The 72,089-nt window shown below is 38.9% G+C and overlaps 7 protein-coding genes across 7 annotated transcripts; 1 reads left to right on the forward strand and 6 right to left on the reverse strand.

Moving 5' to 3' along the window:
- Positions 1-4,196: 4,196 nt before the first annotated feature.
- LOC128697627 (neuropeptide-like protein 31) lies at positions 4,197-5,473 on the reverse strand. Its single transcript, XM_053789457.2, has 2 exons — positions 5,428-5,473; positions 4,197-4,794 (listed from the first exon to the last, which is right to left on the reverse strand). The coding sequence occupies exons 1-2, from the start codon at positions 5,428-5,430 to the stop codon at positions 4,432-4,434; spliced, it is 366 nt and encodes a 121-aa protein (XP_053645432.1). The 5' UTR covers positions 5,431-5,473; the 3' UTR covers positions 4,197-4,431.
- Positions 5,474-13,901: 8,428 nt separating this feature from the next.
- LOC128697625 (neuropeptide-like protein 31) lies at positions 13,902-15,278 on the reverse strand. The gene is made up of 2 exons (XM_053789455.2): positions 15,231-15,278; positions 13,902-14,627 (listed from the first exon to the last, which is right to left on the reverse strand). Exons 1-2 carry the CDS (start codon positions 15,231-15,233, stop codon positions 14,292-14,294), a joined length of 339 nt encoding a protein of 112 aa, XP_053645430.2. The 5' UTR covers positions 15,234-15,278; the 3' UTR covers positions 13,902-14,291.
- A 4,330-nt stretch (positions 15,279-19,608) lies between these two features.
- Positions 19,609-20,672, reverse strand: LOC128697626 (keratin-associated protein 19-2-like). Its single transcript, XM_053789456.2, has 2 exons — positions 20,626-20,672; positions 19,609-20,022 (listed from the first exon to the last, which is right to left on the reverse strand). The coding sequence occupies exons 1-2, from the start codon at positions 20,626-20,628 to the stop codon at positions 19,624-19,626; spliced, it is 402 nt and encodes a 133-aa protein (XP_053645431.2). The 5' UTR covers positions 20,629-20,672; the 3' UTR covers positions 19,609-19,623.
- A 4,808-nt stretch (positions 20,673-25,480) lies between these two features.
- On the reverse strand, positions 25,481-26,269 carry LOC128697896 (keratin-associated protein 19-2-like). Its single transcript, XM_053789894.1, has 2 exons — positions 26,228-26,269; positions 25,481-25,858 (listed from the first exon to the last, which is right to left on the reverse strand). Exons 1-2 carry the CDS (start codon positions 26,255-26,257, stop codon positions 25,481-25,483), a joined length of 408 nt encoding a protein of 135 aa, XP_053645869.1. The 5' UTR covers positions 26,258-26,269.
- A 4,987-nt stretch (positions 26,270-31,256) lies between these two features.
- LOC128697895 (heterogeneous nuclear ribonucleoprotein A3-like) lies at positions 31,257-32,827 on the reverse strand. Its single transcript, XM_053789893.2, has 2 exons — positions 32,787-32,827; positions 31,257-31,716 (listed from the first exon to the last, which is right to left on the reverse strand). Exons 1-2 carry the CDS (start codon positions 32,787-32,789, stop codon positions 31,285-31,287), a joined length of 435 nt encoding a protein of 144 aa, XP_053645868.1. The 5' UTR covers positions 32,790-32,827; the 3' UTR covers positions 31,257-31,284.
- A 6,135-nt stretch (positions 32,828-38,962) lies between these two features.
- LOC128697624 (neuropeptide-like protein 31) lies at positions 38,963-40,497 on the reverse strand. The gene is made up of 2 exons (XM_053789454.2): positions 40,446-40,497; positions 38,963-39,449 (listed from the first exon to the last, which is right to left on the reverse strand). The coding sequence occupies exons 1-2, from the start codon at positions 40,446-40,448 to the stop codon at positions 39,084-39,086; spliced, it is 369 nt and encodes a 122-aa protein (XP_053645429.1). The 5' UTR covers positions 40,449-40,497; the 3' UTR covers positions 38,963-39,083.
- A 15,637-nt stretch (positions 40,498-56,134) lies between these two features.
- On the forward strand, positions 56,135-59,480 carry LOC138854731 (uncharacterized). The gene has a single exon (XM_070099512.1). It carries the CDS (start codon positions 56,154-56,156, stop codon positions 57,873-57,875), a length of 1,722 nt encoding a protein of 573 aa, XP_069955613.1. The 5' UTR covers positions 56,135-56,153; the 3' UTR covers positions 57,876-59,480.
- The last annotated feature ends 12,609 nt before the right edge of the window (positions 59,481-72,089 follow it).

A 72,089-nucleotide genomic window follows, 5' to 3' on the forward strand; every position in this document is an offset into this window, starting at 1 on the left:
GATGCCGGAAAACTTTTCTTCATCCTCTGGGTGTTCAGGAAATAGATTGACCTGGACGAGCAATAGTGGAGGTAGGCTCCATATATACTTTTCAGAATAGTTATGAGAGGGCTCACAGTTGTAAGAGGGAGCGTACCCAGCAAGTTACGAAGTAGGGACACGCAACGAGATTCGACCCCTTTAACAACAAATAAGTGAATGAACACACACTCACATACACATACACGTACACATACACGTACACACACACACACACACACACACACACACACACACACACACACACACACACACACACACACACACACACACACACACACACACACACACGTATTATTTCGGTAAACACTGGTCAAGAAAATTTGAATTTGCAAAATCGCTTAACGAATTCCTGTGTTTTATGTCTTGTAAAATATTATCTTTATGTAAAAAAGCTTCATAAGTAAATGGGCAGAAACTCATCTATCGCATAAAGAAATGAAGACCTAAGTCTTAGGGTACATATGCTGAGACATAATTTTAATCTCTCTTTTAGGCTTCTGACTCAGTTCACCAACCAACCAGACTGTGTGTAACTGGTTGCAGTCACTGGAGGGAATTTCACATACAAAATCACTCAATAGCTAATGAATTATCTGTTTTATTATGTTTTTAGGGAAACAGTTTGGATATTCGAACTGGTTTCACTGATGTTCTAACACATTTTTGGGGATAATTTAGTGTCAGTTGCTGTTGCGTTGCTTTCTTTTTTTCTTAATTTTGTAGTTACTAAGACCGCTTTCGATTGCCTATTTTGTAATCAAGCCTCATAATTAGTGTTTTGTTTTAGGGGATGTGTGCTGCATAAGCGTGATGCACGTAGGTAAAATTCCTAGATTACATTTGTTTTTAAATTGGTTATCCTAGTGGCTAAAAAAATAAAACGAGTAAGAATGTACCAAAATACGAAGAATTTAAACAAATATGTGTTATTTACGTATTCCAAAGCAATATCAAACTGTGCCATCACCTTTCATTTCATTAAAACACGTCATTAACATATCTGTAACATGCCATATATTATTTTTGAAAAGTTTCTTGCAAAGGTTGGAAAGACCAGGTACGAGTGGACTGCCCATAAAAAATAATGCTAATGCCGCTTTGGGAAATATTGCCTATTGGATATATCTGGAATTCTTTTTGTAGTATGTGATACTAAAGTCATAGGTAGAGATTTTTTTTCTTACCTCTGTAGCAGACAATGCAGTTTTTGTTTTATTTTTCATCTCGTACACGTCATTCAAAGGCGTGGAGTAAATTAGATCTTTTGTTGGGTCTCTCTCTCTCTCTCTCTCTCTCTCTCTCTCTGTCTCTGTCTCTCTCTCTCTCTCTCTCTCTCTCTCTCTCTCTCTCTCTCTCTCTCTCTCTCTCTCTCTCACTCACTCACTCACTCACTCACACACACACACACACACACACACACACACACACACACACACACACACACACACACACACACACTTGGGGCCCAGAAACGTGGAGGGCTAAGATGACGGAGGTGGTACTGGAAAACTTCATGTACCAACACGTAAGGGACAGAGAGAGAAGGGAAAGGATGAACCAGCAAGACTGGACTTAGTATTCACCTTCAGTAGTGCAGATACTGAGGACATCATATATGATGTACCCCCCGGGGCCAGTGACCACGTGGCTCTGAGCTTCGAATACATAGAAGAGTGGAGTGGAGTGGAGAGGGAAGCAGGAAGGGCAGGGCGAACTAAGGCAAATTACAAAGGAGTGGACTACAGAGGCATGATGAATTTCCTGCACTAGGTTCAGTCCGACAGAGCACTGGAAGGGACGTCTGTAAATGAAATGATGGAATATGTGACAAAAATACGCAAGAAAGCTGAGGAGAGGTATGTACCCAAGGGTAATAAAAATAACGAGAAGGCCAGGATGAGCTCTTGGTTCACTCAAAGGTTTAGAGAGGCCAAAACCAAGTGTGCTGGAGAGTGTAAGAAGTATAGAAGGCAAAGGATCCAGGAAAATAAGGAGAGCAGTCGTAGAGCCAGAAATGAGTACGAGCAGGTAAGAAAGGAGGCCCAACGATAATACGAAAATGACATAGCAGCGAAAGCCAAATCTGATCCGAACCTGTTGTACAGCCACATCAGGAGGAAAACAGTCAAGGAGCAGGTAATCAGGCTGAGGAAGGGAGGAGGGGAGATAACAAGAAACGATAGAGAAGTATGTGAAGAGCTCAACACGAGATTCAAACAAGTGTTCAGAGAGGAGATAGAAGGGATTTCGGAAAGACGGAGAGATGGGGTACACCATCAAGTGTTGGACACAATACATACAGACCGAGGAAGAAGTGAAGAGGTTGCTAAGCGAGCTAGATACCTCAAAGGCAACGGGGCCGGATGACATATCTCCATGGGTCCTGAGAGAGGGAGCAGAGGCGCTGTGTGTGCCACTAACAACAATCTTCAACACATCTATGGAAAAAGGGCTACTACCTGAGGTATGGAAGACACCAAATGTAGTCCCAATTTTCAAAAAAAGAAGACAGACACGAAGCACTAAACTACAGACCAATGTCACTGACATGTATAGTATGCAATGTCACAGAGATTATCAGAAGAGTGGTGGAGCACTTAAAAAGGAATGAGCTTATCAACGACAACCAGCACTGTTTCAGAGATGGAAAATCCTGTGTCACAAACCTACTGGAATTCTATGACAGGATGACAGCAGTAAGGCAAGAGAGAGATGGGTGGGTAGATTGCATTTTCTTGGACTGTATGAAGGCTTTTGACACAGTTCCACACAAGAGATTAGTGCATAAGCTGGAGGACCAGGCAGGTATAACAGGAAGGCACTGCAATGGATCAGGGAATACCTGTCGGGAAGACATCAGCGAGTCATGGTACGTGACGAGGTGTCAGAGTGGGAGCCTGAAACGAGCGGGGCTCCACAGGGTTCAGTCCTAGGACCGGTGCTGTTTCTAGTATATGTGAAGGACATGACGGGAGGAATAGACTCAGAAGAGTCCCTGTTTGCAGATGATGTGAAATTGATAAGAATTCAATCGGGGGAGGACAAGGAGGAACTACAAAGGGATCTGGATAGGCTGCAGGCCTGGTCCAGAAACTGGCTCCTGGAGTTCCACCCCACCAAGTGCAAAGTCATAAAGATTGGGGAAGGGCAAAGAACACCGCAGACGGAGTACAGTCTAGGGGGCCAGAGACTACAAACCTCACTCAAGGAAAAGGATTTTGGGGTGAGTATAACACCGGACACATCTCCTGAGGCGCAAATCAGCCAAATAACTGATGTAGCATATGGACGATTAGCAAACCCAAGACTAGCATTCCGACATCTCAATAAGGAATCGTTCAGGACCCTGTACATCGTGTATGTCAGGCCTATATTGGAGTATGCAGCACCAGTTTGAAACCCACACCTAGCCAAGCATATAAGGAAATTAGAGAAAGTGTAAAGATTTGCAACAAGACTAGTCCCGGAGCTAAGGGGCATGCCCTCCAGTGTCCTCACGACACTGGAGGACAGAAAAGATAGGGGGATATGATAACGACATATAAAATACTGAGAGAAATCGACAAGGTGGACAGAAACAGGATGTTCCAGGGATGGGACACTGCAACAATGAGTCACAGTTAGAAGCTGAAGACTCAGATGATTCACAGGGATGTTTGGAAGTATTTCTTCAGTCACAGAGTTGTCAGGAAATGGAACAGTCTGGGATGTGATGTAGTGGAGACAGGATCCAAATATAGTTTTAAGAAGAGAAATGATAAAGCTCATGGAGCACTAAGAGTGACCTAGTAGCGACCAGTGAAGAGGCGGGGTCAGGAGCTGTGACTCGACCCCTGCAACCACAACTAGGTGAGTACACACACATATATACCTACTGAGATATACATCCCTTGAAGTTAAAAATACGTGATATATTCATCAGCTTAGAAAACAATAATGAAGTAATATTATGAAGGAATGAGTTTCAAAAACTTCTTTATAAGTGATACTTTTTATTTAATATAAATATATTTTGATTTAAATAACAACGCTCTTCTTATGGAATAAGGAAAGCAAAAATTTGTGTATGCAATAATTTTGCAAAAAAAAAAAAAAAAAAAAAAAAAAACTTTATAAAAAAAAAGAAAAAATATATTTCATTGTGTTTGTTTATTATTAATTTATTTTAAACTTATCTAAAATATATTTAGTTGGATTAGTCTAAATTAAATTGTTATAAGGTTAGGTAAGTGTTCTAAGCTTCTTTTGGTTTGGTACAAAATTATTAATTTTTGCTTTAACATAAATGAAAAAAATATATCTCTAAACGTATAAGAGAAATTTGAGAATGGACTTAATTTTAAATGAGTTATATATATATATATATATATACTGTGATAGTATTAAGGATTATTTTCCGTAGCTACCATAGCCGCCATAGCCGCCATAGCCACCATAGCCGCCATAGCCACCATAGCCGCCATAGCCGCCTCCGATTCCACTATGTCCAAAGCCAAATCCTAATCCACGTCCACCGTAGCCACCATGACCTAGGTTGAAGTTGATGAGAGCTCTTCCACCACCGTAACCACTGCCATATCCTCCATAACCGCCATATCCAGCACCGTAGCTGCCATACCCGCCTATGAGGCCACCATAGCCGCCATATCCGCTACCGTAGTCGCCATATCCACCACTGTAGCTTATTACACCAGGAGCTGCCACGGCAGAGGCAACCAGGACTGCCAACAACACGAGAAACAGCGAGTATTTCTGCGTAAACAAGAACAATAGGTTTTATTAATACTTATATTGCTAGTGAACATCAGTGGTGATGCACAACATACTAATAAATGTTACTAAAACTAATGAAAGTTATAATTACAGTAATAAAGTACTACTAATACTTAAGTTACTATTACTAAAATAATAACAGTAATATTTAAAAATTCGTGTCTATCTGCAGAAAGTATTTACGGGTCTTCGTAGTAATCTGTCCTGATTAGTAAGTCTATGAGACCACATGTGCAACTAATGTGACATTTTATTGTGGCAACGTTTCGCTCTCTAGCAGCTTTGTCAAGCCATTAGCGTGACAAAGCTCCTGGAGAGCGAAACGTTGCCGCAGTAAAATGTCGCATTTGTTGCACATGTCTTTATAAATAACATTTTTTTCTATAATTCTATGAACATTATTACAACAAGAAAGTAATTTTCCTTTAGTATGTGCTAAGTTATTGTGATTGGCCAGATTTTTAGTGACACTTTCATTATATCTGCCCAGTTTATGTGAGCGACATTATACCAATAAGTGACCAGTTCTCGTTTAAGAAACAGGTTCTAAAATACATAAGCTATACGTATATGAACCTCTGTTACGAGGGTAACAAGTTGTAAGTAACCAACCATTGCGGAGCAAGTGAGTGTACAACCAAACTGGTGTCTGGGAGGTATCTGCTCTACACCATCAACATTCATGACTTATATACCTGGTGGGTCGTTGGATAACCTTGGGTACTTTGTCGTCACCTGCTGATTATTGCAGAAAAACATTTGGAGTAACAGTTTTATAACTGAAAAATTCCTGCAATAATAATGACAGGAATAAAATTAATAATGATAATTGGATTATGAAGTATCCATTCAATTTTGAGTTTAGTTTTGGGGTTGACAGAATTATTACACAAGAAAATTAACGAATAAATTTGAAAATAATGAATAGTTAATCTGGTAAACTAGAACACCTAGATAAATATTTCATTAACTAAGCAGGAACATGGACGGGTTACTAAGTATGTAAGTCTACGATTATTAAGGTATGAAATTCATGTGTATCAGACATGTTAAAGAGGTAAGTTATGTATTATTTGAAGCAACACTCAAAACTTGATCTAATTTTTATTTAAAAACTGGAAAGTTCTCAGAATAGATTATTTCAATTCCCTTGATAAAAGTAGTCGTTTTCTGCTGTTGATAATCTGTGATGCGAGGCATAACTTAGATGAAAAATACTACAATAAATGCTACAAGAAAAGAAAGGTACGTTGACCTACGATATTTTAGAAAAATAAGTACTTGTTTTGGTGGAAAGAAAGTGTATCTTAACTTTCGCAAAAAAAAAAAAAATTATTAATATAAATTTTAACAGGGATGGACCTGTAATTCAGCTGAAGGTCTCAACCAGATGACCAAAAGCTCCAATGGCGGGTCATCATATGACTAAGACCCGCTACAGGAAACACTTATTTTACCTGACATTAACATGACTATTTTGTCGTGTGACCCGCCCAGTCATTAGGCAGGATCAACAGCAGAATAAACAATTACCACGTAGTAAATTCTTTGATAAAATATAAGATTATTATAATGCAAATTATAAGTCTTCGGGATAGGCAAATTAAACAGAAATTAGTTACAATAATTTAAAAAACATCTGAAGCAAATCAATTAAAAAAGAAGCTTTGAACCAAGACAAAACCAACTATTTTTAGCAATATTCAAACATTTTGGAAAATATTAGACAAAAATAAGACCACATCACAAACAAAGCTTTTAATATCTTTAAAAAAAAAGTGACACGAAAGATAAATTATAAAGAACAGAGAAGAGACAGACAAAATTGTCGATTCAGATAAATAAATGTGTAAGGTAGAAATTTAAATTTCCTGTGTTTACAAAAGAAAGTCTCAAAATTATCGAGGACTTAATGAAACACAGAGCTTCTGTACGTCCTTCATGGTAAGGAAAGGTGGGAGCTGGATCCAACACCTGGAAAGCGCAACTCACACTCTGAAATAATGTGAGAATATATAATTGGGTAATAAACATATATTAATAATTAGGGTCAGACCAGATGCCACTTTGCGGTTTTGAACGAATTTGTGCAAGAACTAACCAGTATATTCTTGAATAATATTGTCAGCATTATTATGAGAAAGTAAACTGCCTAACAAATGGAAATTAAGAGACAGTATGGATATCTATAGACTCGTCACATTAATAAGAGCTTTGAAAACACACACAAAAAAATCACGAGCATTGAATATTGGGGCTAGTTTATCCGAGATTAAAACATTGTTATCAGTCGCAAGATGATACTTTGAGAGTGTTGACACTATTACTGTGGTGCGACAAGACACTGTAGTGATGTTGAGTAGTCAGGATACAATGCGGTGTCTCCGGGTATGTGTCTAAAGGAATGTTAAAGAGTTAAAGGTTGGGTCACCGACGGCTCTACTGTGGGCCAAGGCAGCGGCGACACATGTTGGACCGAGTGAAAATGGATACATTGATACAGGAACACGGGGCACAGTTAGATATCAAACATACAGATAAGCCACGAGAATGCCGGGAAGTATTTGTTTCAGTCTCTGGGTGGTCAGGAAATGGAATGACCTGGACGAAGATTTGTGGAAGCAGGCTCCATAGGTATAAGAGCACCCACAAGGTTAAGAGGAAGTGTACCCGGCAAGTTTCGGGGAAGGAGCAGGAGACGAAATTTGATCACTGAAACCACAAATATCTGAAACACACACACACACACACACACACACACACACACACACACACACGCACACACACACGCACACGCACACGCACACGCACACACACGCACACGCACACACACACGCACCTCTTACCTTTTCCCTCCCTCGCGTTTCTCTCTCTCATAGCCTTCTTCCCTCCTTTCTCCCTCTCTCTCTCTTTCTCTCCCTCTCCCTCTCCCTCTCTTTCTCCCTCTCTCTACCCTTTCTCTCCCCCCTCACATTTCTCTCCCTCCCCCTTGGTCTTATCCCTCACCCCCATACTCTCTCCTCTCTCTCCCTCTTTCTACCCTTTCTCTCTCCTCTCTCTCCCTCTTTCTACCCTCTCTCTCTCTCCCCCACACCCTCTTCCTCCTCTAGCCTTCTGTCTGTGGTAATAAAAAGTAAAAAAAAAAAAAAAAAAAAAAAAAATGGGTGGCCTTAGAGGACGGAAACCCAGAGATCTGGTGGACGAACCAGGGAGGAAAGACTGGGAGCTAGAGCTCCAAAAAAGGGAGGAAGAGTGGGGAAGGAAGATAGTAGAGCTTGGAAAGAAAATGGAGGAGCGGATAGCTGAAGAGTGCAGGAAGTGGGAAGTACAGGTCTTAGCAGCAGAAGCTAGGATACAGTGCTTAGAAGAGAAACTGCAAAGCCTGAAACAGATTAGAGAGACAAATGACAATTCAGGTGTGACATCAGGAAATTCAAAGTCAGGCGCAGACAAGGGGATGGTAAGCAACAACGGAGACATGCCGAACATGAAGGCCCTATCAGACCCACGTGGGGCCAGGGAAAAGACGACGAGCACACTAAGATCAAACGACAGGTCCGAAGACAATGAAGGTATGCTATATGCAGAGATTCTAACAGCCAACTGCAGTAGCAAGGGACAGCTGGTCAGGAAAGACAGTCCACTGAGAATAGAAGTTTCAGATATGACAGGGACTGAAGGCAAGAACATGTCAATGGAAGGAAATAAAATGCCTCAGAGGACGCAGATGGAGACTCAGTGGGAGGAGGAAAGGGCGAGGTCAGTTTTTGTGTACGGGCTCCAAGAAGCCAAGGGGGCCAACTTTGAAGAAATAAAACAGGAGGAGAAAAAAATGATTGAAGGCATCATGAAAACAATAGGGGAGGGCAATATGACCCAGGTGACAAATTTTCAGAGAATTGGGTGATTTGCGAGTGGAAGGATATGGCCTGTCAGAGTAACTTTCAAGGAAGAATCAGTTCGAACCAGGATTCTGCAAGAGAAAGCAAGACTGAGGGACAAAGAGGGGTACCAGAGAGTATACCTCGACCGCGACAGAACACAAGAAGAAAGGACTACACTGAAAGAGAGGGTACAGAGACGCAAGGAGGAACGAGAAGCAATGAAAATGAGCAGGACCCAGACACAGGAGAAAGGGCAAACACACCCCACAGAATCTCCCACCAAAAGACTCCACCCGCGACATTCCCAACGCAACTGAGCAACCTATACTACAACCCACTCACTGTTCCCTCTGCCACCAATCCCCATATCACAAACCTCACCCCAACAGCTGTCCCTTATTGGCATTCTGACCCCACCCCCATCAACACAAACCCCACCTACACCACAGCCCCATATAGGCCCCCACCAAGGCTCTCGCTCCCCCAACCCCAATATTCTTGCATGACCACAATGATAGAAAAGAAACTAAAGGTTTGGTACACAAACGCGGATGGAATAATGAATAAACATGAGGAGTGGAATGAAAGAATCAGTGAAAAATCCCCAGACATCATAGCAGTCACAGAAACAAAACTCGCTGAGACAATAACAGACACAATCTTCCCAACAGGATATCAGATCCTGAGGAAAGATAGAAGGAGTAGAGGGGGAGGAGGGGTTGCACTGCTCATAAAACACCGATGGGGATTTGAGGAAATGGAAGGCATGGACATGATTGGAGAAAGAGACTACATTGTAGGTACAATTCAGTCCGGAGAACATAAAGTAGTCATTGGAGTGATGTATAACCCACCACAGAACTGCAGGAGGCCAAGAGAGGAGTACGAAGAAAACAACAGGGTGATGGTGGACACACTGGCTGAGGTGGCAAGAAGAGCTCACTCGAGCAGAGCAAAGTTACTGGTAATGGGCGATTTCAACCACAGGGAGATCGACTGGGAAAACCTGGAGCCACATGGGGGTCCCGAAACATGGAGAGCCAAGATGATGGATGTGGTACTTGAAAACCTCATGCATCAACATGTCAGGGACACAACCAGAGAGAGAGGGGAGGATGAGCCAGCAAGACTGGATCTTGTGTTCACCCTGAGCAGTTCAGACATTGAGGACATCACTTATGAGAGGCCCCTTGGAGCTAGCGATCATGTGGTTCTGAGTTTTGACTATATAGTAGAGTTACAAGTGGAGAAGGTAACAGGAACTGAAGGGGACAGGCCAAACTATAAAAGGGGGGACTACACAGGTATGAGAAACTTCCTGCAGGAGGTTCAGTGGGACAGAGAAATGGTAGGAAAATCAGTAAACGAGATGATGGAATATGTGGCAACAAAGTGCAAGGAGGCAGAGGAAAGTTTTGTTCCCAAGGGAAACGGAAATAATAGGAAGACCAAAACGAGTCCTTGGTTTACCCGAAGGTGTAGGGAGGCAAAAACTAAGTGCAACAGAGAATGGAAAAGGTACAGGAGGCATAGGACCCAGGAAAACAAGGAGATTAGTAGAAGAGCCAGAAACGAGTATGCACAGATAAGGAGGGAGGCCCAGCGACAGTATGAAAACGACATAGCATCGAAAGTCAAATCTGACCCGAAACTGCTGTATAGCCACATTAGGAGGAAGACAACAGTCAAGGACCAGGTGATAAGGCTGAGGAAAGAAGGTGGAGAACTCACAAGAAACGATCAAGAGGTATGTGAGGAGCTCAACACGAGATTTAAGGAAGTATTTACAGTAGAGACAGGAAGGACTCTGGGGGGACAGACCAGATGGGGACACCAGCAAGGAATACACCAACAAGTGTTGGACGACATACATACAGATGAGGAGGAGGTGAAGAAACTGCTAAGGGACATCGATACCTCAAAGGCAATGGGACCAGACAACATCTCCCCGTGGGTCCTTAGAGAGGGAGAAGATATGTTGTGCGTGCCACTTACCACAATCTTCAACACATCCCTGGAAACTGGGCAACTACCTGAGGTATGGAAGACGGCAAATGTAGTTCCCATTTTTAAAAAAGGAGACAGAAAAGAGGCACTAAACTATAGACCTGTGTCATTGACGTGTATAGTATGTAAAATTATGGAGAAGATTATCAGGAGGAGAGTGGTGGAGCACCTGGAACGGAACAGGAGTATAAATGCCAACCAGCACGCATTCACGGAAGGCAAATCCTGTGTCACAAACCTTCTGGAGTTTTATGATAAAATAACAGAAGTAAGACAAGAGAGAGAGGGGTGGGTTGATTGCATCTTCTTGGACTGCAAGAAGGCCTTTGACACAGTTCCTCACAAGAGATTAGTGCAGAAGCTAGAGCATCAGGCGCATATAACAGGAAGGGCACTGCAATGGATCAGAGAATACCTGACAGGGAGGCAACAACGAGTCATGGTACGTAATGATGTATCACAGTGGGCACCTGTGACGAGCGGGGTCCCACAGGGGTCGGTCCTAGGACCAGTGCTATTTTTGGTATATGTGAACGACATGACGGAAGGGTTAGACTCAGAAGTGTCCCTGTTTGCAGATGATGTGAAGTTAATGAGGAGAATTAAATCTGATGAGGACCAGGCAGGACTTCAAAGAGACCTGGACAGACTGGACACCTGGTCCAGCAAATGGCTTCTCGAATTTAATCCTGCTAAATGCAAAGTCATGAAGATGGGGGAGAGGCACAGAAGACCACAGACAGAGTATAGGCTAGGTGGCCAAAGACTGCAAACCTCACTCTAGGAGAAAGATCTTGGGGTGAGTATAACACCGAGCATGTCTCCGGAAGCACACATCAATCAGATAACTGCTGCAGCATATGGGCGCCTGGCAAACCTGAGAACAGCATTCCGATACCTTAGTAAGGAATCATTCAAGACACTGTACACCGTGTATGTCAGGCCCATACTGGAGTATGCAGCACCTGTTTGGAACCCGCACTTGATAAAGCACGTCAAGAAACTAGAGAAAGTACAAAGGTTTGCGACAAGGTTAGTTCCAGAGCTAAGGGGAATGTCCTATGAGGAAAGATTAAGGGAAATCGGCCTGACCACACTGGAGGACAGGAGGGTCAGGGGAGACATGATAACGACATATAAAATACTGCGTGGAATAGACAAGGTGGACAAAGACAGGATGTTCCAGGGAGGGGACACAGAAACAAGAGGCCACAATTGGAAGTTGAAGACACAAATGAGTCAGAGAGATAGTAGGAAGTATTTCTTCAGTCATAGAGTTGTAAGGCAGTGGAATAGCCTAGAAAATGACGTAGTGGAGGCAGGAACCATACACAGTTTTAAGACGAGGTTTGATAAAGCTCATGGAGCAGGGAGAGAGAGGGCCTAGTAGCAACCGGTGAAGAGGCGGGGCCAGGAGCTAGGACTCGACCCCTGCAACCACAAATAGGTGAGTACAAATAGGTGAGTACGCACACACACACGCACACACACACGCACACATACACTCGCACACACACACATACACACACACACACACACACACACACACACACACACACACACACACAGGCCAGGAGCTGTGAATGACCCCTGCAACCACAACTAGGTGAGTACACAAAACTAAGAATAGCGTTCAGACACCTCAGTAAGGAATCGTTCAAGACTCTGTACACCGTGTACGTCAGACCCATATTGGAGTATGCAGCACCAGTTTGGAACCCACACCTGGTCAAGCACGTCAAGAAATTAGGGAAAGTGCAAAGGTTTGCAATAAGACTAGTTCCAGAGCTAAGGGAAATGTCCTACGAAGAAAGGTTACGGTAAATCGGCCGGACGACACTGGAGGAGAGGAGGATTAGGAGAGATATGATAACGACATATAAAATGCTGCGAAGAATTGACAAGTTGGACAAAGACAGGATGTTCCAGAGATGGGACATAGAAACAAGGGGGCACAATTTGAAGCTGAAGACTCGGATGAGTCAAAGAGATGTTACGAGGTATTTCTTTAGTCATAGAGTTGTCAGGAAGTGGAATAGTCTGGAAATGACGAAGTGGAGGCAGGAACCATGCATAGTTTTAAGAATTATGATGAATCTCATGGAGCAAGGAGAGAGAGGACCTAGTAGCCATGAGCGAAGAGGCGGGGCCAGGAGCTATGAATCGACCGCTGCAACTACAATTAGATAAGTACACACACAAGAACGTATGAAAGAAGTAGCACTGCAACTGAGTTCTGCTAGTCCATGCTAGTATGTCTCACACACACACACATACCAACATACACCTCACCCACATGCTTCTTGATATTAGCCTATTTTTAAAGCTTTCCAAGGTTATCGCTTTAATGGTGCTGCTCGGGGATTTGTGCCACTCATCCTCGACTCTTGCCGGACCAATGCTTTCCTATATCTTTTCAAAATCTGAATTTTTCCAGCTTAAATCCATTGCTGCGATTCCGATCATGGTTAAATATTTTAAGCACCTTATTTATATCCCTTATTTATTCTTGTTTTCCAATTATACATCTCAGTCATATCCCACTTAACTCTACTCCTTTAGTCTATCCTCGTAAGAAAGATTTCTGATACATGGGATTAACTTTGTCATCCTTCTCTATATATATACCAGTGCACTTGTATCCATTCTCTAATACAGTGATCAGAACTGCGTAGCATAATCTAAATGAGGATATATTAAGCTGAAGTATATACCTGAGGACTCCAATAATTTATACTTCTTGATATGAAGCCAAGAATTTTATTAACTTTATTGCGCACATTAATGCACTGTTGTCTTGACTTTAGATTACTTCTAATTGGAACTCCAAATTTTTTTTTGCATTCAGAGTTTATAAGTGCCATTCAGTTTATAAGTGCATTTAGTTTGTAAGTGTATTCAGAGTTTGTAAGTGCCATGGTCATTTTCTTTTTCCCAGGCTTAGAACCTTGCATTTGTGCACATTAAACTGCATCTGCTACTTCTCCGACCACCGCATCAACTTATCGATATCTACCTGTAGATAAATGAGTACACACACACCTGCTGAGATATACATCCCTTGAAGTTAAAAATACGTGATATATTCATCACCTTAGAAAACAATAATAAAGTAATATTATGAAGGAATGAGTTTCAGAAACTTCTTTATGAGATACTTTTTATTTAATATAAATATATATATATATCGTGCCGAATAGGTAAAACTTGCGATTTTGATTTAAATAACAACGCTCTTCTTATGGCATAAGGAAAGCAAAAATTTGTGTATGCAAATAATTTTGCAAAAAAAAATCATTCTAAACATAACGAAAAAATATATTTCATTGTTTGTTTATTATTAAATTATTATAGACTTATCTACAATATATTTAGTTGGATTAGTCTAAATTAAATTGTTTGTTATAAGGTTAGGTAAGTGTTCTAAAGTTCTTTTGGTTTGGTACAAAATTAATTTTTACTTTAACATAAATGAAAAAATATATCTTTCAACGAATAAGAGAAATTTGAGAATGGACTTAATTTTAAATGTTTATATATGTGTGTATATATATATATATATATATAATGTGACAGTATTAAGGATTATTTTCCGTAGCTACCATAGCTACCATAGCCACCATAGCCACCATAGCCGCCCCCGAATCCACCATGCCCCAAGCCAAATCCTAATCCACGTCCACCGTAGCCACCATGACCTAAGTTGAAGTTGATGATAGCTCTTCCACCACCGTAACCACTGCCATATCCTCCATAACCGCCATATCCACCACCGTAGCTGCCATACCCGCCTATGAGGCCACCATAGCCGCCATATCCGCCACCGTAGTCGCCATATCCACCACTGTAGCTTATTACACCAGGAGCTGCCACGGCAGAGGCAACCAGGACTGCCAACCCCACGAGAAACAGCGAGTATTTCTGCGTAAACAAGAATAATGATAGTTTTTATTAATACATTTATTGCTAGTGAACATCAGTGCTGATGCACAACATACTAATAAATGTTACTAAAACTAATGAAAGTTATAATCACAGTAATAAAGTACTACTAATACTTAAGTTACTGTTACTAAATTAATAATAAGAGTGATATGTAAAAATTCGTGTCTATCTGCAGAAAGTATTTACCGGTCTTCGTAGTAATCTGTCCTGATTAGTAAGTCTATGAGACCACATGTGCAACTAATGTGACATTGTGGCCATTAGCGTGACAAAGCTCCTGAGAGCGAAACGTTGCCACAATAAAATGTCGCATTAGTTGCACATGTGTCTTTATAAATAACATTTTTTCTGTAATTCTACTTACATTATTACAACAAGAAAGTAATTTTCCTATAATATGTGCTAAGTTATTGTGATTGGCCAGATTTTTAGTGACACTTTCATTATATCTGCCCAGCTTATGTGAGCGACATTATACCAATAACTGACCAGTTCTCGTTTAAGAAACAGGTTCTAAAATACATAAGCTATACGTATATGAACCTCTGTTACGAGGGTAACAAGTTGTAAGTAACCAACCATTGCGGAGCAAGTGAGTGTACAACCAAACTGGTGTCTGGGAGGTATCTGCTCTACACCATCAACATTCATGACTTATATACCTGGTGGGTCGTTGGATAACCTTGGGTACTTTGTCGTCACCTGCTGATTATTGCAGAAAAACATTTGGAGTAACAGTTTTATAACTGAAAAATTTCTGCAATAATGACAGGAATAAAATTAATAATGATAATTGGATTATGAGGTATCCATTCAATTTTGAGTTTAGTTTTGGGGTTGACAGAATTATTACACAAGAAAATTAACGAATAAATTTGAAAATAATAAATAGTTAATCGGGTAAACTAGAACACCTAGATAAATATTTCATTAACTGAGCAAGAACATGGACGGGTTACTAAGTATGTAAGTCTACGATTATTAAGATATGAAATTCATGTGTATCAGACATGTTAAAGAGGCAAGTTATGTATTATTTGAAGCAACACTCCAAACTTGATCTAATTTTTATTTAAAAACTGGAAAGTTCTCAGAATAGATTATTTCAATTCCCTTGATAAAAGTAGTCGTTTTCTGCTGTTGATAATCTGTGCTGCGAGGCATAACTTAGATGAAAAATACTTCGATTACATCCGCTACAAGAAAAGAAAGGTACGTTGACCAACGATATTTTAGAAAAATAAGTACTTGTTTTGTTGGAAAGAAAGTGTGTCTTAACTTTGGCAAAAAAAAAAAATATTAATGTAAATTTTAATAGCGATGGACCTGTAATTCAGCTGAAGGTCTCAACCAGATGACCAAAAGCTCCAGTGGCGTGTCATCATATGACTAAGACCCGCTACAGGAAACACTTATTTTACTTGACATTAACATGACTATTTTGTCGTGTGACCCGCCCAGTCATTAGGCAGGATCAACAGCAGAATAAACAATTACCACGTAGTAAATTCTTTGATAAAATATAAGATTATTATAATGCAAATTATAAGTCTTCGGGATAGGCAAATTAAACAGAAATTAGTTACAATAATTTAAAAAACATCTGAAGCAAATCAATTAAAAAAGAAGCTTTGAACCAAGGCAAAACCAACTATTTTTAGCAATATTCAAACATTTTGGAAAATATTAGACAAAAATAAGACCACATCACAAACAAAGCTTTTAATATCTTTAAAAAAAAAAGTGACACGAAAGATAAATTATAAAGAACAGAGAAGACAGACAAAATTGTCGATTCAGATAAATAAATGTGTAAGGTAGAAATTTAAATTTTGTGTTTACAAAAGAAAGTCTCAAAATTATCGAGGACTTCATGAAACACAGAGCTTCTGTACGTCCTTCATGGTAAGGAAAGGTGGGAGCTGGATCCAACACCTGGAAAGCGCAACTCACACTCTGAAATAATGTGAGAATATATAATTGGGTAACAAACATATATTAATAATTAGGGTCAGACCAGATACCACTTTGCGGTTTTGAACGAACTTGTGCAAGAACTAACCAGTATATTCTTGAATAATATTATCAGCATTATTATGAGAAAGTAAACTGCCTAGCAAATGGAAACTAAGAGACAGTATGGATATCTATAGACTCGTCACATTAATAAGAGCTTTGAAAACACACAAAAAAAAATCACGAGCATTGAATATTGGGGCTAGTTTATCCGAGATTAAAACATTGTTATCAGTCGCAAGATGATACTTTGAGAGTGTTGACACTATTACTGTGGTGCGACAAGACACTGTAGTGATGTTGACTAGTCAGGATACAATGCGGTGTCTCCGGGTATGTGTCTAAAGGAATGTTAAAGAGTTAAAGGTTGGGTCACCGACGGCTCTACTGTGGGCCAAGGCAGCGGCGACACATGTTCGACCGAGTGAAAATGGATACATTGATACAGGAACACGGGGCACAGTTAGATATCAAACATACAGATAAGCCACGAGAATGCCGGGAAGTATTTGTTTCAGTCTCTGGGTGGTCAGGAAATGGAATGACCTGGACGAAGATTTGTGGAAGCAGGCTCCATAGGTATAAGAGTACCCACAAGGTTAAGAGGAAGTGTACCCGGCAAGTTTCGGGGTAGGAGCAGGAGACGAAATTTGATCACTGAAACCACAAATATCTGAAACACACACACACACACACACACACACACACACACACACACACACACACACACACACACACACACACACGCATACACACGCATACACACGCACACACACACGCACACACACACGCACACACACGCACACACGCACACGCACACATACACACACACACACACACACACACACACACACACACACACACACACACACACACACACACACACACACACACACAGGCCAGGAACTATGAATGACCCCTGCAACCACAACTAGGTGAGTACACAAAACTAAGAATAGCGTTCAGACACCTCAGTAAGGAATCGTTCAAGACTCTGTGCACCGTGTACGTCAGACCCATATTGGAGTATGCAGCACCAGTTTGGAACCCACACCTGGTCAAGCACGTCAAGAAATTAGGAAAAGTGCAAAGGTTTGCAATAAGACTAGTTCCAGAGCTAAGGGAAATGTCCTACGAAGAAAGGTTAAGATAAATCGGCCTGACGACACTGGAGGACAGGAGGATTAGGAGAGATATGATAACGACATATAAAATACTGCGAAGAATTGACAAGTTGGACAAAGACAGGATGTTCCAGAGATGGGACATAGAAACAAGGGGGCACAATTTGAAGCTGAAGACTCGGATGAGTCAAAGAGATGTTACGAGGTATTTCTTTAGTCATTGAGTTGTCAGGAAGTGGAATAGTCTGGAAATGACGAAGTGGAGGCAGGAACCATACATAGTTTTAAGAATTATGATGAATCTCATGGAGCAAGGAGAGAGAGGACCTAGTAGCCATGAGCAAAGAGGCGGAGCCAGGAGCTATGAATCGACCGCTGCAACTACAAATAGATAAGTACACACACAAGAACGTATGAAAGAAGTAGCACTGCAATTGAGTTCTGCTAGTCCATGCTAGTATGTCTAACACACACACACATACCAACATACACCTCACCCACATGCTTCTTGATATTAGCCTATTTTTAAAGCTTTCCAAGGTTATCGCTTCAATGGTGCTGCTCGGGGATTTGTGCCACTCATCCTCGACTCTTGCCAGACCAATGCTTTCCTATATCTTTTCAAAATCTGAATTTTTCCAGCTTAAATCCATTGCTGCGAGTCCGGTCATGGTTAAATATTTTAAGCACCTTATTTATATCCCTTATTTATTCTTGTTTTCCAATTATACATCTCAGTCATATCCCACTTAACTCTACTCCTTTAGTCTATCCTCGTAAGAAAGATTTCTGATACATGGGATTAACTTTGTCATCCTTCTCTATATATATACCAGTGCACTTGTATCCATTCTCTAATACAGTGATCAGAACTGCGTAGCATAATCTAAATGAGGATATATTAAGTTGAAGTATATACCTGAGGACTCCAATAATTTATACTTCTTGATATGAAGCCAAGAGTTTTATTAACTTTATTGCGCACATTAATGCACTGTTGTCTAGACTTTAGATTACTTCTAATTGGAACTCCAAATTTTTTTGTGCATTCAGAGTTTATAAGTGCCATTCAGTTTATAAGTGCATTTAGTTTGTAAGTGTATTCAGAGTTTGTAAGTGCCATGGTCATTTTCTTTTTCCCAGGCTTAGAACCTTGCATTTGTGTACATTAAAGTGCATCTGCTACTTCTCCGACCACCGCATCAACTTATCGATATCTACCTGTAGATAAATGAGTACACACACACCTGCTGAGATATACATCCCTTGAAGTTAAAAATACGTGATATATTCATCACCTTAGAAAACAATAAAAAAGTAATATTATGAAGGAATGAGTTTCAGAAACTTCTTTATGAGATACTTTTTATTTAATATAAATATATATATATATCGTGCCGAATAGGTAAAACTTGCGATTTTGATTTAAATAACAACGCTCTTCTTATGGCATAAGGAAAGCAAAAATTTGTGTATGCAAATAATTTTGCAAAAAAAAAAAAATAATTCTAAACATAACGAAAAAATATATTTCATTGTTTGTTTATTATTAAATTATTATAGGCTTATCTACAATATATTTACTTGGATTAGTCTAAATTAAATTGTTTGTTATAAGGTTAGGTAAGTGTTCTAAGGTTCTTTTGGTTTGGTACAAAATTAATTTTTACTTTAACATAAATGAAAAAATATATCTTTAAACGTATAAGAGAAATTTGAGAGTGGACTTAATTTTAAATGTTTATATATATATATATATATATATATATATATATATATATATATATATATATATATATATATATATATATATAATGTGACAGTATTAAGGATTATTTTCCGTAGCTACCATAGCTACCATAGCCACCATAGCCACCATAGCCACCATAGCCACCATAGCCACCATAGCCACCATAGCCACCATAGCCACCATAGCCACCATAGCCGCCCCCGAATCCACCATGCCCCAAGCCAAATCCTAATCCACGTCCACCGTAGCCACCATGACCTAAGTTGAAGTTGATGATAGCTCTTCCACCACCGTAACCACTGCCATATCCTCCATAACCGCCATATCCACCACCGTAGCTGCCATACCCGCCTAGGAGGCCACCGTAGCCGCCATATCCGCCACCGTAGTCGCCATATCCACCACTGTAGCTTATTACACCAGGAGCTGCCACGGCAGAGGCAACCAGGACTGCCAACCCCACGAGAAACAGCGAGTATTTCTGCGTAAACAAGAATAATGATAGTTTTTATTAATACATTTATTGCTAGTGAACATCAGTGCTGATGCACAACATACTAATAAATGTTACTAAAACTAATGAAAGTTATAACCACAGTAATAAAGTACTACTAATGCTTAAGTTACTGTTTCTAAATTAATAATAAGAGTGATATGTAAAAATTCGTGTCTAACTGCAGAAAGTATTTACGGGTCTTCGCAGTAATCTGTCCTGATTAGTAAGTCTATGAGACCACATGTGCAACTAATGTGACATTGTGGCCATTAGCGTGACAAAGCTCCTGAGAGCGAAACGTTGCCACAATAAAATGTCGCATTAGTTGCACATGTGTCTTTATAAATAACATTTTTTCTGTAATTCTACGAACATTATTGCAACAAGAAAGTAATTTTCCTATAATATGTGCTAAGTTATTGTGATTGGCCAGATTTTTAGTTACACTTTCATTATATCTGCCCAGCTTATGTGAGCGACATTATACCAATAAGTGACCAGTTCTCGTTTAAGAAACAGGTTCTAAAATACATAAGCTATACGTATATGAACCTCTGTTACGAGGGTAACAAGTTGTAAGTAACCAACCATTGCGGAGCAAGTGAGTGTACAACCAAACTGGTGTCTGGGAGGTATCTGCTCTACACCATCAACATTCATGACTTATATACCTGGTGGGTCGTTGGATAACCTTGGGTACTTTGTCATCACCTGCTGATTATTGCAGAAAAACATTTGGAGTAACATTTTTATAACTGAAAAATTTCTGCAATAATAATGACAGGAATAAAATTAATAATGATAATTGGATTATGAGGTATCCATTCAATTTTGAGTTTAGTTTTGGGGTTGACAGAATTATTACGCAAGAAAATTAACGAATAAATTTGAAAATAATGAATAGTTAATCGGGTAAACTAGAACACCTAGATAAATATTTCATTAACTAAGCAGGAACATGGACGGGTTACTAAGTATGTAAGTCCACGATTATTAAGGTATGAAATTCATGTGTATCAGACATGTTAAAGAGGCAAGTTATGTATTATTTGAAGCAACACTCAAAACTTGATCTAATTTTTATTTAAAAACTGGAAAGTTCTCAGAATAGATTATTTCAAGTCCCTTGATAAAAGTAGTCGTTTTCTGCTGTTGATAATCTGTGCTGCGAGGCATAACTTAGATGAAAAATACTTCGATTACATCCGCTACAAGAAAAGAAAGGTACGCTGAGCAACGATATTTTAGAAAAATAAGTACTTGTTTTGTTGGAAAGAAAGTGTGTCTTAACTTTGGCAAAAAAAAAAAAATATTAATGTAAATTTTAAAAGCGATGGACCTGTAATTCAGCTGAAGGTCTCAACCAGATGACCAAAAGCTCCAGTGGCGGGTCATCATATGAAGAATAAACAAGTACCACGTAGTAAATTCTTTGATAAAATATAAGATTATTATAATGCAAATTATAAGTCTTCGGGATAGGCAAATTAAACAGAAATTAGTTACAATAATTTAAAAAACATCTGAAGCAAATCAATTAAAAAAGAAGCTTTGAACCAAGGCAAAACCAACTATTTTTAGCAATATTCAAACATTTTGGAAAATATTAGACAAAAATAAGACCACATCACAAACAAAGCTTTTAATATCTTTAAAAAAAAAGTGACACGAAAGATAAATTATAAAGAACAGAGAAGACAGACAAAATTGTCGATTCAGATAAATAAATGTGTAAGGTAGAAATTTAAATTTCCTGTGTTTACAAAAGAAAGTCTCAAAATTATCGAGGACTTCCTGAAACACAGAGCTTCTGTACGTCCTTCATGGTATGGAAAGGTGGGAGCTGGATCCAACACCTGGAAAGCGCAACTCACACTCTGAAATAATGTGAGAATATATAATTGGGTAATAAACATATATTAATAATTAGGGTCAGACCAGATACCACTTTGCGGTTTTGAACGAATTTGTGCAAGAACTAACCAGTATATTCTTGAATAATATTATCAGCATTATTATGAGAAAGTAAACTGCCTAACAAATGGAAATTAAGAAACAGTATGGATATCTATAGACTCGTCACATTAATAAGAGCTTTGAAAACACACACAAAAAAATCACGAGCATTGAATATTGGGGCTAGTTTATTCGAGATTAAAACATTGTTATCAGTCGCAAGATAATACTTTGAGAGTGTTGACACTATTACTGTGGTGCGACAATACACTTTAGTGATGTTGACTAGTCAGGATACAATGCGGTGTCTCCGGGTATGTGTCTAAAGGAATGTTAAAGAGTTAAAGGTTGGGTCACCGATGGCTCTACTGTGGGCCAAGGCAGCAGCGACACATGTTGGACCGAGTGAAAATGGATACATTGATACAGGAACACGGGGCACAGTTAGATATCAAACATACAGATAAGCCACAAGAATGCCGGGAAGTATTTTTTTCAGTCTCTGGATGGTCAGGAAATGGAATGACCTGGACGAAGAGTTGTGGAAGCAGGCTCCATAGGTATGAGAGTACCCACAAGGTTAAGAGGAAGTGTACCCAGCAAGTTTCGGGGAAGGAGCAGGAGACGAAATTTGATCACTGAAACCACAAATATCTGAAACACACACACACACACACACACACACACACACTCACACACACACACACACACACACACACACACACACTCACAGTCCAGGAGCTATGAATGACCCCTGCAACCACAACTAGGTGAGTATACAAAACTGAGAATAGCGTTCCGACACCTCAGTAAGGAATCGTTCAAGACTCTGTACACCGTGTACGTCAGACCCATATTGGAGTATGCAGCACCAGTTTGGAACCCACACCTGGTCAAGCACGTCAAGAAATTAGGGAAAGTGCAAAGGTTTGCTTTAAGACTAGTTCTGAAGATAAGAGAAATGTCCTACGAAGAAAGGTTAAGGTAAATCGGCCTGACGACACTGGAGGACAGGAGGGTTAGGAGAGATATGATAACGACATATAAAATACTGCGAAGAATTGACAAGTTGGACAAAGACAGGATGTTCCAGAGATGGGACATAGAAACAAGGGGGTACAATTTGAAGCTGAAGACTCGGATGAGTCAAAGAGATGTTACGAGGTATTTCTTTAGTCATAGAGTTGTCAGGAAGTGGAATAGTCTGGAAATGACGAAGTGGAGGCAGGAACCATACATAGTTTTTAGAATTATGATGAATCTCATGGAGCAAGGAGAGAGAGGACCTAGTAGCCATGAGCGAAGAGGCGGGGCCAGGAGCTATGAATCGACCGCTGCAACTACAAATAGATAAGTACACACACAAGAACGTATGAAAGAAGTAGCACTGCAGCAGAGTTCTGCTAGTCCATGCTAGTATGTCTAACACACACACATACCAACATACACCTCACCCACATACTTCTTGATATTAGCCTATTTTTAAAGCTTTCCAAGGTTATCGCTTCAATGGTGCTGCTCGGGGATTTGTGCCACTCATCCTCGACTCTATTGCCAGACCAATGCTTTCCTATATCTTTTCAAAATCTGAATTTTTCCAGCTTAAATCCATTGCTGCGAGTCCGGTCATGGTTAAATATTTTAAGCACCTTATTTATATCCCTTATTTATTCTTGTTTTCCAATTATACATCTCAGTCTACTCCTTTAGTCTATCCTCGTAAGAAAGATTTCTGATACATGGGATTAACTTTGTCATCCTTCTCTATATATTTACCAGTGCACTTGTATCCATTCTCTAATACAGTGATCAGAACTGCGTAGCATAATCTAAATGAGGATATATTAAGCTGAAGTATATACCTGAGGACTCTAATAATTTATACTTCTTGATATGAAGCCAAGAATTTTATCAACTTTATTGCGCACATTACTGCACTGTTGTCTTGACTTTAGATTACTTCTAATTGGAACTCCAAAATTTTTTTTGCATTCAGATTTTATAAGTGCCATTCAGTTTATAAGTGTATTTAGTTTGTAAGTACATTCAGAGTTTATAAGCGCCATGGTCATTTTCTTTTTCCCAGGCTTAGAACCTTGCATTTGTGCACATTAAACTGCATCTGCTACTTCTCCGACCACTGCATCAACTTATCCATATCTACCTGTAGATATGGATACGTTGAACTTATCTGACACCTATTTTAGTGTCATCGGCAAACTTGGTTTTTAGATGAATGGTTCAGAGAACCGACATGTTGATAAATTAGACACATGTGCAACTCTTGGGTATCTTTATTGAGGAAACGTTGTATGGACTGATGAAGCCACTGTGTGGCGAAACGTTTCCTCAATAAAGATACCCAAGAGTTGCACATGTGTCTAATTTATCAAACTTGGTTTTGTTGATATTTATTCCCTCATCTCTGTCGTTAATGTATATTGTGAACAACAAAGGGCCCAGCACTGACCCTATGAAACATTGCTTGTGATGCGTCCCTACGCTGATTTTTTTCCCCTATTTGTGCAAGCTCTTTGTGGCCTATCCTTCATCAACGCCTTGATCCAGAAAAAAAATTCTCCCTTCTGTTGCATGTGCCTCTTCCTTCTTTAACTATCTCTTGTGTGGAGTTCTGTCAAAGGTCTTACTAAAGTCTCTATACACAATATCGAATTCATTCCCAAGGTCCACCACCTCAAATACTGAATTGAAAATAGTGAATTCGTAACGAAGAAACGCCCATTTGTAAAACCGTGCTGAGATTCGTTTATCAGTTTATATTTTTCAAGGTGACTTCGAATAGCCTCGGCAATTACTGATTCCATCAATTTCCCACAATGGAGATTAGGCTAATTGGTCTACTCTTCATAGCTAAGCGCCTGTCTACTGTTTTCTAGATAGAAATCTCATTTGCCATTTTCCACTTATCTGGCACTATGCCAATTTGTAGTGATATGTTGAAAAGACTACCTAATGGTATACTAAGTTCCTCTTTACAATTCCTTTATAGCCCTTGAGAACATTTCATCAGGACCCGGGGATTTGTTAGGTTAATCTATATATCTGAGAACCATATCACTTGTGACTTTGATCTTACATAACATACTTTAGTCCTGACTTCAATAATTTCTCATTACTGGAACTTCGCCAGTATCTTTCTGCGTAAAAACTTACAGGAAGTATTAAAGGTTATACACATTTCTTTGTCAACGACACACATACACATACATACACATATGAATATTACATACACAATATAAATAATACACGCATAAAATGAATACATTTCAATAGATGCAGATTAATAATTAGTTCTACACTCAAGTCATCTTTTTTTTTCCTGTAACATTGTTGTATCCAAACATCCATAAGTGTAAATATTTGTTTTATTTTAACCATATTTAATGAAGGACTGAGTTACAAAAACTTCATTACATGAGAGATTTTTATTAAATGTAACTTAATTACTTTTAATAATAAATGAAAATTATTTTCCATAGCCACCATAGCCGCCATAGCCACCATAGCCACCATAGCCACCATAGCCACCGTATCCACCACGACCGAAGCCCAGATCTAAATTATATCCTCCGTAGCCACCACCATGACCTAGGTTGAAGTTGACAATCGCTCTTCCACCGCCGTATCCACCGCCGTATCCACCACCGTAGGCACCATATCCACTTCCGTAGGCACCATATCCACCTCCGTATCCACCATATCCACTGCCAAAGACTCCATTCCCACCACCGAAGCTACCAAAGCCTCCATAGCCGCCATATCCACCACCATAGCCGATACCACCAGGAGCAGCCATAGCAGTGGCAACCAGCACTGCCAAACCCACGATGACCAGCGAGTATTTCTGCGTAAACATTATAAACTTGTATATAGGATAATAAGATTTTAACAAAGTATTTACTAGTAATAACTATGCTATTATACCAGTAACCAAAAAAAATAGCAGAGGTAAGGAAACCCTAAAGTAATACGAAAATAAAGGTTAAATAGATTATTAATTATAATTTGGAGTAAATTATAATTAATAATGAGTAACCATCCCACGTGTGTGATACAAGAAAAGTTCTATGTGATAAATTTATTACGAGTAACTCTTTTTTATTGTAACAAAATTAGACCTGTGCTTATGTGAGAGACCGATTCTAGAATGAATGAATAAACTATACGTGTTTAATTCACCCTTACTAGGGGGAAAAAATTGTGAGTAACCAACCATTGTGCAGAAAGAATGTCCAACACACATACACAGAGGTGACTGCTCTCCCACATCAACACTGCTGCCTTATATACCTGCTGGGTCACTGGACATCCTTGAGTACTCCAACATTACTTATGAATTCTTTCCGGAAAACGTTTGAAGTAATAGTTTTTTACTAATAGTGAGCGTTTGAATAATTAGCCACGACGCAGATCATTTTACATTCATTTCATTGCTGATTTCGGCTTCTTAATATAAATATACATTAGTACAAACTGATGAATACATTATCAGGTATGTCAGCGAGGAACTCAGACGGAAAATTAACTAGACTGGTACTCGTCAGGGCAGAGTCCTGACACGGATCTTAATTTTACGACGACTCATTCATTTGCAGGAAAATCACTTGTTATAATGTTCATCAGGACAATATTCCGACATGGGTATCGGTCTTCTGACGACCCTTTGTAATCCGTGGGAAGGAAAATCAACGAATCACTATGTATATAGGAACCACAAAGCATTTAAGAACATAAAAGAATCATAAGTACATAAAAACAATGAATCGCTAAGTGTATAAAAAATCAATGAATCATTGAGTCAGAGACTACTGAGTTACGTAAGTTCAGTGCATCATCACATTGAAAAGGTAATTTGAGAACGTTGAAAAGGTAATTTGAACACGTTGAAAAGGTAATTTGAGAACGTTGAAAAGGTAATCTGACTACGTTGAAAAGGTAATTTGACCACGTTGAAAAGGTATTTTGAGCATGTTGAAAAGGTAATCTCAGCACGTTGAAAAGGTAATTTGACCACGTTGAAAAGGTATTTTGAGCACGTTGAAAAGGTAATCTCAGCACGTTGAAAAGGTAATTTGAGCACGTTTAAAAAGTAATTTGAGCACTTTGAAAAGGTGATTTCAGCACGTTGGAAAGGTAATTCGAGTAACTAATGCAACACTTTCTCTTTACTAGACCTAATTTTCATTAGAGAAATAGAATAAATAATTTAAACTCACTTGGAAGAAGTGATTACGTTCTATTTAGAGACGATTATAAACAAAGTATTTATACATAAATCGAAAGGCTGGATTTAGACGAGGAAAAATCATAGGTAAAATTGATTAGATTAAACGAGTATGATCACCTAAAACAACTGTACAGAAAATATTTTGCTAGATTATGCAGTTAGATTAATCTGTATAAAATTGAAACCTACATCTGCAGATGTAGGTTTCTATACGATTTAATAGCAAAGGTTCAACACGCAGTGACAGGATAAATTAATTTAGTCCCATATTATATGGGATCGAATTAATGGATAAAAATTAGTATAATTAAAAATAAACGAATAGTGATTAAAGTAATTGAAAAAAATTCCTAATCTTAGAATATTACCGATTTTAAAAATAAGTGAATAATAGTATGGAACAGTGAGTGGGAAATCATTTATTCCAGCTAGCAAAAATTTATTTTTCGTGAAAGATTAAAAAAAAAAGATTAAGTTCAGGTCAAAAATAAGATCACCTAATCAGAAAGTGCAATGCGTGAGGTACTAAATTTAAAGGTCGAGAATGTGTTTCATGTTTTTTAACTTTCAAGAGGCAAATACCGCAACCTTGATTACGGAATGAGGAGAAAATATTCCATAAGAGAGCTTGTGGAACAATGACTTTACGTCGACAAATGGTCGTATAAAGGTACTTTTACGTATGGCCTTTTATGTATACTGCGTTTCAGCTTCTAATGGCTTTAAGAGATATCAAACACTCACAAAAAATATATGATAAATATCTGATAAAGCCTCAAATGGGTGAATCGTTGCATTCTTAAAAGGTTATTTCGTATGTCCTTCAAACACCATTTATATAGATTGGAAAAATTAACTTTCACTCTTATAAAATTAGGAAAAGATAAAAATAGGAAGAACTTGACAAACTTATGTTACAAAATAGATTAAAAATAATGAAGGAGAAATATTTTGAATCAGAATTGTTGATGCTTGGAATATGTGGAATTAGTTATATCTCTGATGAATGTTTTATATTAACGTTCAAGAATATATTACAGGATGTTTCAGAGATGGATCCATGATATATGAAATTGGAGCCATCATTTTGAAACACCACGAATTTTGGTCAGATATAAGTTCATGGTTAGACTAGTCAGAGAAACTTTAATATATATGAGTGTATCGATAGTGCCAAACTGAAGTCTCTCTTGGTTAGACTAGTCAGAGAAACGTTAATATATATGAGTGTATCGATAGTGCCAAACTGAAGTCTCTCTCTTTATTTAACTATCATTAACCAGTTAGCCTAATGATAATTTAAACATTTTTATATGTAAGATAATTAGAGTTTATTTCTAATCTAATGGAGGTTCGCAATTTAATATAATAGAACAGGTTTAATGTCTTGTTAGAGACTAGTTATGATATACAAGAAATCGGAATAAGCGTCAAGTCTTTTCCTCCCTGGATGAAGTGCTGGAGACTCAGAATCCATAGCTGCCGGAGAATCCATAGCTAACCATACCACGGGCGGGATTGAACCCGCGATCAGAGAGTCTCAAAACTCCAGACCGAATCTTATTGTGGCTAGCTGGTCTAGTGGCTAACGCGACGGTCTGGAGTTTTGAGACTCTCTGACCGCGGGTTCAATCCCGCCCGTGGTATGGTTTGTTTGCAATCGTGTCATTACGATTTCGTGAGTCATGATCCATAGCTGCCGGAGTTTTTATATATGACGATATGTAGAACAAACCACATGGGGATGGAAATCTTTAGTACAAGATGTTTTGCATAGCTCCTGACGACACAGAGTGCGAAAGATCTTGAGCTAAAGATTTCTATCTTCACGTGGCTCGTTCTTCGCTGTTAAAATCGCCTGTTTGCGATTGTATTGCAATATGATATATATGGGAGCTAATCTAAGCATTGTAGTTTATTGAGCGAGGATGGGATAGTGACTGTCTCGGTGAGCTATAGGAAGCTCCCAAGATTTCTCACCCTCCAGCAAGACACGATGTACAGCTCTCTATAGAGTAAATACATCTCCAATAATAGGTATCATTAGAGCACGGTTTGAGGTATATGGTATCTTTTATTTAAGCACCTGTGAATGGATTACGAGATTTGTCCACCTCCACACATTTGCGATTTCAGATATTTACCTATTAACGCTTATTCTCCATACAGTCTATACTGACAGTCAGTTTACGGACCTCGGTTCGCGCCCCTCGTCCGTCCTACTGTTTATTCATATAATCCTTCGTGTGCAAAGAAGGATTAAGTGTCGTGAGGGGCGCATCTGTTCCACATAACCCAAAAATTTCCTCAGAATCAGTTTCAAGAAAGGCACGTATTTCCAGTATCTATTTCAAAATTAAAAATACATTATGTTAACTAAAGATGGGATGAAGAATTAGACACATGTGCAACATCTGGGTATATTTATTTGTAGACGTTTCGTCATCCAGTGACTTTATCGATACAAGGACATAATGTGAAGTATGTTGAACTATATACGAAAGACGAGGTAATCAGTCCGTCAGCCTTGGATTTGGTGACGAGCACAGTAGTCTTGAAGAATCTGCAGCACAGACCGTAAGACTGTGGCTTATGTACTGCGTCAGATGAGGGACGTAGAGCAGACGGAGGCATTATCACTGGTAGACGAGATTCCTGCCTACCAGTGACAATGCCACGAGCATGGCACCCATTCCTGTATATGCAGAGATCTAAGAAAAATTTGTAATCAAGTTTTTATTGTTAGTTAATATTAAATAGATAGAAAGCGTGATTAAGACATTAATTGCAACGTTCTACTCAATGGGTAATTTTTCGAGTACAAATCAGATATAAAAACAGCTTAGTCAATCAGGGGGCATGAGTCAGGTGTATCAAAGCCAGGAGTATCAACGACCAAGTTTAAGTGAGGTCCTGCGGGTGGCCTACCAGCCCATGTTAGAATTCCATTGTTAATAATAATAATGATATCTTCTACAAGTACGTGTACATGGTACACAGACCTAGCTGACATCGACGACATACTACTATATAGAAAGGCGCTTGTTATGCTGAGCATTTCGGGCAAATTAGGTCAGTTTTGTCCCAGGATGCGACCCACACCAGTCCACTAACACACAGGTACCCATGTATTTGTTTCATAATATGAAACTGTGGAACAAACAACTAGGTACCCATTTTGATGGGTAAACATGGACAACAGATGTAAGGAAACGCCCAATGTTTACACCCTTGCCGGGAATCGAACCCGGAACTCAGTGTGTGAAGCGAGAGCTTTGCCAACCAGGACACGTTCTACTAAAGTAAACATCCAAATGTTTTGTTTGAAGTTTTTTTTTTTGTAATGTTAATTGTAGACGATTCCAGACATCAACATTTGATCATATTCTCCTGGAATATGATCTTGGATATATATATTATGTCACTTAAGTGGGAGTTGCAGAATTGCAAACTAGGCTTGATGATGTTATTCTCTCTACTGGCGTATCTGGGCTCAAGTAGATAGATAAAAAGAGACCAAGAGATTGAGGATGATCATTGATTCCTGGAGAGACTATAAAAATGTAAAATACGAAGACTTAAAAGTGTATTCTCTGTTAATTTAAAAATTTAATCAGTTGATTTTTAAACTAGTGAAAATTAACATATCCTTCGTATATATTTTTTCTATCCGTATTTTGGCTGGTACGTTACACTAACGGATATTAATTACACACACACATCAGGGCCAGGAGCTGTGACACGACCCCTGCAACCACAAATAAGTGAGTACAAATAAATGAATACACAGTCACACATAGCTTATAAAATTAACGAAGAATGGTATACAATTAAATATTTGCAGATTAATAACAAATGCCAGCTCTAATACGCCATAATTGGATTTACCTTCACGGTGTTGTATATCTATCAGTTTTCTATATGTAAGTGGGTATATTAATTATATTTCCCCATTTCTAAGATGGAATGAGTTTCAAAAACTCTACACGAGAATTTTTTGTTTAAAATACTTTATTTGCGTTATTAAATATACATAGTAAAAGTTATTTCCCATAGCTGCCATAGCCACCATAGCTGCCATAGCCACCATAGCTGCCATAGCCGCCATAGCTGCCATAGCCGCCATAGCTACCTCCGTATCCCCCTCGCCCAAAGCCCAAACCTAAGCCATATCCTCCGTAACTACCACCATATCCACCAACGTGACCCAGGTTGAAGTTGATGGTAGCTCTTCCACCGCCGTATCCACCACTATATCCACCACCGTAGCTGCCATGTCCACCACCGAAGCCACCATATCCACCATCGTAGCCTCCATATCTGCCACCGTAGCTGCCATGTCCACTGCCGAAGCCACCGTATCCACCTCCGAGGCCACGAAAGCCTGCATGTCCCCCACCATAGCCGACGCTACCAGGAGCAGCAAGGGCAGCGGAAACCAGCACTGCCAACCCCACGATGAATATTCCGTATATCTGCGTAAATAATATATATATAAATTTTGCGACAAAACGTTGTTAATATTTTTACAGTTATATCATCAATACAAAAACATTGTAAGATAATCAGTTATGCTTATTAAACTTCTGGAGAGGGACGTGGGAGTTATGAAAAAAAAAGCCTGAGGCTTTTTTTCTATATCATTGTGTACTTTACATTATTTTATCAATAATAGCAATGATGTTCAGTATACTCATTACTGAAATTATAAATTAAAAATAACATTAGCAGCAATAGTAGTAGTAATAATAACTGAAATGATAACTACAGTAATAATAACAAATACTGTAATACAAGAATACATAATATATATACACTGAGAAGTGGATATATTTCAATATGTGTATTTTGAGAGTTTACAGCAATTTCTATTTTAGGGATTATGACCCTTGTGGAACCGAATGACTTTAAACCTAAAAAACAAAATAATGATATTGGTAGTGATTATTTCAATAATCAATACTAATGATTAAGCAGTGGAAACTGACTACCCGAGAAAAAAGCACAAATTTGATATCAACATGCATCATCTATTTTCAGTTTTGTTAGAAACAGCGTGCAAAATATGCTCTGAAATGCAACGTATAAGTCTCCTTCAGACTTAGTGCTTTTTTTCTTTGTATAAATATCCTCCTTCCTCTCTGTTCCCTCTGTCTTTACTCACGATCTGATAGCCAGTTGGGAAGATCTCATGTGTTATAATCTCCGTAAGCTTTGTCCCCAAAGTTAAAATTTTGAAATGAGGAATTATTTGCAGGGGGAGGGGTGCAGTATATTGAAATCTAAAGAGATTTGTGTTGTTAACGCTCGTAAATACTTCTCATGTTACTAATGGAAATTCAGTGGAAAATTTGCCTAGATAAGGGGAGAGAATTTTATTACAAGTGTAAGAGTACCTACGTGTGGGACAATTTCATTATGAATGACCTGCATTGTCAGTGTTATAATAGTGAATGAACAGTGTTTTAGTGTGGGGCAGAACAGTACAATGAGTTATGAATCGTGTGAATCGTCATTACAAGGGAACAAGCTGTCAATAACCAACCATTGTGATGAGTGTACAACACACACTACTCTCTCACTGAGGTGACTGCTCTTCTACATCAACAACGGAGCTTCATATACTTCGTGTATCTCTGGATGACCTTGAGTGCTGGATCATTGCTTAAAATTTCTACAGAACATTTAATAGTAATTTTTGTGATATTTATTAATTACATATTTTTTCTTCGTTTGGAATTTCGCCATTTTTTTCACAGTGGGTCTTGGCTCATGCATATATATATATATATATATATATATATATATATATATATATATATATATATATATATATATATATATATATCGTGCCGAATAGGTAAAATTCGTCAATTAGCAAAAACTCATTTAATATTAAGTCCTTCCTGAACTTTTCATTCATACGTTTAAATATATATTTATTTCATTTATGTTCGTGTAAAAAATAATAATTTTGTAAAGAAAGAACCTTAGAAAACTTACCTAATCCTATTATAAACAGCGCAGTTTAATTTAGCCTAATCCAACTAAATATATTTTAGATAAGTTTACAATAATTTAATAATAAACAAATAAAATGAAATATATTTTTTCCGATAGGTTCAGAATGATTTTAGCGAAATTATTGCATACACAAATTTTCGCTTGTCTAATTCGACAAGAGCGTTGCTATTTAAGCCAAAATCTCAAGCTTTACCTATTCGTCACACACACATACACACACACACACACACACACACACACACTAACACACACACACACACACACACACACACACACACACACATATATATATATATATATATATATATATATATATACATATATATATTATTATTTTATTTTTTTTATTATCACACTGGCCGATTCCCACCAAGGCAGGGTGGCCCGAAAAAGAAAAACTTTCACCATCATTCACTCCATCACTGTCTTGCCAGAAGGGTGCTTTACACTACAGTTTTTAAACTGCAACATTAACACCCCTCCTTCAGAGTGCAGGCACTGTACTTCCCATCTCCAGGACTCAAGTCCGGCCTGCCGGTTTCCCTGAATCCCTTCATAAATGTTACTTTGCTCACACTCCAACAGCACGTCAAGTATTAAAAACCATTTGTCTCCATTCATATATATATATATATATATATATATATATATATATATATATATATATATATATATATGCAAGGAATTCGCGAGAGCATGCGAAATATACACAAACACTGATCTCTGGCTGAAGGAGACTCGAACCTACGAACCTTAGGACAAGGTACGCAGTGCTTTACCAATCTACCCACACTGGACCAATACCTTGGCGTGTAGCATGCGCTACACGTTTGATCCAAGGCAGCCAGCTTTCAGGGAGAAGGCTTACAGCTTTTCATCTCATCCCCTGCATGCATCAGCCTTACTAGAGATTTGAACAATGCAAGGAATTCGCGAGAGCATGCGAAATATACACAAACACTGATCTCTGGCTGAAGGAGACTCGAACCTACGAACCTTAGGACAAGGTAAGCAGTGCTTTACCAATCTACCCACACTGGACCAATACCTTGGCGTGTAGCATGCGCTACACGTTTGATCCAAGGCAGCCAGCTTTCAGGGAGAAGGCTTACATGCGTGTAGCGCATGCTACACGCCAAGGTATTGGTCCAGTGTGGGTAGATTGGTAAGGCACTGCGTACCTTGTCCTAAGGTTCGTAGGTTCGAGTCTCCTTCAGCCAGAGATCAGTGTTTGTGTATATTTCGCATGCTCTCGCGAATTCCTTGCATTGTTCAAATCTCTAGTAAGGCTGATGCATGCAGGGGATGAGATGAAAAGCTGTAAGCCTTCTCCCTGAAAGCTGGCTGCCTTGGATCAAACGTGTAGCGCATGCTACACGCCAAGGTATTGGTCCAGTGTGGGTAGATTGGTAAAGCACTGCGTACCTTGTCCTAAGGATCGTAGGTTCGAGTCTCCTTCAGCCAGAGATCAGTGTTTGTGTATATTTCGCATGCTCTCGCGAATTCCTTGCATTGTTCAAATCTCTAGTAAGGCTGATGCATGCAGGGGATGAGATGAAAAGCTGTAAGCCTTCTCCCTGAAAGCTGGCTGCCTTGGATCAAACGTGTAGCGCATGCTACACGCCAAGGTATTGGTCCAGTGTGGGTAGATTGGTAAAGCACTGCGTACCTTGTCCTAAGGTTCGTAGGTTCGAGTCTCCTTCAGCCAGAGATCAGTGTTTATATATATATATATATATATATATATATATATATATATATATATATATATATATATATATAATATTGTGCCCACGAACAAGTGGTATTGATCAATAACAACACTGCGACTAGCCAATGACTCGAACCCATGCTGCTTTGGCCTGCCTCATGGTAGGCTAAAACTCATGACGCCTTAATCCACGTGGACTAAGGCGTCATAAGTTTTCGCCCATAATGAGGCAGACCAAAGCAGCATGGGTTCGACTCCTTGGCTAGTCGCAGTGTTATATATATATATATATATATATATATATATATATATATATATATATATATATATATATATATATATATATATATATATATACATGAATATATATATATATATATATATATATATATATATATATATATATATATATATATATATATATTTCAAAGTTCATTAATTTGTGAGCTTTCTTCCTGAAGTACTTTTCATTCATTATTTTATGTGAACTTAGTCTAAATTTTCGTAATAATAATTAAAAACTCATGTTAATATGCTGTACACATAAATTTAAATTCGAAAACAAAAACAAACTTAACATTGGTAAGACTGTATTATTATTGTGATATGATAATGCTGGCTACTATAATCAGCTGAAATGTCCTTGAACTACTGTATATATTGCTCTTTGTTAAGCAATGAACATTAACCTGGGTATCTGTTGTATGGTATCATGGGCTACAACTTGTGTATTCATTGTACGCTATCACGTACTGACCTCACCTAGTACATGCACTACATACTGACACCTGCTGCCCCTTAAGCACCTGTCACAGACTTACACCTAACTTATATATATATATATATATATATATATATATATATATATATATATATATATATATATATATATATATATATCACATCAGCAGTTTCCTACCAAGGCACGGTGGCCCGAAAAAGAAAAACTCACCATCATTCACTCCGTCAGTCTCATCAGAGGGGCGCTTATACTACAGTTATAAAACTGCAACATTAACACCCCTCCTTCAGAGTGCAGGCACTGTACTTCCCATCAACTGGAGTCAAGTCCGGCCTGTGCCGGTTTTCCTGAATTCCTTTATATATGTTACCTTTCTTACACTCCAACAGCACGTCAAGTCGTAAAAACTATTTGTCTCCATGCGCTCCTAACACGCTCACGCATGCTTGCTGTAAGTCCAAGCCCCTTGCACACAAAACCTCCTCTACCCCCTCCCTCCAACCTTTCCTAAGCCGACCTATACCCCGCCTTCCCTCCACTACAGATTTATACACTCTTAAAATCATTACATTTCGTTCCTTCCTCTCTACATGTCCGAACCACCTCAACCCCTTTTCAGCCCTCTGGATAATAGTTTTGGTAATCCTGCACCTCCTCCTAATTTCCAAACTTCGATTTCTCTGCATTATATTTACACCACACATAGCTCTCAGACACGACAACTCCACTACCTCCAGTCTTCTTGTGGCAACATTCACCACCCATGCTTCACACCCATATAAGAGCGTTTGTATAACTATACTCTCATACATTCCTCTCTTTGCTTCCATTGACAAAGTTCTTTGTCTCTGAAGACTCCTCATTACACCACTCACGTTTTTCTCCTCGTCAATTCTGTGATTCACCTCATATTTCATAGACCCATCTGCTGTCACGCCCACTCTTAAATATCTGAATACATTCACCTCTTCCATACTCCCCTTCCATTCTGATATCCAATCTGTCGTTACCTCTTTTTTGTTATCCTCATCATACTCTTTCCTATAGTCACTTTTTTTCTTCTTTTACTTACCCTACCAAATTCATCCATCAACCTCTGCAACTTTTCTCCAGAATCTGCCAAAAGCACAGTGTCATCAGCAAAGAGCAACTGTGACAACTCCCACTTTGTGTTTAACATTTAAATACATAAACTTTTATTTGTAAGACAGTCCATATTAGAGAAAATTTAGTGAAAGTAGGCTGAAAAAAAAAATAATTAAGAAAAGCAAAATGCAATAATTAAATACATGTCAAGTAGGAAAAAAAAATTCTTTTTAATATTTCAAATGGAAAATATTGGCAACAGTCATAGAAAACTAAATGTTAGAAAAAGTTGGATGCATCTAGTAATTTTAGAATCGCCAAATGATATCAGTTTTTAAAGAGGTGGAGGGGTAAGCCAGCGGAAGGATTCGGTCAGATGACCAAAAGCTCCAGTGGCGGGTCGTCATATGAGTAAGACCCGCGTCGGGAAACAACTGTCCTGTTTCCTGAAGAATCTTACTTAATCTAACCTGACTGACCAGAGTTAAGAAATATTATAAACACAGAGATGTGTGTGCTCACACATCTGTTACAAGGTTGTTAGCACACACACACACACACATGTATCCACGCACATGTGTGTAAGCACATGAAAGTGCTCCGGTTTTATTTCCTATTTTCGCTGTTGCATTTATTAATGTTTGCAATCACAAGATCCCAAATGTTGCACAAGTGTCTCATTCTTTCGTAACTTAACCTAACCGAGAAAATTGCTGTAAGACGTAAGTGAGAAATGCACTTAGAGTTTCATGAGGGTCAGGAGGACGGGTTGTCACATAAACTCTCGCGTCTTATAGTTTTTGTCCTGCTTCCTGATTAGGAAAACACTGTCACTATTAGAGATACAAACTGAAGCAGAATGAAAGAACTGGATAATCATAGATGAAATTTGACAAATCAACAGAAGTAGCACTAGAAATGATATCAGTTTGGGATTTGATTAAATGCATAGATGAACTAAATCATCAACACTGGATCATTTTTGGATTTAACTACCTTTGATGAGTTTCGAGAGTCTTACAACTCTCAGAACCCGGCCATGGGCCAGTATTGTTTTTCATAATATATATTTTTTTGTTTTTTCCGTTCATGTAGAAGCTATAAGCCCGTAAAGATTTTACTGCGCCTCGGTAAATAAGAAGCAATCTGGTTAGATCTGAGGTCAAATTTCTTAGAAGGAGAGATCCATATCAGCGTTAAGGAACCTCTCTTGAGTGGTCCAGAATATAAAAATTGGTTATATTCATAAAAAATTTTAAAGGGGTGGAAGGGTAAACCAGTGGAAGGCCTCGGTCAGATGACCAGAAGCTCCAGCTGCGGGTCATCATATAACTAAGACCCGCGTCAGGAAGCACTTGTCCTGTTTCTTGACAAACCTTAACTAATCTAAAATATATAGAACAGTTTATAAGATGAAGAATGAGACACTTGTGTAACACTTGGGAATCTTTATTATAGAAACCTTTTGCCACCAGTGGTTTTTCTCAGTCCAATACGGAGACGAACAGTGGAAGATGAGGAGTTTGAGGTAATCAGTCCCTCAGCCTGGAGTCGATGTGTTCACTCCATCAGTCTCAGCACAGTGACTCCAGGTTAAGGAAATCACCTCAAGTTTTTTCTCATCCTGTTGAAAAGTCTTTCATATTTAAAGTTGTCAGTTTTCTAAACCATTTACATTTATACTGATGCAGATTATTAAGACGTTCCATATAATTTAACTAACTTCATAATTTTTATGAAAGGTTGAGGGGGTGCACTAAACCAATAGGGGTCATACAGTACATATTCCTTATGCACAGTAACATTTATGAAGGCATTCAGGGTAGCAGGTTAGCCGGACTTGAGTCTTGGAGGTCTGAAGTACAGTGCCTATACTTGCAGTTTGGAGGGGCATCTGCACACTATTGGCAGTTTGGAGGGCATCTGAACTATATTGTCAGTTTGGAGGGCATCTAATCTGTATTGGCAGTTTGGAGGGCATCTGAACTGTAATGTCGGTGCACTTCTGGTGACAGTGATGGAGTGAATGATGGTGACAGTGTTTTTTTTCTTTTTCCGGTCACCCTACCTGGGTGGGAGACGTCCGGTGTATTAAAAAGGAGGAAATATTAATTGCATTTTCCAGTTTTAAAGAGGAGAATGAGTTACAAAAAACAACTCAGATATATTATTTAATATAATTATTAATATAATTTAATAGTTTTCTGTGAAAATGTACACAGAAATTTATGGTAGGATTAGTTACGTCAGTTTTCTATATTGTTAGAAATCAGTAGCAGTTATTTTCCGTAGCTGCCATAGCTGCCATAGCCGCCATAGGCTCCGCCGAATCCACCATGTCCAAATCCCAAGCCGAAGCCACGTCCTCCGTAGCCACCACCATATCCATCACCATATCCACCACCATGACCTAGGTTGAAGTTGATGGTCGCTCTTCCGCCTCCGAAACCACCGCCATAGCCGCCATATCTACCACCGTAGCCGCCATATCCACCGCCGTAGCCGCCATAGCCACCGCCAAAGCCGCCGAAGCCTCCCAGTCCACCGCCAAAACCGCCATATCCACCACCATAGCCGATGCCACCAGGAGCAGCCATGGCAGTAGCAACCAGCACTGCCAGAGCCACGATCAACACAGTGTATTTCTGTGTGAACATAAAAAAAAGTATTGAAGAATAACTAATCATAATGTGTGCAAAAACATAACAGGAAGAAAAAGAAGAAAAAGGGAAGAGAAGAATTATTTTTTAATATTCTTTTCATTACTTCTGATAATATTTTTTAGTAGTAACAGCAAGAGCACAATAATTATAATATATAATACAGGTAGAAACTAAAACTGGTTGTCTGTGTTGATATGAAAAATATTCGGAATGCTGTTGGAAATGCTTACACAGAAACATTAACAGAAGTATTAGAATAAATAAGATCTATCTGTCACGGCCTAATAGACCTAATGGCTTGTATCATAATTTTTTTGGATCTTTGGTAAACAACAGTTGGTCTAGTTCATATCTACAAAATAAGTATCAGTCTTGTTCTTTGGTTTTCCTTTTTTTTTTGGCTGCATTAATAGCATTATAAAATTTCTGCTAAGATTTCTCTAAGATAAGAGCCAGATTTAGAGAAATTTGAACAGCAAACTCGAGAAATAATTGACAGGTACTTAAAAAAGGGAATGTGAAAGTTATGAATGATTTTGCGTGTGTCTGTGATTGACTTATGTGTCAATCAGTTACTTATATGGGAGTCAATGACTTCCTGTGTGATTCAGTGATTTCCCATGTAAATATATGAATATATTTCAGTGTGAGTCGGTGAATGACTTCCAGTGTGAATATATGAGTAACTTTCAGTGTGAGTCGGTGAATAACATGTGTGAGACTGATTTCTCGATCTAAGTGTTAAACATTCATTGTAATGTTTTGTGTAGACTTGCATTAAGCCATCAGACCCGTCACGAAGTGAGACAATTCTACAATGAGTGACCTCTTGCGTGATAGTTTTATAAATACCCAGCCCTTGTGTGACAGTTATTTTTCCATGAGTAACCAGTTCTTGTGGAGGAGAATAGTATCATATTGAATGAACTAAACCTGTGTGAATCACCATTACGAGGGAACAAGTTGTAAGTAACCAACCATTGTGCAGAGAGAATGTCCAACACACACGCTGGTGTCAGGAAGGTGACTGTTCTCCCACGTCACCATTGACCTGCCTTATATACCTACTGGGTCGCTTGGTATCCTTGAGTGTTCCATCATTACTTCCAATTTCTTGCAGAAAAACATTTGAAAGATAATTTTTTATACACATTTAATTTATATTTTGACCTCAGTGAGTAGTGTATAATATCAACCTGTTAGTTTTTATATATGATGAATAGATGTATCGAAATATTCTTTCTATAATTGTTGGTGTTCATAGAATAATTATTGTCATTTTTATTTTTATTATTATTATTATTACTATTATTCGTGTAATTAGTAGTAATATTTTGCAGAACAAATCCCATATCGACATAGACACAGAATGTTACTTTTGATAAACAGCCATTTGAAAACCTTTATAAGACCATTTTTCAGATAAGTCTTGCTTTGCAGGAGAAAGGTTGTCGGAATTAAGTTTCCAACAGCTATTTGCATTTTATCACTAACAACAACTAGAAGATATTCCAATACCATTTATTCTTACAAACACAAAATGGAAGATATATATATATATATATATATATATATATATATATATATATATATATATATATATATATATATATATATATATATATATATATATATATATATATATATATATATATATATATATATATATATATATATCCCCATCAGTGAAGAATATGTATATATAACCTTTATATTATGTGCATTGCCCTTTCATTCCGTGCTAGATACAGGAATAAACTTATTTCTCACATCTTTCTTTTTTAAGAGAAGAAAGGGATTTATCAATGCAGAAAGGTTTAATATCATCGTGAATGAGACCAGCCAGAAAGTTATTGACGAATGTCGTGATAAAGGTAGAAGGTAAAAACGATGCCTATAATATGGACAGTAATGAATACATTTGTGACTGACCAAGATGTGGGTATACACTAAGGAGTGACCAAAGTCCCACTCCAACATGCATCCAACAAAGATGTCGCGAGTGCATGCATCTGCGAATCTTGTGATCTCCCATGGGAGGATCACTGCCATCTTCCCGAGAACCGGAGTAACTATCTTTATTGTTGGGTACTTTTTCCACTATAACCCCAGTAAACCTCACCCTCCTACCCTCAAGGGAAGTTCCTAGATGTCGATGGAATCTTAATACAAGAAATTAGACTTCGACATATAACCTCACTGTTTCCTGCAGAAACAGTGGAGCTGTACTTGGGGCAGTAGCCTTATTTTCTGGAACAGGAATAAACTGCGATATTTTTTTTTTTAGATTTACCAGTATTTATTGAGAGACATAAATCGCTCCAAATAACACAGATTTGCTCATAGTTATACATAGGATGTAAGGAATTTCAACAGCTGGATTCTTCAACCTCTATAGCCACCAAATGTATCACCAAGACCACCATAGACGCTTCTAAGGCCGCCATACCCAAGGTTAAACTGCACCACAGATCTTCGCGATAACCACGGGCCACCATGCTTGACGATGAAGTCGTGACCGCCAAATCCACTACCGAAGCCGGCGCCACACCCACCTCCTTAGCCGCCACAAATACCAGCCATTGTTGACATCGCCAGAGCGGCCAGTACCACGATGAACACTACGTATTTCTACATGAGTAAGTTAGGTAAGTGCTACGATAAAAAAAACAATACTTGTGAGCCAGAATTATGGTTACATTGTGTATATCATATGTATATCGTGCCGAATAGGTAAAACTTGAGGATTTGGCTTAAATAGCAACACTCTTCTTTCCGAATAAGGCAAGTGAAAATTTGTGTATGCAATAATTTCGACAGAATCATTCTGAACCTAACGAAAAAAATATATTTAATTGTGTTTGTTTGTTATTAAATTATTGTAAACTTATCTAAAATATATTTAGTTGGATTAGGCTAAATTAAATTACGCTTGTTATAATAAGTTTAGGTAAGTTTTCTAAGATTCTTTTGGTGCAAAATTATTAATTTTTATATTACATAAATGAAAAAATATATCTTTAAACGTATAAGAGAAAATTTTAGAAAGGCCTAAATTTTAAATGAGTTCTTGCAAATTAACCAGCTTTACCTATTCGGCACTATATATAAATATATATATATATATATATATATATATATATATATATATATATATATATATATATATATATATATATATATATATATATATATATAAACTGGCCATATCCCACCGAGGCAGGGTGACCTAAAGAGAAAGACCAAAGTTTCTCTTTTTAAATTTAGTAATGTATACAGGAGAAGGGGTTACTAGCCCCTTGCTCCCGGCATTTTATTCGCCTCTTGTAGTTAAACGTACTTATTAATTTTACTTATTTTTCCTGAGATATCCATGACCTTGAGAAAAATATGTTTTGATATCAATGTTAGTCCTAGTTTTTAGTTTCGTTTTGTCTACTAAATAATTAAATTAATGGTCAAACAGCTCCTAAAGAAAGGAAGGACACACACACACACACACACACACACACACACACACACACACACACACACACACACACTCAGTCATAGAGTTGTAAGGCAGTGGAATAGCCTAGAAAATGACGTAGTGGAGGCAGGAACCATACACAGTTTTAAGACGAGGTTTGATAAAGCTCATGGAGCGGGGAGAGAGAGGGCCTAGTAGCAACCGGTGAAGAGGCGGGGCCAGGAGCTAGGACTCGACCCCTGCAACCACAAATAGGTGAGTACAAATAGGTGAGTACACACACGCACGCACGCACGCACGCACGCAAGCACATGACTTAATGTAAAATTACCTCAGAAGAATTCTTGTGCAGTAATATTTTTTTTTTCGGAGGTGTCAGCTGATGATCCCTTGAGTAAGCACAGAAGGGAGTGGCAGTCACGTCTGCCAGGTATCTACCGTGTTATGAGTGAACCCCCACCAACGGGCTGTGGTTCGTGCGTCAGTTTGCGTGTGGCCAGCAGTAACAGCCTGGTTGATCAGACCCTGATCCACCACGAGGCCTGGTCTCAGACCGAGCCGGAGGGGCGTTGAACCCCGAAACCTTCACCAGGTAAACTCCAAGCAAACGTTTGGGATACCTGCAACGTTTGAGTACCTAGCAAATGTTTAAAGCAATTAGCCACGTTCGAGTCGCCGTAAAACGTTTTAATAATTAACATCGTTTAGGTAGCAAGCAACTTAATGAGCCACGCCGAGGGTTAATTAGTGTGTGTGACCAGTGGCGTTTTGGATGAATAATTATGAGTGCTGGGAGTGTCCGTGAATGTTGCGAATAACTATGAGTGTTGAGAGTCAGCATGAATACAGTGTGAACATGATTACTGTGCATGAACATGTATGTCGTGAGTAATAGAGAACATAAATATATATAATGATCATAGACGCTTTGAGTGACCAGCCACTATGTATATATCACGATTATTTTTGTGGGGAAGCGATCATTCTGTAGGTCACATTATTATTATTATTATTATTATTATTATTATTATTATTATTTTATGGAGAAGAGATCATTTTGTAAGCGTCATATTATTATTATTATTATTATTATTATTATTATTATTATTATTATTATTATTATTATTATTATTTTATGGAGAAGAGATCATTTTGTAGGCGTCATATTATTATTATTATTATTATTATTATTATTATTATTATTATTATTATTATTATTATTTTATGGTGAAGCGATCATTTTGTAAGTGTCATTCAGTGCCTGGAGAAATGAAATGTAATTAAATATGTAAAGAAGGGAATAGTTGACCCTATTCCGTGGATCAAGAGCTACTTACTAGCATCACTGGCTTGTGTGAAATATTAAGACAACATTGAATTACACGAATAAACGACACATGAAGAACGTACTTTTCTAAAAGCAATGTTTCACCTCTTTAAGCTTTATCAAGTAATACGAAAATATCTGAGAGAAATGTCAGAATAAATGTTTGTTTTGTAACGGGTCTTCATTCTTCACTGTTGTTGACACTAAGCCATTCGGAGATGAAAATATCGACACAGATCTGTTCGTGACTTGATAAAGCCCACAGTCTGAGCGAAAGGTTGTCAGTAAAGGATCGCGTTATATTGAATTTGTGTCTACTCTTCCTTTACGTCATTCGAATGTTACTCGTCTTGAGAATGAGCAAACATTATGGAACAAATAATACACTTTAACGCAGTAAAGCATCCTGTATAAATGGCAGTGTCGCTATGTTTACAAGCTTCAACAATCAGTAAAAATTATCGTAAACTAAACGATACGTTGTCATTAACGAAAAGTGTTTACAGTGCGTGCAAGTGACTAATTGTTCCACTTTTGCATTATACACTAACCATTCCAGTTACAAGAACCATTACGTGAGAGTGAAGATTCACTTTACATGGTCACCAAAGGTCATCTCGTCTACCTTATCAAATTAAGTGTTCGCTAGCTGGTTTTACACCAGACTTATATACAAGCTCACTGCTGGATCCTTGGTAGTGTTTAAAAATATATTGACTTTCCCAGTAGTCTACCTTTACAACGTTCCAATTATTGTTTTTAGCATTATGTAATGGGGAGGTAATTTACGCATTTGAAAACCCACATAATGTCAGATTGTTTGGTAGTGGAGAAAATGTTGAAATGAGGATTGCCTTTGTTATACCGCGGTTCGCACCCCACGCCTATCCTTCTGTTTATTTATTGGCGTTGTGCCAGATAAGTGGAAAATGGCAAATGTGATACCTGTTTTCAAAGCAGGTGACAGGTCCTTAGCTTCGAACTATAGACCAATAAGCCTAACCTCCACAGTGGGAAAATTTATGGAATCAATTGCCGAGGCAGTTCGTAGCCACCTTGAAAAGCATAAATTAATCAACGAATCTCAGCATGGTTTTACAAAGGGACGTTCCTGCCTTACGAATTTATTAACTTTTTTCACTAAGGTATTTGAGGAGGTAGATCATGGTAATGAATATGATATTGTGTATATGGACTTCAGTAAGGCTTTTGACAGGGTCCCACATCAGAGACTATTGAGGAAAATTAAGGCACATGGAATAGGAGGAGAAATTTTTTCCTGGATAGAGGCATGGTTGACAAATAGACAGCAGAGAGTTTGCATAAATGGGGAGAAATCAGAGTGGGGAAGCGTCACGAGCGGTGTCCCACAGGGGTCAGTGTTGGGCCCCCTGCTGTTCACAATCTACATAAACGACATAGATGAGGGCATAAAGAGCGACATCAGCAAGTTTGCCGATGACACCAAAATAGGCCGTCGAATTCATTCTGACGAGGACATTCGAGCACTCCAGGAAGATTTGAATAGACTGATGCAGTGGTCGGAGAAGTGGCAGATGCAGTTTAATATAGACAAATGCAAAGTTCTAAATGTTGGACAGGACAATAACCATGCCATATATAAACTAAATAATTTTTATTTTTTTTTTTTTTTTTTTTTTTTTTATTATCACACCGGCCGATTCCCACCAAGGCAGGGTGGCCCGAAAAAGAAAAACTTTCACCATCATTCACTCCATCACTGTCTTGCCAGAAGGGTGCTTTACACTACAGTTTTTAAACTGCAACATTAACACCCCTCCTTCAGAGTGCAGGCACTGTACTTCCCATCTCCAGGACTCAAGTCCGGCCTGCCGGTTTCCCTGAATCCCTTCATAAATGTTACTTTGCTCACACTCCAACAGCACGTCAAGTATTAAAAACCATTTGTCTCCATTCACTCCTATCAAACACGCTCACGCATGCCTGCTGGAAGTCCAAGCCCCTCGCACACAAAACCTCCTTTACCCCCTCCCTCCAACCCTTCCTAGGCCGACCCCTACCCCGCCTTCCTTCCACTACAGACTGATACACTCTTGAAGTCATTCTGTTTCGCTCCATTCTCTCTACATGTCCGAACCACCTCAACAACCCTTCCTCAGCCCTCTGGACAACAGTTTTGGTAATCCCGCACCTCCTCCTAACTTCCAAACTACGAATTCTCTGCATTATATTCACACCACACATTGCCCTCAGACATGACATCTCCACTGCCTCCAGCCTTCTCCTCGCTGCAACATTCATCACCCATGCTTCACACCCATATAAGAGCGTTGGTAAAACTATACTCTCATACATTCCCCTCTTTGCCTCCAAGGACAAAGTTCTTTGTCTCCACAGACTCCTAAGTGCACCACTCACTCTTTTTCCCTCATCAATTCTATGATTCACCTCATCTTTCATAGACCCATCCGCTGACACGTCCACTCCCAAATATCTGAATACGTTCACCTCCTCCATACTCTCTCCCTCCAATCTGATATTCAATCTTTCATCACCTAATCTTTTTGTTATCCTCATAACCTTACTCTTTCCTGTATTCACCTTTAATTTTCTTCTTTTGCACACCCTACCAAATTCATCCACCAATCTCTGCAACTTCTCTTCAGAATCTCCCAAGAGCACAGTGTCATCAGCAAAGAGCAGCTGTGACAACTCCCACTTTGTGTGTGATTCTTTATCTTTTAACTCCACGCCTCTTGCCAAGACCCTCGCATTTACTTCTCTTACAACCCCATCTATAAATATATTAAACAACCACGGTGACATCACACATCCTTGTCTAAGGCCTACTTTTACTGGGAAAAAATTTCCCTCTTTCCTACATACTCTAACTTGAGCCTCACTATCCTCGTAAAAACTCTTCACTGCTTTCAGTAACCTACCTCCTACACCATACACTTGCAACATCTGCCACATTGCCCCCCTATCCACCCTGTCATACGCCTTTTCCAAATCCATAAATGCCACAAAGACCTCTTTAGCCTTATCTAAATACTGTTCACTTATATGTTTCACTGTAAACACCTGGTCCACACACCCCCTACCTTTCCTAAAGCCTCCTTGTTCATCTGCTATCCTATTCTCCGTCTTACTCTTAATTCTTTCAATTATAACTCTACCATACACTTTACCAGGTACACTCAACAATATAGATCTTAATATTACAGATTGCGATAAAGATTTAGGAGTTCTGGTTAGCAGTAATCTGAAACCAAGACAACAGTGCATAAGTGTTCGCAATAAAGCTAATAGAATCCTTGGCTTCATATCAAGAAGCATAAATAATAGGAGTCCTCAGGTTGCTCTTCAGCTCTATACATCCTTGGTTAGGCCTCATTTAGATTATGCTGCACAGTTTTGGTCACCGTATTACAGAATGGATATAAATGCTCTGAAAAATGTACAAAGGAGGATGACAAAGTTGATCCCATGTATCAGAAACCTTCCCTGTGAGGATAGGCTAAGAGCCCTGAATCTGCACTCTCTAGAAAGACGTAGAATTAGGGGGGATATGATTGAGGTGTATAAATGGAAGACAGGAATACATAAAGGGGATGTAAATAGCGTGCTGAAAACATCTAGCCTAGACAGGACTCGCAGCAATGGTTTTAAGTTAACATAAGAACATAAGAAAGGAGGAACACTGCAGGAGGCCTGCTGGCCCATACTAGGCAGGTCCTTTACAATTCATCCCACTAACAAAACATTTGCCCAACCCAATTTTCAATGCCACCCAAGAAATAAGCTCTGATGTGAAAGTCCCACTCAAATCCAACCCCTCCCACTCATGTATTTATCCAACCTAAATTTGAAACTACCCAAAGTCCCAGCCTCAATAACCCAACTAGGTAGACTGTTCCACTCATCAACTACCCTATTTCCAAACCAATACTTTCCTATGTCCTTTCTAAATCTAAACTTATCTAATTTAAATCCATTACTGCGGGTTCTCTCTTGGAGAGACATCCTCAAGACCTTATTAATATCCCCTTTATTAATACCTATCTTCCACTTATACACTTCGATCAGGTCTCCCCTCATTCTTCGTCTAACAAGTGAATGTAACTTAAGAGTCTTCAATCTTTCTTCATAAGGAAGATTTCTAATGGTAGGTATTAATTTAGTCATCCTACGCTGAATGTTTTCTAACGAATTTATGTCCATTTTGTAATACGGAGACCAGAACTGAGCTGCATAATCTAGGTGAGGCCTTACTAATGATGTATAAAGCTGCAGTATGACCTCTGGACTTCTGTTGCTTACACTTCTTGATATAAATCCCAGTAATCTATTTGCCTTATTACGTACGCTTAGGCATTGCTGTCTTGGTTTAAGGTTGCTGCTCACCATAACCCCCAAGTCCTTTTCGCAATCTGTATGGCTAAGTTCTACATCATTTAACTTATAAGTACTAGGGTTATGGGCACTCCCAAGCTTCAGAACCTTGCATTTATCTACATTGAACTGCATCTGCCACTTTTCTGACCAAGAATAGAGTTTGTTTAAATCCTCCTGAAGTTTCATAACATCTACGTTTGAATCAATTATCCTACCTATCTTTGTGTCATCGGCGAATTTGCTCATATCACTAGTAATTCCCTCATCAAGATCATTGATATATATTATAAACAACAACGGGCCCAAGACTGATCCCTGTGGAACGCCACTTGTTACAGATCCCCACTCGGATTTAAACCCATTTATGGAAAAATTCAGATTCAGGAAGGATATAGGAAAGTACTGGTTTGGTAATAGAGTTGTGGATGAGTGGAACAAACTCCAAAGTACAGTTATAGAGGCCAGAACGTTGTGTAGCTTTAAAAATAGGTTGGATAAATACATGAGTGGATGTGGGTGGGTGTGAGTTGGACCTGATAGCTTGTGCTACCAGGTCGGTTGCCATGTTCCTCCCTTAAGTCAATGTGACCTGACGTGACTAGATTGGGCGCATTGGCTTAAGCCGGTAGGAAACTTGGACCTGCCTCGCATGGGCCAGTAGGCCTGCTGCAGTGTTCCTTCGTTCTTATGTTCTTATGTTCTTATTACAACTTAATCTGAGTTCATAGACTATGTGGCCTAGAGGGATGCAAGGATAGATGTACTGTTAAGCTCCTGGGCTGTAGAAAGGAGTTAAGTTGGGTTGCAGATTTATATAGATACTTACTTTTGGATAAGCTCATGAGCACTGTAGTACGCTCATACGAGGAAGTTTATTAGTCAAAAATTATTATCTCGTGTTAGGGCAACCCCCTCCCCCATTCTCTCTCTCTCTTTCTCTTTCATTTTCTTTATAAAGTGAGTGTTGCGCGACTCATTGCTATTCATCTCTCCTGACACAAGCCTCTGACTGGGTAGTTTAGGTGAACTACTTCCAGTATATTTAGCTATTTGCTGTATTACTCATTTAAGACACGACTTGGAGCAATATTCAAATATTTGTTGCAACATCGGTCCTCCCCCCCCCACACACAATTACGTTTTAGCGTTACGAGGCCAAAACTTGAGGGTCAAGAGTGAGTGTCACGCAGTTGGATTGCCATGAACATGACGAGAATCAAATTTGATGAGGATCAAACAGGACTACAAAGAGACCTGGACAGGCTGCAAGCCTGGTCCAGCAATTGGCTCCTAGAATTTAACCCCGCATATATAGTTTTAAGACGAAGTTTGACGAAACTCATGAAGCAGGTAGAGGACCTAGTAGCCATCAGTGAAGAGGTAGGGCCAGGAGCTATGAATCGACTCCTGCAACCACAAATAGGTGAGTGCAATTAGGTGAGTACACACACACACACGCAGACACACACACACACACACACACACACACACACACACACACACACACACACAAAAACAGGATGTTCCAGAGATTGGACACAGTAACAAGGGGACACAGTTGGAAGCTAAAGACACAGATGAATCACAGGGATGTTAGGAAGTATTTCTTCAGCCACAGAGTAGTCAGTAAGTGGAATAGTTTGGGAAGCGATGTAGTGGAGGCAGGATCCATACATAGCTTTAAGCAGAGGTACGATAAAGCTCACGGCTCAGGGAGAGTGACCTAGTAGCGATCAGTGAAGAGGCGGGGCCAGGAGCTCGGACTCGACCCCCGCAACCTCAACTAGGTGAGTACAACTAGGTGAGTACACACACACACATATACAAACCGTGACTAATTAAGAACCGGAACCAGAAGCCCTAACACGATTTCCAAGACCACAACAAATGAAAGAGCACATAGGTCCAATAGAGTATAATCACCGTGATGAAACTTAAAAAAAAAATGAAAAAAAAAAAATGACCTTGGGGGTGAAGGTGAATAAATTACTACCGGAAAATAACTCAATGTTAGCAGAGAGAATCTCTGATGTTCTGCTGAGTAATTTTAATATAGCTTCCACATATATGAACATAGAAATGATAATTTCTTCATAACACATTTGAGAATAAAAGTGGAATATTCGTCAGTATGACGCATATTCCACTTTTGCGTCAGTAGGACGCAAATTCCACTTTTGCGTCAGTAGGACGCATATTCCACTTTTGCGTCAGTAGGACGCATATTCAGATTTTTAAAATGTAGCAATGAAAAAAAATACCGTAAAATAAGGGATATATTAAAACCAAATATTCATTTTAAAGTATATGAACCATTCTTGGTGGCAGAAAAAGGAGGAACTAGAAATTGTTCCTGTAAAATCCGTAGGAACCAACGTAGCGGGAATACTGAAGATCATTTCCATAACGAAGCTAGTGTTAACAGGAATTAATTCAGAAATGAAAATAGTGTTTGCTAATATATATATATATATATATATATATATATATATATATATATATATATATATATATATATATATATATATATCGTTTGTATGTATCAAGGGTAGGAATGGAAAGGAGAAGGTATCTTATTACTGGTGGAAGGCTCTTTCTGTAAGGAACTAGAGCTTCCCTCCCATTCATTGGCTCAAACCTGAATATCTTCCATTCCTCAACCGAGATAAATGAATTATACCAATCGATGAAGTCCGTACCTTACCAGCCCGGCTGGTCAGGTACTGACTTCAATGATCTGGTGTACTCCAAGTACTAATGGTTCAGCTTTTACCATGATTATTTCGTATGTTAGTAAGAAACAACATGCGGTTCATGCCATTTTATTGAGAAAACGTTTCGACCACCAGAGAATTGAAAAAGACCGTATATGTAACTGCGAGATAGACGGACTTGAGTCCTGGAGGTGGGAAGTACAGTGCCTGCACGCTGAAGGAGGGATGGAGATAGTATGTTGCAGTTTTTGAACTGCAGTGTCGGCACGACTCTGGCAAGACAGTGATGGAGTGAGTGACAATGAAAGTGTTTCTTCTGGTCACCCTACCTTGGTGGGAAACGGCCAATGTATTAAAAAATTAAATATACCAACAGGTATGTTACCCGTATATACAATTGTTACTTCCTTCAAGGAAGGAGAAGGCGAGGTGACTTGAAGTAGGAAAACTCTTGATCCAAGGAAATGGAGCAACCGTATAATGTTCATTGGATCAAACTTGATACATCCTCTTCCTTCTCCAGTCGTTGTATGACCTTCACGGTGACGCTTTCCGGTGTATATTATATAATTCAAAGTACGAAGGTGCTCAATGCATTTTTCAAGCAGAAAACGTCAAAGTAAAAGCAGATTTAAACCCAGACAGATAACTGAGATAATCAGATAGAAATAATTGAAAAAGAGTTGTTTTGTGAAGGGTAAATAGTTGATGAACTGGGAAAGTAAAACGCATGAATCGGCGTGAGAATTACTAGACAGAGTTTCGCCTTAAATAGGCCCAAACATTCATCTAATAAAAACAAGATGATTGCTGAATGTTGAATAAGACAAAGTATTCGAATCGGACATTAAAAGAATGTGCGGAGGAACGAAGTTTTCACCACTAAATTGCTTGATATTTCGTCACAGTTAAACTGCTGGACAAATGGAAAATATTGGAAGAAATGAAAGGGCAGACTCTCTTAACTATTTATTTAACTATGTCTCACCTAATTGACTATGTTTCAACAAATTAAATCACTGTAAAACGAGAGAAGATTGGTTAAAAGACCTAGAGAGCGTATTATATTTATTCTGGTTGTGTATTTTCTTTATGTACCGTATTTCGCGAGTTATTAGACGCATCTTTTCCATAAAATGTCTCCAAAAACCACCCTGCGTCCTATAAACTGAAGATCAGTGACGGGAACTGTAAGTTTGGAGTGTGGGTTGAGCTGTAGCCCTCCCATTTACGTCCGATGTCGAGCCATTGAAACTATAACAAGTCCTTATAAGCAGCGTCTTACAATCCGCGAAATACGGTATATGCATTTAGAGCAGAAAGGTATACATGCATCATGGGGTGTATTGCTCTCAGTGTATATGCTCCTCAGAGCAGTATTGCATACAGAGAAATGTATCTTTATCGATGTACTGCTGAAAACAGCAGTGTATATTCTCCATGAGTTGTATATCTCAGTATTCACTGAGAATTTTTAGAGATAAAAGTATTGGATTGGTGGTGTACAGGTGAAATACAGGTTTAATAAACCACGAGTAGTCGATATATTCTGAACTTAACAAACCATCCAGCTAACCTTGAGCAACAAGCTGGTATGTTTATATCAATAAATTCTTGTGTATCAAACCAGCAATGATAATTAAGCTGCCGAAGAAACTCGGGAATGAAATGGATTAGAAGACCGTATTCACCTGTATTTTTTAAAAACTGCTGAAAAAAAGTTCCCAAGACTAATCTGGAAACTAAAAAAATTAGGCGAAATAAAAAGAAAACTGTTTTAGTGAATCAGAACTTATCGCTCAAAAGAATACAGTGATTATAGAAAATACTGTAGCTTATTGGTAGAGCCTTCAGCTCACAGTCAAAGGATCCTAGTTCAGTGATAGGAAAATCAAGACAATGGCCAAATCTTCTTACAACTGCTGCCGCTGTTAGGCTAACAGTAAAGAGGTGCCTGTTTTAGTTTCATTATATCTCTTACCCCATTTAATGCCTATTAGTTACCTTACATTATTTCTCCATTTAATGTCCATTAATTAGTTTCCTTACATCTTTTGCCCCATTTAATGCCTGTTATTTAGTTTCCTTATATGTATTGCCCTCATTTAACCTAGCAGTATGTAGTTACCTGGGCGCTAGTCGATTGTATTGGATAGCATCCTAAAAAGGAAGGAAAACGGGCTAGTATACCTTTGACTAGTTTGAGCTAGGAAATGAGCTTGTGTAGGATATGAGCTTAGCCAGAAAATGAACAATGTGAAAAGAAAACAAGCACGAATTTGAAAGCAAAGAAAGTGCTCGACTGAGGCTAACAGCAGAGCCAATCACACCCGGGTTAAAGATAAACACTCAGACACGCCGGCAAATCAAATCAGAAAGTGAAACTAACGGGCAGACAAAAGTCGTCAGAAAAAAGAGCAATACCTGACGTCTTCAGAAGACCGGCAGCCGGAGCGGAACTTGTGACCACCTATAAGAGGCCTGGGGAAGGCGGAGATCGAGGAGTCAACCAGCAGTTACTGAAGAGGAGGTCGATGCAGAGGACTACTACATCGTGAAGCTGAACTTGTCGTTTGCAGAAGGTCTTCTGACGGTGTTAGCGAAGCCGTTCAGAATCTTCGGAAAGATGAGACTGACGCAGACAACCAGCTGGGAGAATTGAACTTGTAATCAACTGTAAATTACCTATTAGTCTCTGCAGAGGAGGTCGCCGCAGTGAACCTCCTGGTGGACTTGAACTTGTAATTTACAGAACGGTCTACTGACACCGTTGGTTGCAAAGCCATTTAGCAACTACTGAGGAGGAAGAAGAACCAAAATGGTAAGACTATTATAGTACCAGAATCTGTAAGGAAATTTTGGCATAAATAGCAATGTTCTTCTTGCCGAGTAAGGCAAGCGAAAATTTGTGTATGCAATAATTTCGCAAAAATCATTCTGAACCTAACGAAAAATATATATATTTCATTGTGTCTGTTTATTATTAAATTAGTGTAAACTTATCTAAAATATATTTAGTTGGATTAGGCTAAATTAAATTGCGCTTGTTATAATAAGATTAGGTAAGTTTTCTACGGTTATTATGGTACAAAATAATTAATTTTTGCATTAACATAAATGAAAAATATATATCTTTAAACATATAACAGAAAATTTTAGAAAGGACTTAATTTTAAACGAGTTCTTGCTAATTGACCAATTTTACCTATTCCTCTCTAAAATATATAGTGTGCGTGTATATATATATATATATATATATATATATATATATATATATATATATATATATATATATATATATATATATATATATATATATATATATATATATATATTCATTCGCTATTTTAGGGGTTAAAGTATTTTTTATATAAGTGTAGTTAACTGTTGTTTAATTACCGCCATTAGATGATAGAAATTATTTCTAACAAACTAAATCAAATATGCTATTTTAAGAAGGTTGTAGAAATGAAAGTTCTTATTCTAAATAACTTTTGATGAATAATGTTGAATTCAATAAAAAACTCATCATACTTTCACATAAACTGTAATGAAAATCCTTGTTTTTCTTGTCTTTGTCTTTTTCTTTGTCTTTTTCTTTGTCTTTTTCTTTGTCTTTTTCTTTGTCTTTTTCTTTCTCTGCTTTCACCTAAAAATCTGAAGACAATTTTATTTTTGCAGTCTCTCTTACACTGTTTAAACAGTCATTTGATATTTAACAGTCAAAACGAACACACACACACGAGTTGTAGTGGAGGCAGGAACTATACATAGTTTTAAGACTAGGTATGATAAAGCTCATGGAGCAAGGGGAGAGAGGACCTAGTAACGGTCAGTGAAGAGGCGGGGCCAGGAGCTGCGTCTCGACTCCTGCAACCACAATTAGGTGAGTACACACACACACACACACACACACACACACACACACACACACACACACACACACACACACACACACTCACACACACACAGGGTAACGTAGAAATAAATACTAATAAATAAATACATATACATTCCTTAGAGTTTATATGGAAATGTGACTGTTTTTGTTGAGATGCGGTAAACTGTGAACTGTGGCGACCATAAGTGAACTGTGGCGACCATAAGTGAACTGTGGCGACCATAAGTGAACTGTGGCGACCATAAGTGAACTGTGGCGACCATAAGTGAACTGTGGCGACCATAAGTGAACTGTGGCGACCATAAGTGAACTGTGGCGACCATAAGTGAACTGCGGCGACTATAAGTGAACTGTGGTGATCATAAGTGAACTGTGGCGACCATAAGTGAACTGTGGCGACCATAAGTGAACTGCGGCGACTATAAGTGAACTGTGGCGATCATAAGTGAACTGTGGGAATCTCAAGTGAACTGTGGAAACATGCAAGGAACTGTGGCGATTCGGTGAGAATTATGGCCACCTGAGGTGAACTGTGATGATCTGAAGTGAATTATGAGAACCTGAAGTGAAATGTTATGACCTGAAGTGAATTGTTTAATGACTTGGAATGAACTGTGAGTTATTTATTTTGATGGTGTGACTTCCATTTTTTAAATTTACTGTGCCTATGTACAAGGGAATTGTCCCTGCCTGAAGTGAAATGTGACAACTTAGAACGAATTGTGAGGACATGGAGTAAGTTTATCTCGACTCTGAGTAAATCGTGACGACCTGCAGTGAATCGTGACGACTTGCAGGAAGTATCATGTTTTGGAGGAAGCTATACTGACCAAAACGTGTAAGTAAATATATAACATTATTTTCTTTTCAGAAAATCTGGATCAAGTTGGCGTCGATGTTAATTGCGGTGTGGAGGTTGGCGCAAGCTGACCACAATAGCGGACACGGCAAGAAACAGGAAGAACACGGCCATCTTGCTGGACACGGAGGCACAGCGTTTAGTTTTGATATCGGACACGGATTAGGACATGGATATGCGTATCACGCCAGCAAAGCTGGGAAAGCGAACGTGAGACATGCGTCCAGCAGTTACGCTGAGTTGGGATCTCAGGAAATGGGTCTAGGCTCCAGTTATGAGCAGGGCAAGAGTAGTGGACACGTGGGACACGCTGGTACCTACATCAGCGGTCAGGGACACGGCTACGTACAACAGAGTGGACATGGGTACGTCAACGCGGTAATGGTAGGTCAATATGGTGGTTCAGGCATTAGCAGCCATGCTCATGGTGGGGGTCACGGTGGCTATGGCAAGACGTATGAGATGCCATATGGTGGAAACCTCAATGGGAACACTTATGGCAAGGCATATGGTGGGAGTCACGGCGGATATGGCAACGCCTATGGCAGGTCCTATGGTGCAAGTCACAGTGGCAATGGCGACATCCATGGCAGAAATAATTTTAAATTTGGCAAGGGATGTAGTGGCAATTTCTTTAGTGGACATGCCAACAGCCATGGCACAGGCTATGGTGGCAGTTACCTTAGTGGATATGGAAATGGACACGGGGCTAGTGCTGAAGACGAATACTTTAAAGGACACGTGTTGACGTACGAAGATGCATACCGCGGGTACAGTTGTGGGGGATACTGGAAAGGTATCCCTTCTGGGCATGGACATGGGTATGGCGGTAATACAGGATATGGGGGTAGTTATAGCGATGGACATGGGCAAAGTGGCAGTATAGGACACACTGGTGTTGTCGGTAAAGGATACGGCTATGGTGGTGAGAGTGGGCATGGTGGTAGCGCTGGACATGGGGGCGGTAGCGGACACGGGGGTAGTAGCAGACATGGGGGTAGTAGCAGACATGGTAGTGACTACAATCAAGGACATGGGTATGCCGGTGGCAGCTCTGGTTATATTGTAGACAACGGACACGGTAGGAGCTTAGGACATTCCGGTGGTAATGATAAGGGAGAAGGACCTGCTAGCAGTTTCGGACATGGTGCTAGTTATGATAAGAGACAGGGGCATGCAAGCAGTTTAGGACTTGGTGGGGGCCACGGAAAGGCCCAAGGACATGCCAGTAGCTTAGGACATGGCGGAGACTACGGAAAAAAACAAGGACATACTAGTAGCTTAGGACATTCAGGCGGTTCCAGTAGTTACGATATCGTAAAAGGACACGTTAGCAACTTAGGACATTCCGTTAGTTCCGCTGGCTACGATAAGGAACAGGGACATGCCAGCAGCTTAGGACATGACGGAGGCTACGTAAAAGAGCAAGGACATGCTAGCAGCTTAGGACATTCAGGCGGTTCCAGTAGTTACGATATCGTAAAAGGACACGTTAGCAACTTAGGACATTCCGTTAGTTCCGCTGGCTACGATAAGGAACAGGGAGAGGCCAGCAGCTTGGAAGATCTAAGCGGTATCGATAACGATAACCACGACAAGAAACAGCTACAAGGCAGTCATGGTAGCGATCACGTCCAGCTAACATCAACCTCACACGGCAGTAACAATCCGAAGATAACCTTTGCTATAGGACACGTGTCTCACTCTGGACATGGTTATCAACACGCTAAAGGAAATGTAATGAGCACAATGTCTTGATACAGTGACTGATATACCTTGCATCACGTGAATGGACGAGGTCTTCATTTTAGCTATCAGTAAATTGATACCCAAGAGGCAGTCAACTTGTGGGTCACATTATTGAAATTCCATAAGAAAAAGATCCCAACGGAAACAAGCCGCATTGTTTGGCTTATTATTAACCCAGGCTAGTGATGAATTAGGCACACCTGTGCAACTAGGTATCTTTATTCTGTATACGTTTCGCCAACCAGTGGCTTTATTAATACAGAAGACTGAAGAGGTAGAAGATGAAGTAATCAGTCCCTCATCCTAGTAGGAGGAGTTCAGTACCGTAGTCTTGATTTTCAGAGGGACTGATTACCTCATCTACCTCTTCAGTTTTATGTATTGTACTGATAAAGCCCTTGGTTGGCGAAACGTCGACAGAATAAAGATACCCAGATGTTGCACACGTGTTTAATTCATTATCTTGTCGGAATTATATATATAATTGATATAACCCAGCATACATAGGGAGGATTACCAATAGCCCCCCGGCTGTCCTCAAGAGGGAGCTGGACAAGCACCTAAAGTCAGTACCTGTCCAGCCGGGCTGTGGTTCGTACGTCGGTCTGCATGCAGCCGACAGTAACAGCCTGATACACCGTGAGGCCTGGTCATGGACCGTACCCCGGGGGCGTTAATCCCAGAAACATCCTCCAGGGTATACTCCAGGTAACCCCACAAGACCTATCAGTATGGCTTGTTTTAGCTAGGTCCTTTTTTTTAAAGTTCCTCCCACAGAATGCGACCCACGATAGTTGTCAAACTTCTAAGTATCTATTTATTACTAAGGTATTACAGGCATTTGGTCCTGGGAGACTTACCAATACGTCTCGCCTCGTCCAGGGTTCGACCTGGGGTTCTTATAGATGCGAGTCGCGTAGGCTACCACCGCGCCATATAAGCTAATAAGCCTTTGATAAGGATATGAACCCCTTCTTTGATAAGGATATGACTATTAACAATATATGATTTGGAAATAATTCGCCTGTGTACAATCTTCAAATCCTCGCAGGGAATGCCATAAACCCTTGCAAGGACTTTTTCTGTGAAACAGGTGTTTATTCCGTTTCCTGCGGGGGATGTGATATAGTATTGGAGCATCTCTCAGCGTGGTAACAACCATAACAATGCCTGCGTCTACCTGGAATCTACCTGAAGGCTATTCCGTGGATCAACGCCCCCGCGGCCTGGTCCATGACCAGGTCTCCCGGTGGATTAGGGACTGATCATCTAGGCTGTTACTGCTGGCCGCACGTGTGCAGCCAGCTGCGTGCAGCATACGGATGCCCGTCGGCTTATCCCGGAACCAGACACACAAGTGCAGGTGCATGTGTATCCAACACTGTTACATACAATAAAAGCAGCCTTATTATTTAGCACTAATTCTGCTTCAACTATACGACACCGCCATCTAGACACCGCCATCTAGACACCGCCATCTAGGCACCGCCATCTAGACACCGCCATCTAGACACCCCGGCTACTGTTAATGCACTACTACTATTACTACTGTTATTATTACCCCGCCCTCCTCCCCTATTTCTCATTTTGTCCATGCAATGTATTCATGTACTGACAAAGCCCCTGGTGGGCAAAACGTTGCCTTAATAAACATCTAATGGGGTTGTATTTGTGTCCATTAACCTGTCTACTGTTCGTATTATTACGAAAAATCGCTACAGTTAATGCTACAACCATCAAAATATCGCCAGAAACAGACCAAAAATTACACAAGCCAGTGTGGGTGTTTACTTGGTCTCACGTGGAGGCTGCGATAAGGTTAACGTTGGAAAGATTTCCAGATGTTTGGACACCAGGACCAGTGGAAACAAATATGCATAAAGGCGAGAAAAGACACCCAACACAAGCGTAATATTTACGAGCTCGCCAGAAAACTTTATGAATGGAATTGGCACCAAAATTATCATAAAGAACAACTCCAGAAACGTAGATGTTTGGGATCATTTATTACTCACAGAATTGCAGTTACACGATTGCAAACAAATCAAGGAACGGGAGGGGTTTGAACCCATGGCGAGTGTGTCCTAAAATCCACAACCCAGTGTGAGTTTTAGGACTTACTTTGCTATGGGTTAAAAACCAAACTCGTTCTGTGATTTAATCATCTATTGTTGATACATCTAACACCAGAGTGTCCCGTAGCTCGATTTCAGCTCACACACTGAGGTCCGTGGCTCGATCCCCGGTACGAGTGAAAACATTTGGATGTGTTTCCTTAAGACACCTACTGCCCCTCTTCACCTAGCATTATATAGGTACCTGGGTGTTAGTCAATTGGTGTGAGTAGCACCCTAGGGACAAAACTGAGCTAATTTCCCAGAAATGCTCTGCATAACAAGCTAGGTCTGTATATCTTGTACATGTACTTGTAGAAATAAACATTATTATTTTTATAGTTTAAAAAAAATCAGAAAGATTTAATATCTCCAAAGTTATGGCTTGACCACTCTTAAAATACCAAGACACAGATATCAAATAAACTAGATCCCCACTAACTAGTCCTACCCATGTACACGTGACCACCACTGCTGTTACTTCATCGCAGATCAAAACCTGACCAATACAACCCGGGCTATCAAAATAACTTACATCATCCTCTAGCTAGCAAAGCCTGATACTAATACGGCGTCATTGTACCTCTACTTCCACTTCTCTTATTCCTCTAAATAGATCTCCCTTATCATGTTTGTTTTAGATAGATAATGTGTGTCTGTACTCGTTTGTAATCTACGTGTGCGTGTATCCTGAGCTCGTGTCATCACTCGTGTAGTTTATGTAAGCGAGTGTCTGTGTGTGACCATATAGTGTACGTGTAACTGTGAACTAATGCGGCCATGTGTGTAATTAAAATGTGCGTTAGTGGGCGAAATGTTTCCTAAATAAAAGTACCCTGGTGTTGCACTTGCGTCTTATTCACCAATGTACCGGTATTATATACATTGGATCTAGTTATAGTACTACCAGACCACGGTTCTTGGGGGATTTAAAGCCAATCAAAGCACCCTTAATGTTCTTGCATTAATGCGCTAGATTTGTACCACGTAAGTTTTTAGTTGCTGCTGCAAATATATCCCCGGGAACAAATTTAAAAATAAAATCCACTTGAAACAAAATTCGCTAGAGAAACAGTTTAATATATATCGGTACTGTCTTTGGAAGTGTGATGGATTTTAAGCTCTGAATAGTCTGTATAGTCCTTGTGGCTTAGCGCTTCTTTTTGATTATAATAATAATAATCTGAATTGTGGGAAAGTGATCAACAGTTTCATAAAACAAAATATATATATTGAAGTAGATACAACACCAAAAATGTGTAGAAATATAACATTTTTAAAAAATATGTAACATGAATGACTTAAATATAGATGGATTAAAGTGGTTTGTGCAGCAATCACCGAAACTACTCTTAAATCGTGACGTAGAGATCATCACGATGTTTTGAAATTCCAGTTTGTACAGAAACCCTGTGTTTTGACATGGAATGAGCTGGTTGATGGTGAAAGCTTATTTTCCAGCATCAAAACCACCACTACGGCCGCCGCTGTGTCCACCCACAGCATTTCCAAAGTCGCCTCCACCAAGTCCACTGAAGCTTGCACCACTGTGGCCACCACCACCACTAGTTTGTCCACCTGGTGATCCAGCGATGTTGTAGTTGTTGGTGGATGATCCGGTATCACCTCCGAAGCCTCCACTGTGACCGCCTCCGAACCCTCCGCTTTGTCCGGCACCTCCGAGTCCTGTATCGTGTTCACTTCGGAAACCACTATGCCCATCAGCTCCAAATCCTCCGCTGTGTACATCAGCTCCAAACCCTCCAGTGGGTCCACCTGATCCAAACCCTCCAGTGGGTCCACCGGATCCAAATCCTCCAAAGTGTCCAATTCCGAAACCGCCACTGTATTCACCGTCTCCGAAACCAGCTCCACCCTGTCCAGCACCCCCGAAGCCTGAGTCGTGTCCCCCTCCAAGGCCAGCATGTCCGCCCGATCCGAAACCTCCACTGTGTCCGACTGGGGGAAAACCTTGTCCGTTGTCTCCGAAAACGACACTCTGCTCTGCGTCTCCTCCGCCTTGGGCGTCAGTTAGACTGACGGAGGCGAAGAAAACCCCGCAGAATAGTGAAAGCAGCACTCTCTGAGGAAAAAAATATATATACACATAAACAACTTGATTATTTATAAGTAAATTAACACCGTATGAGAAACTTGATGCCGACTCCTGGTTGACTAGTCTTGGGATTGTTGCTCTTATTGACGGGGAAGCGTTAAAAGACTGTTGGAGTCATACAGCGCTTGGGTAATGAGAAATCAGGTTAGATCCGAGTAAAGGAGAGGAAAAACTTCAATTCCTCGGATCGAGAGGCTTTCACTGCAACATTTATTTGCTGCAGCAAACTAATTCACGTTAATTTATATTATACACCTTTCAGTTTACCGACTAGGGCTATTATCATTCCTTGGCTCATTTCAAAGCCCATCTTTGTCTAAGGTATACTACCACTCACACCATATTCCCCACGATGTGACCCATGAAAGTCGCCTAACACCCAGACGGGTACATATTTGCTGCTGAGTGAACAGAAACAACAGGTATTAGGAGACAATAAAAATCTCCAGCATTGAACCCGGGTCTTCGAATTAGCTCATTGATAGTTAAAACATGACACTAAGCTATACTCATAAAAACAGATGAAGTTGGTTAATTGATTAATAGGGTTTTAAGTCTGTCGACTACACGAGTCATTGAGGTTACACGTAACCTTTTTACCACCAGACAAGAATACTTTAATCCCTTAGAAATGGGGTAAAGAAACCTGTGTTTGTACACCGAGAGGCAAACGCCTCTTGGTGTATAAATAACAAAGTTGCATAAAGCTTTTAGTAGCTTCAGTTTTCATACATACAATCAAAGCTTTAATATATGATTATTATTATTATTATTATTATTATTATTATTATTATTATTATTATTATTATTATTTTAATTAAAATATAAATATATCAATAATATTATTACTGTTATTATTCCTATTTCTGCTATTACTACTAGTAGCAGTAATAGTAGTAGTAATAGTAGTAGTAGCAGTAGCCGCAGTAGTAGTAGTAGCAGCAGTAGTATTACAGAACTTGTTGAAGTTGTAGTGATAATAGTACATTAATTCTGACAGCAAATAACACATCCAGGGTGCACAAATTAAGCGTAATTGAAAAGAATCAGACAAAAAATGGATACACATATTCTCGAAATCACTCTCTTTACAATATTCAAAATATCCTCTGTTAGTACAGCTGATATTACATTTATTTTGTATCTGATAAATTATTACAATTTATTGGTATGCGTATATCGTATAGCATTATTGCTGAAATTCGGTTATTAGTGATCTAAATTGAAATTGATGTTGATTTAGGCCAGGTGTTTACCATTGTGGTGGTGGTGGTGTGGTCGGAGACAGATTGCTTGAAGTGTCGTGAGATGTGGGCCTTTTATATAGATTTCCAGGTGGAGACACTGAAAGCGATTTGCTTGGTGGCTGGAAAGACACGCTCGAGGCAGCCCGTGTCATGCTCTAGCCCGCGGTGAAAGTTTCCTGAACAAAAACAAAATGTTGAAACGCACCTTGACAGATTACTGATCAAGTTTGGTGTTTTGGGGACGGGTACAAGAGGCTGGTGTGTGTGTGTGTGTGTGTGTGTGTGTGTGTGTGTGTGTGTGTGTGTATCATTACACTATATATTTGTACAAGTATAGTACCTGTCCTCATAATTTTAGCTTTTCTCCAAAAATTATCGCATAAATGCTATAATTCCCAATTTTTTTTTAGCATCTGATTCCATTCGAGTCATTTACCATTATTTTCTCTTAAACACATTTTTTCCAATATTCCTTCAATTTTGCTATTTAATTTAAAGTCATGACCTCCTATTCATCCTAATGATTCTAGTTTCTCTTGTTTTCAAACGATGACATTTGCAGTGTGAACAATTTTTCCCCCATTAATCATTTTTTTCTAAATTTTTTATTTCATTTTGTCACATGTCTTTACAATCTAGCTACATTTTTAAAAGCATTAACACGATACCTCAGCTGCAATTTAAGTGAACATTTACTGTATATTATTTTGTCATTATTATTACCTTTTCATACATATATATATATATATATATATATATATATATATATATATATATATATATATATATATATATATATATATATATATCGTGCCCAATATTTCGAAGAAATCACAGTGAAAATAAAACTGTTTTGAATTTTGCCAGAAGCATATCTCATAACATTTATATGATTTTCTTAAGTTTTTTATGTAATCACTCCTGGTCAGTCAGTACATTGTATAAATACCGACTAATGCATTTCTTTATACACCGCTACAGAGTACATACCCCGAGTGGTTGTATATCTCTCAATCTGCATATGATGAGAATGTGAATAAGACACAATGAGATTTATGGTATTTACTGAGATGTCTTCTCAGTCATTGCCATTAATTTCATATTTTGTCTTATTCACATCTTGTCGGTATTCTTTACCTTCGATATTCACATATGTTGAGAGTTTATAGTTAATCCCTATTTTTAGGGATTACATTATTCTTGACTATGGAGGTAAACAGGTTACATGTACCCTCAGTGATCCTCTATCAGTCGATAGTCTTTAAATCCATTTAACCCATCAAGGCTTCTCTCAATGTATGTGCAATGTAAACAGCAATATATGTACATTAAGGGTTTGTATGAATGGCATACAGTACCGATAAGATAAAGAATTAGACACATGTGCAACATCTGGGTATTTTAATTTGTAAACATTTCTCTATCCAGTGGCTTTATAGTTCTAGTCTTCCCATTATGTCCTTGATTTTATGTTGATAAAGTCAATGGATGGTAAAACGTTTATAAATAAGATGCCCAAATGTTGCTTATGCTTTCAATTCTTCACACAAAGCGTTTGTATTTCTCAGTCAATATACACCGAAAGTTTATTTTAATTATTTTCTGTTTAAAGCGTATGTGAGTGGTGGTGTACAGGCAGCAGTCATGACCTGTCTGTAGTTGACATAACAAATCAAACTAACGTTTAGTTTTCAAACCCATTATCATCATTTTCTTGCATTACTATTATCAAGACTCACGAAATCGTAATGACATGATTGCAAACAAACCATACCACGGGCGGGGTAGAACTCTCTGATCGCTGGTTTTATCCCCACTCGTCTTATGGTTTACTATTGTCAACCTGGATCCTATTTTTTGTTTATTCTCTTTAATAATATTTCTAAATTTCCTCATTTGTCACTTTTAGTGTTCAGCTTTTATTTGTAAAATGTTAGTCGTATAAGCATCTTACTTAATATTTTGCTTCATCCACAAATTCATATTAATATTTATACTTTCGGTATCGGTGACACTGATCTTGTGCCGACGTTATTCCAGAAAATATTTCACACCAAGAGATTAAACACACTCCCTTATGGTAGGTACATCAGTTATGTGGCTTGAACATACTTCTCCATCGTGACCAATCCTAAGACGCTTGTAAAATTACGAGAGATTCCTAAGACGGATTCTTTTGCCGGGAGGCGAATGTGTTGTACCGGTCACAGTGTCAGGAAGGGGAAGCATAACTATACAACTGATAGTATATTCGGGTTAACGAGCCTATCAACTGCAGAGGAAATTTTTGTTAAACCATAACGAAGCCCAGAAATTAATGAATGTATGAAACATATCACTAACCTGGTGAAGCTCGAACCCAAGGTACGTGAGTCCTCAAACTCGAAGGCCAGTATATTTAATCACTGGTTCTTGCCGACCTAACACGATTTTTCCAACTAGGTATAATTCCATACACCACTGGAATGTTAGAATAGACCCCACTGTTACTAGTGGGGGCAAGTGTGCTATTACGATTTCGCGAGTATAAAATATTAAAATTTGCTGTAAGATTATCGTTTAAAAATTTTACTAGTAACTGATAGGATTTGAATTAACATCTAGCATCCTAAGGAGTGACGGCTGAAATTTTAGTAAAGTTTTCCAGAGTCCTGTCGTCCACAAATGTTTATGAAACGTCAGCCGTATCAGGTTGAGGTTTCAGGAAATGCATGAGCTTACTATTATTATCAATGAAACAGGATGCATGACAGGTTTCTAAAGTCACGACATAGTGTAATAATGTTGATAGAATTACGGACAATATGTTAGGTTAAAGGACACAAGTGCAACTAATGAGACATTTTATTGTGACAACGTTTCGCTCCCCAGGAGCTTTGTCAAACAGTGGTATTATTAACGAAATCATCTGCGGAACTAGAATAGGCGGTGGTGAGAGAGTGACGAGGTTAATATGGGCTCCACCTCGAAGGGTTCCTTGCTTGGAAGATTTTATGTTCGGAAACAACTGAACCTGCTTAACCAGTTATGTTTTCCTTCTGGAGGTATCCTATTTATGTTTTCTAGTGTAGAAGTATTTGCACCAACATCTTACAGCGTTGCTTTTAGTAGGGCAGCACTCTTTTTGATTCTCTCTCTCTCTCTCTCTCTCTCTCTCTCTCTCTCTCTCTCTCTCTCTCTCTCTCTCTCTCTCTCTCTCTCTCTCTCTCTCTCTCTCTCTCTCTCTCTCTCTCCATTTCGAAAGTGAATTTAATCCTGTGAAAGAATTATACAAATTTTCCTTAGTAATTTCCTTTGTATTGTTGAACGTGTGGGATTACGAAAGTCTGCGTGTCGTGAATTTAAAATTTCTAAATAATAATAATAATAATAATACACAACCCGTACATAGGAGAGAGAAGCTTATGACGACGTTCCGGTCCTACTTGGACCATTTACAAGTCACTCAAATACACGAAGGTGAGGGAGCCAGTATATTTAGGAGAGGGGGACAAGGACGGGACAAAGAGAGGAATAATAATAATAATAACAGTATTTTTCGTACCGTAACCGCTTACCGCCACAACAGCCCTGCTCGTTCCATCCTAGTGAAGCCAAGGAAATAGCCGGGTTGGCCCTGATAAAAAAAAATGCAAACTAGCTAAATGCTAAACAAAGAGTATGTGCATCGTTCCTCCGTTGGGAACCAGAGACAAGTTATTATGTGACTGTATAACCGTGTCAGGAACTTTTCCGGGTAAATGCAGAAACAGTAAGTTTAAGTTAGACGTTGCAAACTATACTTTTGAGTGCAGACAGAGTACTTCATACCTCCAGAACCTCAACAACCACACTCATCCTTCAGAGTGCAGACACTGTACTTCGTACCTCAACAACCACACTCATCCTTCAGAGTGCAGACAATGTACTTCGTACCTCAACAACCACACTCATCCTTCAGAGTGCAGACAATGTACTTCGTACCTCAACAACCTCACTCATCCTTCAGAGTGCAGACACTGTACTTCGTACCTCAACAACTTCACTCATCCTTCAGAGTGCAGACACTGTACTTCGTACCTCAACAACTTCACTCATCCTTCAGAGTGCAGACACTGTACTTCGTACCTCAACAACCACACTCATCCTTCAGAGTGCAGACACTGTACTTCGTACCTCAACAACTTCACTCATCCTTCAGAGTGCATGCACCATATATTTACTTCACTCTTCCAGAACCACAATTCACAACCCGTCCTTCAGAGTGCAGACGTTGTGCTTCCCATCTCCAGAACTCAAATTATCATTATTACTTATTATTAGTAGTATTATTATTACTGTTATTATAATTGAATTCAGGTATATACGAATAAGTTTATATCATAAACCAACACCGAGCATATATGTTTTATTAACGATTTCGAAGGCACTATTCTCCATTACATTAAGACCAGTACTCACTTTTTTATGTATAGTAGCGGGTACTAAATTTATATATATATATATATATATATATATATATATATATATATATATATATATATATTATATATATATATATATATATATATATATATATATATATATATATATATATATATATATATATATATATATATATATATATATATATATATATATATATATATATATATATATATATATATATATATATATATATATATATATATATATATATATATATATATATATATATATATATATATATGAGAGAGAGAGAGAGAAAGAGGACGCCTGCGTATGTCTGTGTATGCACCTGTGTGTGTCTGTGTTTGTGTGTTGTGTTCATGAGTCCGTGTTCACGTGCGTGGGTTAATGTGCGTGTGTCCATGTGCACGCGTACATGTCATGTACTACGCCCTCCAGCCAACCCGTCCCCCTGGTCCCCATCCCTGGGGTTCACCTAACCCTTGTACCGTTCCCTCATCCTTGCAATATTCATCTAACAATTACGTCACCTGGAGCATTCACCTGAGACAGTTACCTGGACCAGCCACATGGGTCATTCACCTGGACCAGCCACATGGGTCATTCACCTGGACCAGCCACATGGGTTATTCACCTGGACCAGCCACATGGGTTATTCACCTGGACCAGCCACATGGGTCATTCACCTGGACCAGCCACATGGGTCATTCACCTGGACCAGCCACATGGGTCATTCACTTGGACCAGCCACATGGGTCATTCACCTGGACCAGCCACATGGGTCATTCACCTGGACCAGCCACATGGGTTATTCACCTGAACCAGCCACATGGACCAGTCACCTGAACCAGCCACCTGGACCAGTCACATGGCCCAGTCACCTGGACCAGCCACCTGGACCAGCCACCTGGACCAGCCACCTTGACCAGCCACCTGGACCAACTACCTGGACCAGCCACATGGGCCAGCCACCTGGATTTGCCACATGGAGCAGCCACCTGGATCAGCCACCTGGATCAGCCACCTGGACCAGCCACCTGGATCAGCCATATGGACCAGCCACCTGGATCAGCCACCTGGACCAGCCACCTGAACCAGCCACATAGACCAGCCACCTGGACCAGCCACATGGATCAACCACCTGGACCACCACATGGACCAGCCACTTTACTCTCACATAACCATGCTGCCTCATAATAGGGCCACGCCCAGTTATAACGTAGCTCTCATTGTGGCGTAACATTGCTGCTAGTAGCGTGTTTTGATGCCTGAGGCAAGCTCTTGATCTGAGGAACTGGAGCCACATAATATCGTCAGGTTTAGATCTCCCACATCAATATAATGATAATAATTACTACTGCTATTCCTACTTTCAACAATACTACTATTACTACATCTACTATTAATAATAATAATGATAATAATATGCCCTTTTTAACGTAATACTGCACTTATAAATAAATACTGATCAAGTAAATATATATAGTGTGAGAAGTAAACGCGCATTTACAATAACAACAACTCCTGTCCATAACTCATCAGATCAAATGGATCTGGTACTGTCTACTTTTAGGGGACTCAGAAACTATCAGTTCTAGGATCCACGGATATCCTTACAACTTTGTGTCTACAAGTTCGGTGATGCTAGAAACTTGGTGAAAATGCAGATGGGGAATTTATGGTTAACCAGGGGTCATAAAGCGACTGCTGTCTTCTTCCAGCTCCTAAGTGTTGCTATACAGAGCGGTAATGCATATTGTGCCATAACATCATAGCAACTCGGCCTACCTCTCTCTCTCTCTCTCTCTCTCTCTCTCTCTCTATATATATATATATATATATATATATATATATATATATATATATATATATATATATATATTATGATTCAACACACCGGCCGTATCCCACCGAGGCAGAGTGACCTAAGAAGAAAAAACGAAAGTCCTTCCTTTTTTAAATTTAGTAATGTACACAGCAGAAAGAATTACTAGACCTTTGCTCCCTGCATTTTAGTCTCCTATTGCTATTTTTTTCTGTTTCCCTTTCTCTTATTTTCATTATTTCACCCCTTCTCTTCGTTCTAATTAACTTTGGTAACAACAATGCATTTCCATCATGAATAGCTACAGTGGGTCGCTCCCTTGACCCCTTTCCTCTCTCCTCTCAGAAGAAACACCAAATGAAGAAAAAAACTGATTTTTTTTTTTTTTGCAAGATGCTCATATTTGAAGTAAAGAATATTATAGAATATTATATTATTATATATTATATTATTATATTATTTTGATTTTTTTATGGATTTGTTAATTTTAAAACGAAACATTATTTGTGGGTGTTTTTTCGTTTGTGTTGTGGATTTGACTTGTTGGATTTCTTGCATTTTTGTGTTTATTCGTTGAGGTTGAAAGTTTGAGTTGTAATCTTGATCATATTTGCTGCTGTGTGGACCTTAATGACCTTTTATTCACCATTTATGTTGTGTTCTGGACTTTATTTGTGATGGTCTCGGACTTATTTGTTATCTTATAACTAAACCATGTACGTTGTGGTTTTTAAAATTTTTGGTTTTGGTTTTCGCTTTATTCTTGTTTAGACCTTATTGCGGTCTTGATTTTATTTGTGATCTACACTTAAATGTTGTAATCAAGTCCTTTTTTCTCTATTGACCTTATTTCGTCTGATGTAGACTTTCTGTGTTTTGTTTTTGATTTTATTTCTTGTTTAAATTTTTTTTTCTTGTCTTATCATTTTACAAGATTTTTACAATATTTATTGCAATATTTTTGCAATATTTTTGCAATATTTTTACAATATTTTTACAATATTTTTACAATATTTTTTGCAATATTTTTGCAATATTTTTACAATATTTTTTTGCAATATTTTTGCAATATTTTTGCAATATTTTTACAATATTTTTACAATATTTTTACAATATTTTTTGCAATATTTTTACAATATTTTTTGCAATATTTTTACAATATTTTTACAATATTTATTGCAATATTTTTGCAATATTTTTGCAATATTTTTACAATATTTTTACAATATTTTTACAATATTTTTTGCAATATTTTTGCAATATTTTTACAATATTTTTACAATATTTTTACAATATTTATTGCAATATTTTTGCAATATTTTTACAGTATTTTTACAATATTTTTACAATATTTATTGCAATATTTTTGCAATATTTTTGCAATATTTTTACAATATTTTTACAATATTTTTTGCAATATTTTTGCAATATTTTTACAATATTTTTACAATATTTTTACAATATTTATTGCAATATTTTTGCAATATTTTTACAATATTTTTACAATATTTTTACAATATTTTTTGCAATATTTTTGCAATATTTTTACAATATTTTTACAATATTTTTACAATATTTTTTGCAATATTTTTGCAATATTTTTACAATATTTTTACAATATTTTTGTGATCTAGACCTAATAAATTGTAGTTTATACCGATATTGTTTTTTTCATTTCATTTGCTGTAGTATTAACCTCATTTGTTGATAATTTTTATAAAAAATTAAGAACAGTTTCTTTGGTTTAATTACAAGCACTGAGTCGTTGTTTGCCAGCACTTGGTCGGTGTTTACAAGCACTGAGTCGTTGTTTGCCAGCACTTGGTCGGTGTTTACAAGCACTGAGTCGTTGTTTGCCAGCACTGGGTCGTTGTTTGCCAGCACTTGGTCGGTGTTTACAAGCACTGAGTCGTTGTTTGCCAGCACTGAGTCGTTGTTTGCCAGCACTTGGTCGGTGTTTACAAGCACTGAGTCGTTGTTTGCCAGCACTGGGTCGTTGTTTGCCAGCACTTGGTCGTTGTTTGCCAGCACTGGGTCGTTGTTTGCCAGCACTGGGTCGTTGTTTGCCAGCACTGAGTCGTTGTTTGCCAGCACTTGGTCGGTGTTTACAAGCACTGAGTCGTTGTTTGCCAGCACTGGGTCGTTGTTTGCCAGCACTTGGTCGTTGTTTGCCAGCACTGGGTCGTTGTTTGCCAGCACTGGGTCGTTGTTTGCCAGCACTGAGTCGTTGTTTGCCAGCACTGGGTCGTTGTTTGCCAGCACTTGGTCGTTGTTTGCCAGCACTGGGTCGTTGTTTGCCAGCACTTGGTCGTTGTTTGTCAACACTGAGTCGTTGTTTGCCAGCACTGGGTCGTTGTTTGCCAGCACTTGGTCGTTGTTTGCCAGCACTGGGTCGTTGTTTGCCAGCACTGGGTCGTTGTTTGCCAGCACTGAGTCGTTGTTTGCCAGCACTTGGTCGTTGTTTGCCAGCACTGAGTCGTTGTTTGCCAGCAC

Source organism: Cherax quadricarinatus, chromosome 68 (genome assembly GCF_038502225.1).
Source record: "Cherax quadricarinatus isolate ZL_2023a chromosome 68, ASM3850222v1, whole genome shotgun sequence".
Lineage (NCBI taxonomy): Eukaryota > Metazoa > Arthropoda > Malacostraca > Decapoda > Parastacidae > Cherax > Cherax quadricarinatus.

Bases quoted from the DNA above. Each gene is read 5' to 3' on its own strand.
- LOC128697896 (XM_053789894.1), bottom strand. From the start codon at position 26,257: ATGTGTGTTGGACATTCTTTCTGCACAATG. The intron at 25,859-26,227 runs GTTGGTTACTCA...ATGTTTACGCAG, and splicing joins GACATTCTTTCTGCACAATG to AAATACTCGCTGGTCATCGT.
- LOC138854731 (XM_070099512.1), top strand. From the start codon at position 56,154: ATGTTAATTGCGGTGTGGAGGTTGGCGCAAGCTGACCACAATAGCGGA.